The 72,089-nt window shown below is 37.0% G+C and overlaps 3 protein-coding genes across 3 annotated transcripts; 1 reads left to right on the top strand and 2 right to left on the bottom strand.

The window, feature by feature from the left end:
- Nucleotides 1-40,030: 40,030 nt before the first annotated feature.
- On the bottom strand, nucleotides 40,031-42,593 carry LOC130950011 (protein FAR1-RELATED SEQUENCE 5-like). The gene is made up of 5 exons (XM_057878582.1): nucleotides 42,327-42,593; nucleotides 41,093-42,208; nucleotides 40,502-40,948; nucleotides 40,210-40,335; nucleotides 40,031-40,087 (listed from the first exon to the last, which is right to left on the bottom strand). Exons 1-5 carry the CDS (start codon nucleotides 42,591-42,593, stop codon nucleotides 40,031-40,033), a joined length of 2,013 nt encoding a protein of 670 aa, XP_057734565.1.
- Nucleotides 42,594-45,266: 2,673 nt separating this feature from the next.
- LOC130950010 (egg cell-secreted protein 1.1-like) lies at nucleotides 45,267-45,653 on the bottom strand. Its single transcript, XM_057878581.1, has one exon. It carries the CDS (start codon nucleotides 45,651-45,653, stop codon nucleotides 45,267-45,269), a length of 387 nt encoding a protein of 128 aa, XP_057734564.1.
- Nucleotides 45,654-57,009: 11,356 nt separating this feature from the next.
- Nucleotides 57,010-68,026, top strand: LOC130950630 (3-isopropylmalate dehydratase large subunit, chloroplastic-like). The gene is made up of 15 exons (XM_057879182.1): nucleotides 57,010-57,267; nucleotides 57,405-57,542; nucleotides 57,655-57,825; nucleotides 62,124-62,276; nucleotides 62,477-62,545; nucleotides 62,863-62,979; nucleotides 63,066-63,140; nucleotides 63,232-63,309; nucleotides 63,411-63,506; nucleotides 63,600-63,649; nucleotides 63,766-63,820; nucleotides 63,970-64,101; nucleotides 64,287-64,334; nucleotides 64,672-64,830; nucleotides 67,727-68,026. Exons 1-15 carry the CDS (start codon nucleotides 57,232-57,234, stop codon nucleotides 67,865-67,867), a joined length of 1,518 nt encoding a protein of 505 aa, XP_057735165.1. The 5' UTR covers nucleotides 57,010-57,231; the 3' UTR covers nucleotides 67,868-68,026.
- The last annotated feature ends 4,063 nt before the right edge of the window (nucleotides 68,027-72,089 follow it).

Raw genomic sequence — 72,089 nt, 5'->3', positions numbered from 1 at the left:
GTTCTTCTATTCAATTCAGCTTGTTCTTATTCCAAGATATTCATTCGCACTCAAGAACTTGATGAATGTGATGATTATGTGACGCTCATCATCATTCTCACATATGAACGCGTGCCTGACAACCACTCCCGTTCTACAAGCAAACAAGGCTTGAATGTCTATCTCTTGGATTCTTTAATCAGAATCTTCGTGGTATAAGCTAGAATTGATGGCGGCATTCAAGAGAATCCGAAAGGTCTAAACCTTGTCTGTGGTATTCTGAGTAGGATTCAATGATTGAATGACTGTGACGAGCTTCAAACTCCTGAAGGCTGGGCGTTAGTGACAGACGCAAAAGAATCAATGGATTCTATTCCAGCCTGATTGAGAACCGACAGATGAATAGCCGTGCCGTGACAGGGTGCGTTGAACATTTTCACTGAGAGGACGGGACTGTAGCCACTGACAACAGTGATGCCCAACATACAGCTTGCCATGGAAAGGAGTAAGAAGGATTGGATGAAGACAGTAGGAAAGCAGAGAGACGGAAGGGACAAAGCATCTCCATTCGCTTATCTGAAGTTCTCACCAATGAATTACATAAATATCTCTATCTTTATTCTATTTGTTACTCATATATCATCCATAACCATTTGAATCTGCCTGACTGAGATTTACAAGATGACCATAGCTTGCTTCATACCAATAATCTCTGTGGGATCGACCCTTACTCGCGTAAGGTTTATTACTTGGATGACCCAGTACACTTGCTGGTTAGTTGTGCGAAGTTGTGTTTATACCATGGTATTGAGCACCAAGTTTTTGGATTCATTACCGGGGATTATTTGAGTTGTGAAAAGTAGTGATAACAATTTCGTGCACCAAGTTTTTGGCGCCGTTGCCGGGGATTGTTGAGTTTGGACAACTGACGGTTCATCTTTGTTGCTTAGATTAGGTATTTTTTCTTCAGAGTTCTTAAGAATGAATTCTAGTGTTTTAAGGTGATGTTCTTATCATCACCAAAGCTGATTGATTCTCATCAATTTAGCTCTTGAATGCAATGTCCTGCTGAAGCTTGGCTAGCCATGTCTAATTTCTTTAGACTGAAGCTTTAGACTAACATTGCATGATTCCTGGAATTCTCATTAAGAATTTTGATACCTTTATTTTCTTCTTCCACTTAATTTTCAAAAAATCCAAAAAAATTACAAAATCATAAAAACCAAAAATATTTCTTGTTTGAGTCTAGTGTCTCATTTTAAGTTTGGTGTCAATTGCATGTTTCTGTTCTTCTTGCATTTTTCGAATTTATGCATGTGTCTTCATTAATCTTCAAGTTGTTCTTGATCCTTGCTCTGATCTTTGAATTCTCTTGACTTGAGTGTTTTGTTATTTCTCATGTGCATTCTCATTTTGTTAGTGTCAGTAGTATACAAACTACTAAGTTTGGTGTCTTGCATGCATTGTTATTTGATTTTAGTTGCATTTTGATTATTCCTCATTATTAAAAATCCAAAAATATTTTTAATTTGTGTCTTTTTAAGTCAATAATACAGAGAATTGAAGATTCAGAACATACAGCAGAGGAATTACACAGAAAAAGCTGGGCGTTCAAAACGGCCAGTGAAGAAGGCAAACTGGCGTTTAAACGCCAGCCAGGGTGCCTGGCTGGGCGTTTAACGCCCAAAAGGGTAGAGCTTTGGGTGTTAAACGCCAGAATGTGCACCATTCTAGGCGTTGAACGCCAGGATGGCACAAGAGGGAAGATTTTGTTTTCAATTCAAATTTTTTTTCAAGTTTTCAAAATCTTTTCAAAATCAAATCTTTTTCAAATCATATCTTTTCAATCAAATCTTTTTCAAAATCAATTTTTTTCTATTTTCAAAGATACTTGCTAACAATTAATGATTTGATTGAACATTTCAAGTATGTTGCCTTTTCTGTTGAGAAAGGTTTAATGTTTGAATCATATCTTTTCTTGTTAGGCAAGTCATTAATTTTTTAAAATCAAATCTTTTTAAATTGTTTTTCAAATCATATCTTTTTAATCACATCTTTTTCAAAAATAGTTTTCAATCATATCTTTTTGATTTCTAATTTCAAAATCTTTTTCAAAAATCACTTGATTTTTTTTCAATCTTAGTTTTCGAAAATCAATTAAAGTTTTTCAAAATGTTTTTAAAATCTTTTTAATTTATTTTCGAAAATTTCTTCCCCTCTTCTCACATCCTTCTATTTATGGACTAACACTATTCCTTAATGCACAATTCGAACTCCATCTCTCTTGATAAGTTCGAATTCTTCTACTTCTTCCTTCTAATTTTCTTTTCCTCTGACACTTCAAGGAATCTCTATACTGTGACATAGAGGATTCCATATTTTCTTGTTCTCTTTCATATGAGCAGGAGCAAAGACAAAAGCATTCTTGTTGAGGCTGACCCTGAACCTGAAAGGACTTTGAAGCGAAAGCTAAGAGAAGCTAAGGCACAACTTTCTGTAGAGGACCTAACAGAAATCTTCAAAGAAGAAGAACCCATGGCAGCCGAAAATAACAACAATGCCAACAATGCAAGGAAGGTGCTGGGTGACTTTACTGCACCTACTCCCGACTTCTATGGGAGAAGCATCTCTATCCCTGCCATTGGAGCAAACAACTTTGAGCTTAAGCCTCAATTAGTTTCTCTAATGCAACAGAATTGCAAGTTCTATGGACTTCCATTGGAAGATTCTCATCAGTTTTTAGCTTAATTCTTGCAAATCTGTGACACTGTCAAGACTAATGGGGTTGACCCTGAAGTCTACAGACTTATGCTATTCCCTTTTGCTGTAAGAGACAGAGCTAGAATATGGTTGGACTCACAACCTAAAGAAAGCCTGAACTCTTGGAAAAAGCTAGTCAATGCCTTCTTGGCAAAGTTCTTTCCACCTCAAAAATTGAGTAAGCTTAGAGTGGAAGTCCAAACCTTCAGACAGAAGGAAGGAGAATCCCTCTATGAAGCTTGGGAAAGATACAAACAATTGATCAGAAAGTGTCCCTCTGACATGCTTTCTGAATGGAGCATCATAGGTATTTTCTATGATGGTCTGTTTGAACTGTCCAAGATGTCTTTGGATAGCTCTGCTGGAGGATCTCTTCATCTGAAGAAGACGCCTACAGAAGCTCAAGAACTAATTGAAATGGTTGCAAATAACCAATTCATGTACACTTCTGAAAGGAATTCTGTGAACAATGGGACAAATCAGAAGAAAGGAGTTCTTGAGATTGATACTCTGAATGCCATATTGGCTCAGAATAAAATATTGACTCAGCAAGTCAATTTGATTTCTCAAAGTCTGTATGGAATGCAAAATGCACCAGGCAGTACTAAGGATGCTTCATCTGAAGAAGAAGCTTATGATCCTGAGAACCCTTCAATAGAAGAGGTGAATTACATGGGAGAACCCTATGGAAACACCTATAATTCTTCATGGAGAAATCATCCAAATCTCTCATGGAAGGATCAACAGAGACCTCAACAAGGTTTCAATAATAATAATGGTGGAAGAAACAGGTTTAGCAATGGCAAGCCTTTTCCATCATCTTCTCAGCAACTGACAGAGAATTCTAAGCAGAGCCACTCTGACTTAGCAACCATGGTCTCTGATCTAATCAAAACCACTCAAAGTTTCATGACTGAAACAAGGTCATCCATTAGGAATTTGGAGGCACAAGTGGGACAGCTGAGCAAGAAAATTTCTGAACTCCCTCCTAGTACTCTTCCAAGCAATACAGAAGAGAATCCAAAAGGAGAATGCAAGGCCATTAACATAACCTACATGGCCGAACTGGGAGAGGATGAAGAGGCAGTGAGCGCCACTGAGGAAGACCTCAATGGACGTCCACTGGCCTCCAATGAGTTCCCTAATGAGGAACCATGGGAATCTGAGGCTCACATTGAGACCATAGAGATTCCATTGAATTTACTTCTACCATTCATGAGCTCTGATGAGTATTCTTCCTCTGAAAAGGATGAATATGTCACTAAAGAGCAAGTTGCTAAATACCTTGGAGCAATCATGAAGCTAAATGACAAGTTATTTGGTAATGAGACTTGGGAGAATGAACCTCCTTTGCTCACCAAAGAACTGGATAACTTGTCTCGGCAGAGATTACCTCAAAAGAGACAAGATCCTGGGAAGTTTTCAATACCTTGCACCATAGGCACCATGACCTTTAAGAAGGCTCTGTGTGACTTAGGGTCAAGTGTAAACCTCATGCCTCTCTCTGTAATGGAGAAGCTAGGGATCTTTAAGATGCAAGCTGCAAGAATCTCACTAGAGATGGTAGACAATTCAAAGAAACAAGCTTATGGGCTAGTAGAGGATGTTCTGGTGAAGGTTGAAGACCATTACATCCCTGCTGATTTCATAATCCTAGAGACTGGGAAGTGCATGGATGAATCCATCATCCTTGGCAGACCCTTCTGGTGCACGAAATTACAATCACACTTTTGCAATCCCGCACAACTAACCAGCAAGTGCACTGGGTCGTCCAAGTAATACCTTACGTGAGTAAGGGTCGATCCTACGGAGATTGTTGGCTTGAAGCAAGCTATGGTTATCTTGTAACTCTTAGTCAGGATATCAAAAATTATCAGGATTGATTGTGAAAAGCAAAAGAACATGAAATAAGTACTTGTTTTGCAGTAATGGAGAATAGGTTGAGGTTTTGGAGATGCTCTGTCTTCTGAACTTCTGCTTTCCTACTGTCTTCTTCTTCAAACACGCAAGGCTCCTTCCATGGCAAGCTGTATGTAGGGTTTCACCGTTGTCAATGGCTACCTCCCATCCTCTCAGTGGAAATGTTCAACGCACCCTGTCACGGCACGGCTATCCAGCTATCGGTTCTCGATCATGTCGGAATAGAATCCAGTTATTCTTTTGTGTCTGTCACTAACGCCCCACAATCGCGAGTTTGAAGCTCGTCACAGTCATTCAATCATTGAATCCTACTCAGAATACCACAGACAAGGTTTAGACCTTCCGGATTCTCTTAAATGCCGCCATCAATTCTAGCTTATACCACGAAGATTCTGATTAATGAATCCAAGAGATATCTACTCAATCTAAGGTAGAACGGAGGTGGTTGTCAGGCACGCATTCATAGTTGAGAATATGATGAGTGTCACGGATCATCACATTCATCCGGGTTAAGAACAAGTGATATCTTAGAACGGAAGCAAGCATGATTGAATAAGAAACAGTAGTAATTGCATTAATCCATCAAAACACAGCAGAGCTCCTCACCCCCAACCATGGGGTTTAGAGATTCATGCTGTAGAAGATACAATGAGAAACATGTAAAGTGTCATGAGGTCCAGATACAATGTCAAAAGATCCTATTAATAGTGAACTAGTAACCTAGGGTTTACAGAATTGAGTAAATGACAGAAAAATCCACTTCCGGGCCCACTTGGTGTGTGCTTGGGCTGAGCATTGAAGCATTTTCGTGTAGAGACTCTTTCTGGAGTTAAACGCCAGCTTTTATGCCAGTTTGGGCGTTTAACTCCAATTTGCATGCCAGTTCCAGCGTTAAACGCTGGGAATTCTGAAGCTGATTTGCAACGCCAGTTTGGGCCATCAAATCGCGGGCAAAGTATGGACTATTATATATTGCTGGAAAGCCCAGGATGTCTACTTTCCAAAGCCGTTGAGAGCGCGCCAATTGGGCTTCTGTAACTCCAGAAAATCCACTTCGAGTGCAGGGAGGTCAGAATCCAACAGCATCTGCAGTCCTTTTCAGCCTCTAAATCAGATTTTTGCTCAGGACCCTCAATTTCAGCCAGAAAATACCTGAAATCACAGAAAAATACACAAACTCATAGTAAAGTCCAGAAAAGTGAATTTTAATTAAAAACTACTAAAAATATACTAAAAACTAACTAAATCATACTAAAAACATACTAAAAACAATGCCAAAAAGCGTATAAATTATCCGCTCATCACAACACCAAACTTAAATTGTTGCTTGTCCCCAAGCAACTGAAAATCAAAATAGAATAAAAAGAAGAGAATATACTATAGACTCCAAAATATCAAAGAAACTTAGTTCCAATTAGATGAGCGGGACTAGTAGCTTTTTGCTTCCGAACAGTTTTGGCATCTCGCTTTATCCTTTGAGGTTCAGAATGATTGGCATCTATAGGAACTCAGAATTCAGATAGTGTTATTGATTCTCCTAGTTAGGTATGATGATTCTTGAACACAGCTACTTTATGAGTCTTGGTCGTGGCCCAAAGCACTCTGTCTTCCAGTATTACCACCGGATACATACATGCCACAGACACATGATTGGGTGAACCTTTTCAGATTGTGACTCAGCTTTGCTAGAGTCCCCAATTAGAGGTGTCCAGGGTTCTTAAGCACACTCTTTTGCCTTGGATCACAACTTTATTTCTACCCTTGCCTTTTGGTTTAAAGGGCTATTGGCTTTTTCTGCTTGCTTTTTCTTTTTCTCTTCTATTTTTTCGTTTTTTTTTTATTTTTTTGAGAAACACTGCTTTTTCTTGCTTCAAGAATCAATTGATGATTTTTCAGATCCTCAATAACAGTTCTCCTTTTCCATCATTCTTTCAAGAGCCAACAATTTTAACATTCTTAAAACAACAAATTCAAAAGACATATGCACTGTTCAAGCATTCATTCAGAAAACAAAAAGTATTGTCACCACATCAAACTAATTCAACTAGTTTCAGAGATAAATTCGAAATCCTGTACTTCTTGTTCTTTTGTGATTAAAGCATTTTTCATTTAAGAGAGGTGATGGATTCATAGGACATTTATAGCTTTAAGACATGAATTTTAAATTTTATTAATCATGAATTAAGAACAAAACTCAGAAATAGATATAAGATAAGACTAATAGTAATATAAAACAAAAAATTTAAATAGGCTCCTAATGATAGAGGTTATCACAGAGTTAGGACTCAACAACCTTGACTTTGAGAAGTGGATGCTCCCTCAACTTGAGGGGAGAGCTTTTGGCGTTTCATCTCTTGAAGTTCACGCCCCTGCTTCTCTTGTTCCTTCAGCAATTTGCAGAGCATGCAGTTCTGATTCTGCTGTTCTTCCTTAAGTTGCTCCATAGTTTCTTGCAACTTGGTGATAGATGCTTCTAGGCTGGTCCAGTAGTCAATTTCAGGAAATTCAGGGAGGAACTCCTGCGCCCTCTTTTTGATAGAGTTGTCTTGCATTTGTCCTTCCATTGACTTCTTGGTGATTGGATGTTCAATGGGTATGAATTCATCTACTCCCATCTTGACCCCAGCCTCTTTACAGAGCAAAGAGATCAAGCTTGGGTACGCCAGTTTGGCTTCAGTGGAATTCTTGTTTGCAATTGTGTAGATCTCACAAGCAATCAGATGATGAACCTCCACTTCTTTTCCAAGCATAATGCAATAAATCATCACTGCTCTCTTGATGGTAACCTCAGAACGGTTGCTAGTGGGTAATATGGAACGCCCAATAAAGTCTAGCCAACCTCTTGCAATTGGTTTGAGGTCTCCCCTCTTGAGTTGGTTTGGGACACCTTTTGAATTGGTTATCCATTTAGTTCCAGGGAGGCATATGTCCTCTAAAACTTGGTCCAACCCTTTATCTGCTCTCACCATTCTCCTATTAAAGGATTCAGGATCATCATGCAGTTGAGGTAATTTGAAGACCTCTCTTATTTTGTCCAGATGGAAGTAAATAATTCTTCCTCTGACCATGGTTCTGTAGGTATGAAAAGCAGTTCCAGTCATTCTCTGCTTATCTGTCAGCCACAGATTTGAGTAGAATTCCTGAACCATGTTCCTTCCAACCTTTGTCTCAGGGTTGGTTAGAACTTCCCATCCTCTATTTCGAATTTGCTCTTGGATCTCCGGCTATTCATCTTCTTTCAGATTGAATTTGACTTCCGGGATCACTGACCTCAGACCCATTATTTTGTGGTAATGGTCTACATGTTCTTTGGTTAAGAACTTCTCTTGACTCCAGACATCCTTTGGATTATTCTCTTTCTTGCCTCTTGAATTGGTTTGTTTTCCTCTAGGAGCCATGATCTTGATAAATCTTGGCCTAGTGATCACGGAAAGCACACCAAACTTAGAGGTTTGCTTGTCCTCAAGCAAAAGAAGGCAAAGAGGGGAGAGAGAAGGAGAGCAAATTCGAATGGTGTGGGGAAGGAGGGTAGCCGAATGTGTTTAAATAGGAGAGGAGGAGAAATATTCGGAAATTTGAAGGAGATTTGAGAAGATATGGAAAAAATTTGAGGAGATAATTGAGTTTTTTTGAAAGAGTCTAGGAAAGAATTTGAAATAGATTTGAAGAAGATTCTAATTTTTGAGATTGGGGGGTGAATAATGAAAATTTGTAATGTGTTTATGGAGAAAGATATGGATCAAAACAAGAAATTTTGAAAAAAATTAAAGTGGGAAACAAAATCTCCTCCCCCTGCCTTTCTGGCGTTAAACGCCCAGAATGGTATCCATTCTGGCGTTTAACGCCCACTTGGTGGCCTATTTGGGCGTTTAACGCCCAGCCAGGTATCCTGGCTGGCGTTAAACGCCAGAAATCCCTTTATCACTGGGCGTTTTGCTAAACGCCCAGGATGCTGCACACCTGGCATTAAATGCCCAGAATGGTGCCCATTCTGGCGTTTAACGCCCAAAATGGCACAATTACTGGCGTTAAACGCCCAGAATGGTGCCCATTCTGGCGTTTAACCCCCAGAATGTCCCTTATTGGCGTTTTTTCGCCAGTAAGCTATTTTTCTCTGCTTTTTGCACTGAATCCTTCTGTAACTCTGTGAATTCCTTCAATTTTAATAATTGCCTTTTAGGAATATGTATCCAACCTTGATTAGACAGAATTGATGCCCTTCTAATCACTGGGTTGCCTCCCAGTAAGCGCTTCTTTACCGTCTTTAGCTGGACCTTCACTGAAAATCACTCAAGTCTCAGTTTTGAGCATTCTTGCTCAAAATTGCTTTCAAGATAATGCTTGATCCTCTGTCCATTGACAATGAACTTCTTGTCAGAATCATTATCCTGAAGCTCAACATATCCATATGGTGATACTCCTGTAATCACATATGGACCCCTCCAGCGGGACTTAAGCTTTCCTGGAAACAATCTGAGCCTAGAGTTGAAGAGCAGGACCTTTTGTCCTGGCTCAAAGACTCTGGATGACAATTTCTTGTCATGCCATTTCTTTGCCTTTTCCTTATAGATTTTTGCATTTTCAAAGGCATTGAGTCTGAATTCCTCTAGCTCATTTAGCTGGAGCAATCTTTTTTCGCCAGCTAACTTAGCATCCATGTTTAGGAATCTGGTTGCCCAGTAGGCTTTATGTTCCAGTTCCACGGGCAGATGACAAGCCTTCCCATACACCAGTTGGTATGGAGAGGTTCCTATAGGAGTCTTGTATGCTGTTCTGTATGCCCACAGAGCATCGTCCAAGCTCTTTGTCCAATCCTTTCTATGGGCAATAACAGTCCATTCCAGGATTCTTTTGAGCTCTCTATTGGAGACCTCAGCTTGCCCATTTGTCTGTGGGTGATATGGAGTTGCTACTTTGTGGCTAATTCCATATCTAACCATAGCAGAGTACAGTTGTTTATTGCAGAAATGAGTGCCCCCATCACTGATCAGTACTCTGGGAACACCAAACCTGCTGAAGATGTGTTTCTGGAGGAATTTCAGCACGGTCTTAGTATCATTATTGGGTGTGGTAATTGCTTCCACCCATTTAGATACATAGTCTACTGCCACTAGAATATAAGTGTTTGAGTATGATGGTGGAAAGGGGCCCATGAAGTCAATTCCCCATACATCAAACAATTCAATCTCTAAGATCCCTTGCTGAGGCATGGCGTAACCATGAGGCAAGTTACCAGCTCTTTGGCAACTGTCACAGTTACGCACAAACTCTCGGGTATCTCTATAGAGAGTAGGCCAGTAGAATCCGCATTGGAGGACCTTGGTTGCTGTTCGCTCACCTCCAAAGTGTCCTCCATATTGTGATCCATGGCAATGCCACATGATTCTTTGTGCTTCCTCTCTGGGTACACATCTGCGGATTATTCCGTCTGCACATCTCTTAAAGAGATAAGGCTCATCCCATAGGTAGTACTTGGCATCAGAAATCAATTTCTTTCTTTGTACTCTGTTGTACTCCTGGGGTATGAACCTCACAGCTTTATAATTTGCAATATCTGTAAACCATGGAGCTTCCTGGATGGCAAAGAGTTGCTCATCTGGGAAGGTCTCAGGGATCTCAGTAGAAGGGAGGGACGCCCCAGCTACTGGTTCTAGTCGGGACAGATGATCAGCTACTTGGTTCTCTGTCCCTTTTCTGTCTCTTATCTCTATATCAAACTCTTGCAGAAGCAATACCCACCTTATGAGCCTGGGTTTTGAATCCTGTTTTGTGAGTAAGTACTTAAGAGCAGCATGGTCAGTGTACACAATCACCTTTGATCCTACTAAATAGGATCTAAATTTGTCAATGGGATAGACCACTGCAAGTAACTCTTTTTCTGTGGTTGTGTAGTTCTTCTGTGCGTCATTTAGAACACGGCTAGCATAATAAATGACGTGTAGAAGCTTGTTATGCCTCTGTCCCAACACTGCACCAATGGCATGGTCGCTGGCATCACACATTAATTCGAATGGTAATGCCCAGTCTGGTGCAGAGATGACTGGTGCTGTGACCAGCTTAGCTTTCAGGGTCTCAAATGCCTGCAGACACTGTGTGTCAAACACAAATGGTGTGTCAGCAGCTAGCAGATTGCTCAGAGGTTTTGCAATTTTCGAAAAATCCTTTATAAACCTTCTGTAGAATCCTGCATGCCCCAGAAAGCTTCTGATTGCCTTAACATTGGCAGGTGGTGGTAATTTTTCAATTACTTCTACCTTTGCCTTATCCACCTCTATTCCCCTGCTTGAAATTTTGTGCCCAAGGACAATTCCTTTAGTCACCATAAAGTGACATTTCTCCCAGTTTAAAACCAGGTTAGTCTCTTGGCACCTTTTCAGGACAAGTGCTAGGTGGTTAAGACAGGAGCTGAATGAATCTCCATATACTGAGAAGTCATCCATGAAGACTTCCAGGAATTTCTCTACCATATCAGAGAAGATGGATAGCATGCATCTCTGAAAGGTGGCAGGAGCATTACACAGACCAAAAGGCATCCTTCTGTAGGCAAACACGCCAGAAGGGCAAGTGAATGCTGTTTTCTCTTGGTCCTGAGGATCTACTGCAATTTGGTTGTAGCCTGAATAGCCATCCAAAAAGCAATAATAATCATGCCCAGCTAGTCTTTCTAGCATTTGGTCTATGAATGGCAAAGGAAAATGATCCTTTCTGGTGGCTGTATTGAGCCTTCTGTAGTCAATACACATGCGCCACCCTGTGACTGTTCTTGTGGGAACCAGTTCATTTTTTTCATTATGAACTACTGTCATGCCTCCCTTCTTGGGGACAACTTGGACAGGGCTCACCCAGGGGCTATCAGAAATAGGATAAATAATCCCAGCCTCTAGTAATTTAGTGACCTCCTTCTGCACCACCTCCTTCATGGCTGGATTTAGCCGCCTTTGTGGTTGGACCACTGGTTTGGCATTATCCTCCAATAGGATCTTGTGCATGCATCTTGCTGGGCTAATGCCCTTAAGGTCACTTATGGACCACCCAAGAGCTGTTTTGTGTGTCCTTAGCACTTGAATCATTGCTTCCTCTTCCTGTGGATTTAAAGCAGAGCTTATAATCACTGGAAAAGTGCCACCCTCTCCCAGAAATGCATACTTCAGGGATGGTGGTAGTGGTTTGAGTTCAGGTTTGGAAGGCTTATCCTCCTCCTGAGGAATTTTCAAAAATTCTTTTGTTTCCTCTTGTTCTTCCAGATCAGGCGGAGCATCCTTGAAGATGTCCTCAAGCTCTGATTCTAGACTTTCAGTCATATTGATCTCTTCCACCAAAGAGTCAATAATGTCAGCGCCCATGCAGTCATTTGGTGTGTCTGGATGCTGCATAGCTTTTACAGCATTCAACTTGAACTCATCCTCATTGACTCTTAGGGTTACTTCCCCTTTTTGTACATCAATGAGAGTTCGTCCAGTTGCTAGGAAAGGTCTTCCTAGAATGAGAGTTGCACTCTTGTGCTCCTCCATTTCCAGCACTACAAAGTCAGTTGGAAAGGCAAATGGCCCAACCTTGACAATCATGTCCTCAATTATGCCTGATGGATATTTAATGGAGCCATCAGCAAGTTGGAGGCATATCCGGGTTGGTTTGACTTCTTCAGTCAACCCAAGCTTTCTGATAGTGGATGCAGGTATTAGATTGATACTTGCTCCAAGGTCACACAGGGCTATCTTGGTGCAAGCACCTTCTAATGTGCATGGTATCATAAAGCTTCCTGGATCTTGAAGCTTTTCTGGTAAGCTTTTCAGAATGACTGTGGTGCACGAAATTGCAATAACACTTTTTGCAATCCCGCACAACTAACCAGCAAGTGCACTGGGTCGTCCAAGTAATACCTTGCGTGAGCAAGGGTCGATCCCACGGAGATTGTCGGCTTGAAGCAAGCTATGGTTACCTTGTAAATCTTAGTTAGGATATCAGAAATTATCAGGGTTGTTTGTGAAAAGCAAAAGAACATGTAATGATTACTTGTATTGCAGTAATGGAGAATAGGTTGAGGTTTGGAGATGCTCCATCTTCTGAATCTCTGCTTTCCCACTGTCTCCTTCATCAGTCACGCATGTCTCCTTCCATGGCAAGCTCGTGTAGGGTCTCACTGTTGTCAGCAGCTACCTCCCATCCGCGCAGTGAAAGCTAATGCAGAGCACTCTGTCACAGTGCCGCCAATCACCGGTTTGGTTCCCTCCTCTACCGGAATAGAATCACTCTTTTGCGTCTGTCACTAACGCCCAGTAGATTACAGGTTTGAAGCACGTCACAGTCATTCAATCATTGAATCCTACTCAGAATACCACAGACAAGGTTTAGACCTTCCGGATTCTCTTGAATGCTGCCATCAGGTCCTGCCTATACCACGAAGACTCCGAAGAATCCAAGAGATAACTACTCAATCTAAGATAGAACAGAGGTGCTTGTCAGGCACGTGTTCATGGTTGAGAATGATGATGATTGTCACGGATCATCACATTCATCCGGATTAAGAACAAGTGTTATCTTAGAATGGAAGCAAGCGTGATTGAATAAGAAACAGTAGTAATTGCATTAATCCATCAAGACACAGCAGAGCTCCTCACCCCAACCATGGGGTTTAGAGGCTCATACTGTGGAAAGAACGTGTACAAAAATGTTATGAGGTCATTCGGTCCTGATTACAAAGTCAAAAGGTCCTATAAGTAGTAAACTAGTATCCTAAGGTTTACAGAAATGAGTAAATGACAGAAAAATCCTCTTCCTGGCCCACTTGGTGTGTGCTTGGGCTGAGCAATCAAGGAAATTCGTGTAGAGACCTTTTCTGGAGTTAAACGCCAGCTTTGGTGCCAGTTTGGGCGTTTAACTCCAACTTTTAATCCTGTTCCGGCGTTTAACGCTGGAATTTCTGAGGCCGGATTGCAACGCGGGTTTGGGCCATCAAATCTTGGACAAAGTATGGACTATTATATATTGCTGGAAAGCCCTGGATGTCTACTTTCCAATGCCGTTGAGAGCGCGCCAATTGGGCTTCTGTAGCTCCAGAAAATCCACTTCGAGTGCAGGGAGGTCAGAATCCAACAGCATCTACAGTCCTTTTCAGTCTCTGGATCAGATTTTTGCTCAGAACCTTCAATTTCAGTCAGAAAATACCTGAAATCACAGAAAAACACACAAACTCATAGTAAAGTCCAGAAAAGTGAATTTTAAATAAAAACTAATAAAAATATACTAAAAACTAACTAAAAGATACTAAAAACATACTAAAAACAATGCCAAAAAGTATACAAATTATCCGCTCATCACAACACCAAACTTAAATTGTTGCTTGTCCCCAAGCAACTGAAAATCAAAATAGGATAAAAAAGAAGAGAATATACTATAGACTCCAAAATATCAAGGAAACATAGCTCCAATTAGATGAGCGGGACTAGTAGCTTTTTGCCTCCGAACAGTTTTGGCATCTCACTCTCTCCTTTGAAGTTCAGAATGATTGGCATCTATGAGAACTCAGAACTCAGATAATGTTATTGATTCTCCTAGTTAAGTATATTGATTCTTGAACATAGCCAGTGTATGAGTCTTGGCTGTGGCCCAAAGCACTCTGTCTTCCAGTATTACCACCGGATACATACATGCCACAGACACATAATTGGGTGAACCCTTTTGGATTGTGACTCAGCTTTGCTAAAGTCCCCAATTAGAGGTGTCCAGGGTTCTTAAGCACACTCTTATTGCTTTGGATCACCACTTTGTTCCTTTTCTTTTTCTTTCTTTTTTTTTCGAAAATTTCTCTTTTTTTTTTTTTTTTTTTCACTGCTTTATTCTTGCTTCAAGAATCAAATTGATGATTTTTCAGATCCTCAATAACAGTTCTCTTTCTCCTCATTCTTTCAAGAGCCAATAATTTTAACATTCTTAAAACAACAAATTCAAAAGACATATGCACTGTTCAAGCATTCATTCAGAAAACAAAAAGTATTGTCACCACATCAAACTAATTCAACTAGTTTCAGAGATAAATTTTGAAACCCTGTACTTCTTGTTCTTTTGTGATTAAAGCATTTTTCTTTTAAGAGAGGTGATGGATTCATAGGACATTCATAACTTTAAGGCATAAACTCAAATTTTATTAATTATTAACTAAGAACAAGACTCAAAAATAGATATGAAAATAAAATAATAATAATAAAAACGAAAAAACAGAGGCTCCTAATGATAGAGGTTTTCACAGAGTTAGGACTCAACAACCTTGATTTTGAGAAGTGGATGCTCCCTCAGCTTGAGATGAGAGCTTTTGGCGTTTCAATTCTTGGATTTCACGCCCCTGCTCCTCTTGCTCTTTCCATTGACTTCTTGGTGATTGGATGCTCAATGGGTATGAACTCATCTTCTTCTACCTTCACCCCAGCCTCTTTACAGAGCAAGGAGATCAAGCTTGGGTAAGCCAATTTGGTCACAGTGGAATTTTTATTTGCAATTGTGTAGATCTCACAAGCAATTATATGATGAACCTCCACTTCTTTTCCAAGCATAATGCAATGAATCATCACTGCTCTCTTGATGGTGACCTCAGAACGGTTGCTAGTGGGCAATATGGAACGCCCAATGAAGTCTAGCCAACCTCTTGCAATTGGTTTGAGGTCTCCCCTCTTGAGTTGGTTTGGGACACCCTTTGAATTGGTCATCCACTTAGTCCCAGGGAGGCATATGTCCTCTAGGATTTGATCCAACCCTTTATCTACTCTCACCATCCTCCTTTTGAAGGAGTCAGGATCATCTTGTAGTTGAGGTAGTTTGAAGATTTCTCTTATTTGGTCCAGATGGAAGTACATAACTTTCCCTCTGACCATGGTTTTGTGGGTATGGTAAGCGGTTCCAGTCATTCTTTGCTTATCTGTCAGCCACAGATTTGAGTAGAATTCCTGAACCATGTTCCTTCCAACCTTTGTCTCAGGATTGGTCAGAACTTCCCAACCCCTGTTTCGAATTTGCTCTTGGATCTCCGGATATTCATCTTCTTTCAGATCAAATTTAACTTCCGGGATCACTGATCTCAGACCCATTATTTTGTGATAATGGTCTTCATGTTCTTTGGTTAAGAACTTCTCTTCATTCCAAATATTCTTTGGATTAGTCTCTTTCTTTCCTCTTGAGTTGGTTTGTTTTCCTTTAGGAGCCATGATCTTGGCTTAGTGATCACGGAAAAGCACACCAAACTTAGAGGTTTTGCTTGTCCTCAAGCAAAAAAGAAAAGAAAGAAGTGAAGAGAGAGAGAGAGGAAATTCGAATGGTGTGAGGAAGGAAGGGTGAGGGACGTTCCTTTATAGAGTGGGGGGAGAGATTTTCGAAAAAAAAGAAGAGATTTGAAAGGAAATTTGAAAAGATTTTAAAAAAAAATTGAGAAAAAGGGTGAGTTTTTGAAGAAGATTTGAGATTATTTTGAAATAGATTTGAAGAATGGTTTTGATTTGTGAAGATTTGAAAGTGAATGATGAAAGGTTGAAGTGCATTTATGTAGAAAAGATTGGGTAAGAAAAGGAAAGTTTGAAAAAAATTGAGTTGAAAACGAAAAAGTGGTCCCCCCACCAAGCTGGCGTTAAACGCCCAGAATGGCACCCATTCTGGCGTTTAACGCCCAATTGTTACCCTTTTTGGGCGTTTAACGCCCAGCCAGGTACCCTGGCTGGCGTTAAACGCCAGAAAACCTTCCTCACTGGGCGTTTTCTGAACGCCCAGTGATGCTGCACACCTGGCGTTAAACGCCCAGAATGGTGCCCATTCTGGCGTTTAACGCCCAGAAAGGTACCATTCCTGGCGTTAAACGCCCAGAATGGTGCCCATTCTGGCGTTTAACGCCCAAAATGCCCCTTACTGGCGTTTTTTTCGCCAGTAAGCTCATTTTCTCTGCTTTTGAGCTGAATCCTTCTGTAACTCTGTGAATTCCTTCATTTTTGATACTTGCCTCTGTAAGAACAATTCATACACCTTCCTAATGACTGGGTTGCCTCCCAGCAAGCGCTTCTTTACTGTCTTTAGCTGGACTTTCACTGAGAATCACTCAAGTCTCAGTGTTGAGCATTCCTGCTCAAATTTCCTTCAAGATAGTGCTTGATCCTCTGTCCATTAACAATGAACTTACTGTCAGAATCAATATCCTGAAGCTCAACATATCCATATGGTGACACTTTTGTAATCACATATGGACCCCTCCAACGGGATTTGAGTTTTCCTGGAAACAGTCTGAGCCTAGAGTTGAAGAGCAGAACTTTTTGTCCTGGCTCAAAGACTCTGTTTGACAATCTCTTGTCATGCCATTTCTTTGCCTTTTCCTTATAGATTTTAGCATTTTCAAAGGCATTGAGTCTGAACTCCTCTAGCTCATTTAGCTGGAGCAGTCTTTTCTCACCAGCTAACTGTGCATCCATGTTTAGGAATCTGGTTGCCCAGTAGGCTTTATGTTCCAGTTCCACAGGCAAATGGCAGGCCTTCCCATACACCAATTGGTATGGAGAGGTGCCTATAGGAGTCTTGAATGCTGTTCTGTATGCCCACAGAGCATCATCCAAGCTCTTTGCCCAATCCTTTCTTCGGGACATTACAGTCTGTTCCAGGATTCGTTTCAGCTCTCTGTTAGAGACTTCAGCTTGCCCATTTGTCTGTGGATGATACGGAGTTGCCACTTTATGGCTGATTCCATATCTAACCATAGCAGAGTATAGCTGTTTATTGATGAAATGAGTGCCTCCATCACTGATTAGCACTCTGGGGACGCCAAACCTGCTGAAAATGTTTTTCTGGAGGAATTTCAGCACAGTTTTGGTATCATTAGTGGGTGTAGCAATTGCTTCTACCCACTTAGATACATAGTCCACTGCCACCAGAATGTAAGTGTTTGAGTATGATGGTGGGAATGGCCCCATGAAGTCAATTCCCCATACATCAAACAGCTCTATCTCTAATATCCCTTGTTGAGGCATGGCATATCCATGAGGCAGGTTACCAGCTCTTTGGCAACTGTCACAGTTACGCACAAACTCTCGGGAATCTTTATAGAGAGTAGGCCAGTAGAAGCCGCACTGGAGAACTTTAGTGGCTGTTCGCTCACTTCCAAAGTGTCCTCCATACTGTGATCCATGGCAGTGCCATAGGATCTTTCGTGCTTCCTCTCTGGGTACACACCTGCGGATCACTCCGTCAGCACATCTCTTAAAGAGATATGGCTCATCCCAAAGGTAGTACTTGGCATCTGAAATTAGTTTCTTTCTCTGCACATGACTGTACTCTTTGGGTATGAACCTCACAGCTTTATAGTTTGCAATATCTGCAAACCATGGAGCTTCCTGAATGGCAAAGAGTTGCTCATCTGGGAAAGTCTCAGAGATCTCAGTAGAAGGGAGGGACGCCCCAACTACTGGCTCTATTCTGGACAGATGATCAGCTACCTGATTCTCTGTCCCTTTTCTGTCTCTTATTTCTATATCAAACTCTTGCAGAAGCAACACCCATCTGATAAGCCTGGGTTTTGAATCCTGCTTTGTGAGTAAGTATTTAAGAGCAGCATGGTCAGTGTACACAATCACCTTTGACCCCACTAAGTAGGATCTAAACTTGTCAATGGCATAGACCACTGCAAGTAATTCTTTTTCTGTGGTTGTGTAGTTCTTCTGTGCATCATTTAGAACACGACTAGCATAATAAATGACATGCAGAAGTTTATTATGCCTCTGCCCCAACACTGCACCAATGGCATGATCACTGGCATCACACATTAGTTCAAATGGTAATGCCCAATCTGGTGCAGAGATTACTGGTGCTGTGACCAACTTAGCTTTCAGGGTCTCAAATGCCTGCAGACACTGTGTATCAAACACAAATGGTGTGTCAGCAGCTAACAGGTTACTCAGAGGTTTAGCAATTTTCGAAAAATCCTTAATAAACCTTCTGTAGAATCCTGCATGCCCCAGAAAGCTTCTGATTGCCTTAACATTGGCAGGTGGTGGTAATTTTTCAATTACCTCTACCTTTGCCTTATCCACCTCTATTCCCCTGCTTGAAATTTTGTGCCCAAGGACAATTCCTTCAGTCACCATAAAGTGACATTTCTCCCAGTTTAAAACCAGGTTAGTCTCTTGGCATCTTTTCAGGACAAGTGATAAGTGGTTAAGACAGGAGCTAAATGAGTCTCCATATACTGAAAAGTCATCCATGAAGACTTCCAGAAATTTCTCTACCATATCTGAGAAGATAGAGAGCATGCACCTCTGAAAGGTTGCAGGTGCATTGCACAGACCAAAAGGCATTCTCCTATAGGCAAACACGCCTGAAGGACAAGTGAATGCTGTTTCTCTTGGTCCTGTGGGTCTACTGCAATTTGGTTGTAGCCTGAATAGCCATCCAAAAAGCAGTAGTAATCATGACCAGCTAGTCTTTCTAGCATTTGGTCTATGAATGGTAAAGGAAAATGATCCTTTCTGGTGGCTGTATTGAGTCTTCTGTAATCAATACACATGCGCCACCCTGTGACTGTCCTTGTAGGGACCAGTTCATTTTTTTCATTATGAACCACTGTCATGCCTCCCTTTTTGGGAACAACTTGGACAGGGCTCACCCAGGGGCTATCAGAAATAGGATAAATAATCCCAGCCTCTAGTAATTTAGTGACCTCTTTCTGCACCACCTCCTTCATGGCAGGATTTAGCCTCCTCTGTGGTTGGACCACTGGTTTGGCATTATCCTCCACAGGATCTTGTGCATGCATCTAGCTGGGCTAATGCCCTTAAGATCACTTATGGACCACCCAAGAGCTGTCTTGTGTGTCCTTAGCACTTTAATCAGTGCTTCCTCTTCCTGTGAATTTAAGGCAGAGCTTATAATCACTGGAAAAGTGTCACCCTCTCCTAGAAATGCATATTTCAAGGATGATGGTAATGGTTTGAGTTCAGGCTTAGGAGGCTTATCCTCCTCTTGAGGAATTTTCGAAAATTCCTTTGCCTCCTCTGGCGCTTCCTGATCAGTTTGAGCATCCGTGAGGATGTTCTCAAGTTCTGATTCTAGGCTTTCAGCCATATTGATCTCTTCTACCAGAGAGTCAATAATGTCAGCGCCCATGCAGTCCTCTGGTGTGTCTGGATGCTGCATTGCTTTTACAGCATTCAACTTGAACTCATCCTCATTGACTCTCAAGGTTACTTCTCCCTTTTGTACATCAATGAGAGTTCGTCCAGTTGCTAGGAAAGGTCTTCCTAGAATGAGAGTTGCATTTTTATGCTCCTCCATTTCCAGCACCACAAAGTCAGTTGGAAAGGCAAATGGTCCAACCTTGACAATCATGTCCTCTATTATGCCTGATGGGTGTTTAATGGAACCATCAGCAAGTTGGAGGCATATCCTGGTTGGTTTGACTTCTCCAATCAACCCAAGCTTTCTGATAGTGGATGCAGGTATTAAATTAATACTTGCTCCAAGATCACATAAGGCCACCCTGGTGTAAGTGCCTTCCAATGTGCATGGTATCAGAAAGCTTCCAGGATCTTGAAGCTTTTCTGGTAAGCTTTTTAGAATGACTGCACTGCATTCTTCAGTGAGAAACACTTTTTCAGTTTCTCTCCAATCCTTCTTATGACTTAAGATCTCTTTCATGAACTTAGCATAAGAAGGTATTTGCTCAAGTGCCTCTGCAAAAGGAATCTTTATTTCAAGAGTCCTTAAATAGTCTGCAAAGCGGGCAAATTGCTTATCCTGTTCCGCTTTGCGGAGTTTCTGAGGATAAGGCATCTTGGCTTGATATTCTTCAACCTTAGATGCTGCAGGTTTATTCCTTACAGAAATGGTTGAAGAAGCCTTGTTAGGGGGGTAATCATCAGGACCCTCAGGTGCCTGATTCTCCTTGGGCGTTTGAACGCCAGGATTGGGAGGAATTTGGGCGTTAAACGCCAGCTTTTCCCCCTTTTCTGGCGTTTGAACGCCAGAACTGGGCAAGGAATGGGCGTTTAACGCCAAGTTCCCTTCCCCTTCTGGCGTTTGAACGCCAGTAAAGTTCCTCTCTGGGCTCTTACTGTCCTCAGAGGGATTTTTAACAGTGGCTTGGTCATCCTCTGTCAACTGTTCCTTAATTGATTTCTTGCTCTTTTGAGCAGTGGCTTTCAGTGTTTTCCCACTCCTTAGTTGAACTGCTTGACATTCTTCTGTAATTTGTTTAGATATTTGCTGTTTTGCTGATTCAACTGCAGTTCTATGCTCTTGTTAGCAACCTTAGTATCATGGAGCATTTCTTTAAATTCTGCTAACTGTTCTGTCATCAGGAGCAACTGTTGATTGAGCTCATTCATCTGTTCCTGAGGATTAGGATCAGTGACTAATGCCATGATCTCCTCCTTTGGAACGTACTCATTGCTAGAATACAAGTATTGATTTCTAGCAACAGTGTCTATAAGCTCTTGAGCTTCTTCAATTGTCTTTCTCATGTGTATAGAACCACCAGCTGAGTGGTCTAAAGACATCTGAGCTTTTTCTGTAAGCCCATAGTAGAAAATGTCTAATTGTACCCACTCTGAAAACATTTCAGAGGGACATTTTCTTAGCATACCTCTATACCTCTCCCAGGCATCATAAAGAGATTCATTATCCTCTTGTTTAAAGCCTTGGATGTCCAGCCTTAGCTGTGTCATCCTTTTTGGAGGGTAAAAATGATTCAGGAATTTTTCTGATAACTGTTTCCATGTCTTTATGCTTGCTGTAGGTTGGTTATTTAACCACCTTTTTGCTTGATCTTTTACAGCAAATGGAAACAGTAACAGTCTGTAGACATCCTGATCTACCTCTTTATCATGTATTGTGTCAGCAATTTGTAAGAACTGTGCCAGAAACTCAGTAGGTTCTTCCTCTGGAAGACCGGAATACTGGCAATTTTGCTGCACTATGATAATGAGTTGAGGGTTTAGCTCAAAGCTGCTTGCTTTGATGGGAGGTATACAGATGCTACTCCCATATGCAGCTGTACTGGGGTTGGCATAGGACCCCAGAGTCCTTTTGGACTGGTTAATTCCACTTAGGTCCATCATGGACAAAAGGGAAATGATAATAATTGCAAAGAGATAAATTTTTGTTTATTTTTAAAATTTTTGAAATAACCGAAAAAAAAGAAAATTTAAAATAAAATAAAACAAGAAAGGAAAAATATAATAAAATTCGAAAATTTAAAAATAAAATGAGATCAAAGCAAATTGAGAACTAAATCAATTAGTAAAGAAAAAGATTTTGAAAACAGCAATTAAGAAGATATGATTGAAAAATTTTTATGAAAAAGATTTGATTTTTAAAAAGAGGAAAGAGAAAAACACAAAAGAACACCAAACTTAAAATTTTAGAAGATCAAACACAATTTTTTTTCGAAAATTTTAAAGAGAAAAACACAAAGAGGACACCAAACTTAGAACTTTTAAGAATCAAAAAGGGACTAAGAACAAGAAAATTTCGAAAATTTAAAAGAAAAACAAAAAGCATGCAATTGACACCAAACTTAGAATATGAACTAGACTCAACTAAAAGACTCTAAACCACCAAAAAGAAAACAGTCCTAATCTAAGCAACAAAATAAACCGTTAGTTGTCCAAACTCGAACAATCCCCGGCAACGGCGCCAAAAACTTGGTGCACGAAATTGCAATAACACTTTTTGCAATCCCGCACAACTAACCAGCAAGTGCACTGGGTCGTCCAAGTAATACCTTGCGTGAGCAAGGGTCGATCCCACGGAGATTGTCGGCTTGAAGCAAGCTATGGTTACCTTGTAAATCTTAGTTAGGATATCAGAAATTATCAGGGTTGTTTGTGAAAAGCAAAAGAACATGTAATGATTACTTGTATTGCAGTAATGGAGAATAGGTTGAGGTTTGGAGATGCTCCATCTTCTGAATCTCTGCTTTCCCACTGTCTCCTTCATCAGTCACGCATGTCTCCTTCCATGGCAAGCTCGTGTAGGGTCTCACTGTTGTCAGCAGCTACCTCCCATCCGCGCAGTGAAAGCTAATGCAGAGCACTCTGTCACAGTGCCGCCAATCACCGGTTTGGTTCCCTCCTCTACCGGAATAGAATCACTCTTTTGCGTCTGTCACTAACGCCCAGTAGATTACAGGTTTGAAGCACGTCACAGTCATTCAATCATTGAATCCTACTCAGAATACCACAGACAAGGTTTAGACCTTCCGGATTCTCTTGAATGCTGCCATCAGGTCCTGCCTATACCACGAAGACTCCGAAGAATCCAAGAGATAACTACTCAATCTAAGATAGAACAGAGGTGCTTGTCAGGCACGTGTTCATGGTTGAGAATGATGATGATTGTCACGGATCATCACATTCATCCGGATTAAGAACAAGTGTTATCTTAGAATGGAAGCAAGCGTGATTGAATAAGAAACAGTAGTAATTGCATTAATCCATCAAGACACAGCAGAGCTCCTCACCCCCAACCATGGGGTTTAGAGGCTCATACTGTGGAAAGAACGTGTACAAAAATGTTATGAGGTCATTCGGTCCTGATTACAAAGTCAAAAGGTCCTATAAGTAGTAAACTAGTATCCTAAGGTTTACAGAAATGAGTAAATGACAGAAAAATCCTCTTCCTGGCCCACTTGGTGTGTGCTTGGGCTGAGCAATCAAGGAAATTCGTGTAGAGACCTTTTCTGGAGTTAAACGCCAGCTTTGGTGCCAGTTTGGGCGTTTAACTCCAACTTTTAATCCTGTTCCGGCGTTTAACGCTGGAATTTCTGAGGCCGGATTGCAACGCGGGTTTGGGCCATCAAATCTTGGACAAAGTATGGACTATTATATATTGCTGGAAAGCCCTGGATGTCTACTTTCCAATGCCGTTGAGAGCGCGCCAATTGGGCTTCTGTAGCTCCAGAAAATCCACTTCGAGTGCAGGGAGGTCAGAATCCAACAGCATCTACAGTCCTTTTCAGTCTCTGGATCAGATTTTTGCTCAGAACCTTCAATTTCAGTCAGAAAATACCTGAAATCACAGAAAAACACACAAACTCATAGTAAAGTCCAGAAAAGTGAATTTTAAATAAAAACTAATAAAAATATACTAAAAACTAACTAAAAGATACTAAAAACATACTAAAAACAATGCCAAAAAGTATACAAATTATCCGCTCATCAGACTGCACTGCATTCTTCAGTGAGAAACACTTTTTCAGTTTCTCTCCAATCCTTCTTATGGCTTAAGATCTCTTTCATGAACTTAGCATAAGATGGTATTTGCTCAAGTGCCTCTGCAAACGGAATCTTTATTTCAAGAGTCCTCAGATAGTCTGCAAAGCGGGCAAATTGCTTATCCTGTTCCGCTTGGCAGAGTTTCTGTGGATAAGGCATCTTGGCTTTATACTCTTCAACCTTAGTTGCTGCAGGTTTATTCCTTACAGAGGTAGTTGGAGAGGTCTTTTTAGAGGGGTTACTATCAGCACTCTCAGGTGTCTAGTTCCCCTTTTGCGTTTGAACGCCAGGGTTGGGTGGAAAATGGGCGTTTAACGCCAACTTTTCCCCCTTTTCTGGCGTTTGAACGCCAGAACTGGGCAGGGAATGGGCGTTTAACGCCAGCTTTCCCTCCTTTTCTGGCGTTTGAACGCCAATAGTATTTCTCTCTGGGCTCTTACTGTCCTCAGAAGGATTTTGGATAGTGGTTTGGCTATCCTCTGTCAATTGTTCCTTTACTGACTTTTTGCTACTTTGAGCAGTGTTATTCAGTGTCTTCCCACTCCTCAGTTGAACTGCTTGGCATTCTTCTGTTATCTGTTTAGATAGCTGCTGTTTTGCCTGATTCAACTGTGATTCCATGTTCTTGTTAGCAATTTTAGTCTCTTGGAGCATTTCTTTAAATTCTGCTAACTGTTTTGTCATCAGGTGTAATTGTTGAGTAAGCTCAACCATTTGTTCTTGAGGATTAGGATCAGTGGCTAATGCCATAACTTCTTCTTTTGTAGAGGACTCATGGCTAGAGTACAAATGTTGATTTCTAGCAACAGTATCTATAAGCTCTTGAGCCTCTTCAATAGTCTTCCTCATATGTATAGATCCACCAGCTGAGTGGTCTAGAGACATCTGAGCTTTTTCTGTAAGCCCATAGTAAAAGATGTCCAACTGCACCCACTCTGAAAACATTTCAGAGGGGCATTTTCTCAGCATACCTCTAAACCTCTCCCAGGCATTGTAAAGGGATTCATTATCCTCTTGTTTAAAGCCTTGGATGTCCAGCTTTAGCTGTGTCATCCTTTTTGGAGGGTAAAAGTGATTCAGGAATTTGTTTGATAATTGTTTCCATGTCTTTATGCTTGCTGTAGGTTGATTATTCAACCACTTCTTAGCTTGATCTCTTACAGCAAATGGAAACAGTAATAATCTGTAGACATCCTGATCCACCTCTTTATCACGTACTGTGTCAGCAATTTGTAAGAACTGTGCCAGAAACTCAGTAGGTTCTTCCTGTGGAAGACCGGAATACTGGCAATTTTGCTGCACCATGATAATGAGTTGAGGGTTTAGCTCAAAGCTGCTTGCTTTGATGGGAGGTATACAGATGCTACTCCCATATGCAGCTGTAATGGGGTTGGCATATGACCCCAGAGTCCTTTTGGACTGTTCATTCCCATTTATGTCCATATTGGAGAAAAGAGAATTGATGTGAATAGTAATCAAGATATATATGTATATATATATTTTTTTGAAAAGAGAAAAGATAAAAACAACAAAGAGACACCAAACTTAAAATTTTTCAGAAAATCAAACATGAATTTTCGAAATTTTAAAGAAAAACACAAAGAAGACACCAAACTTAGAATTTTTAAAGATCAAAAAGGGACTAAGGACTTGCAAATTCGAAAATTAAAAGAAAAACAAAAGCATGCAATTGACACCAAACTTAAAATATGAAATTATACTCAAATAAAGACTCTAAACCAACAAAAATAAAACGGTCCTGATCTAAGCAACAAGATAAGCCGTCAGTTGTCCAAACTCGAACAATCCCCGGCAACAGCGCCAAAAACTTGGTGCACGAAATTACAATCACACTTTTGCAATCCCGCACAACTAACCAGCAAGTGCACTGGGTCGTCCAAGTAATACCTTACGTGAGTAAGGGTCGATCCCACGGAGATTGTCGGCTTGAAGCAAGCTATGGTTATCTTGTAACTCTTAGTCAGGATATCAAAAATTATCAGGATTGATTGTGAAAAGCAAAAGAACATGAAATAAGTATTTGTTTTGCAGTAATGGAGAATAGGTTGAGGTTTTGGAGATGCTCTGTCTTCTGAACTTCTGCTTTCCTACTGTCTTCTTCTTCAAACACGCAAGGCTCCTTCCATGACAAGCTGTATGTAGGGTTTCACCGTTGTCAATGGCTACCTCCCATCCTCTCAGTGGAAATGTTCAACGCACCCTGTCACGGCACACAGCTGTCGGTTCTCGATCATGTCGGAATAGAATCCAGTGATTCTTTTGCGTCTGTCACTAACGCCCCACAATCGCGAGTTTGAAGCTCGTCACAGTCACTCAATCATTGAATCCTACTCAGAATACCACAGACAAGGTTTAGACCTTCTGGATTCTCTTAAATGCCGACATCAATTCTAGCTTATACCACGAAGATTCTGATTAAGGAATCCAAGAGATATCTACTCAATCTAAGGTAGAACGGAGGTGGTTGTCAGGCACGCGTTCATAGTTGAGAATATGATGAGTGTCACAGATCATCACATTCATCCGGGTTAAGAACAAGTGATATCTTAGAACGGAAGCAAGCATGATTGAATAAGAAACAGTAGTAATTGCATTAATCCATCAAAATACAGCAGAGCTCCTCACCCCCAACCATGGGGTTTAGAGACTCATGCTGTAGAAGATACAATGAGAAACATGTAAAGTGTCATGAGGTCCAGATACAATGTCAAAAGATCCTATTAATAGTGAACTAGTAACCTAGGGTTTACAGAATTGAGTAAATGACAGAAAAATCTACTTCCGGGCCCACTTGGTGTGTGCTTGGGCTGAGCATTGAAGCATTTTCGTGTAGAGACTCTTTCTGGAGTTAAACGCCAGTTTTATGCCAGTTTGGGCGTTTAACTCCAATTTGCATGCCAGTTCCAGCGTTAAACGCTGGAAATTCTGAAGCTGATTTGCAACGCCAGTTTGGGCCATCAAATCTCAAGAAAAGTATGGACTATTATACATTGCTGGAAAGCCCAGGATGTCTACTTTCCAACGCCGTTGAGAGCGTGCCAATTGGGCTTCTGTAACTCTAGAAAATCCACTTCGAGTGCAGGGAGGTCAGAATCCAACAGCATCTGCAGTCCTTTTCAGCCTCTAAATCAGATTTTTGCTCAGGACCCTCAATTTCAGCCAGAAAATACCTGAAATCACAGAAAAACACACAAACTCATAGTAAAGTCCAGAAAAGTGAATTTTAATTAAAAACTACTAAAAATATACTAAAAACTAACTAAATCATACTAAAAACATACTAAAAACAATGCCAAAAAGCGTATAAATTATCCGCTCATCACCTTCCTAGCCACAACAAAGGCTGTGATTGATGCTGATAGAGGAGAATTGATCATTCAAGTGAATGAAGAATCCTTTGTGTTTAAGGCTCAAGGATATCCCTCTGTCACCATGGAGAGGAAGCATGAAGAGCTTCTCTCAAAACAGAGCCAAACAGAGCCCCCACAGTCAAACTCTAAGTTTGGTGTTGGGAGGCCACAACCAAATTCTAAGTGTGGTGTTGAACCCCCACATTCAAACTCTAAGTTTGGTGTTGGGAGGTTCCAACATTGCTCTGAGTATCTTTGAGGCTCCATGAGAGCCCTCTGTCAAGCTACTGACATTAAAGAAGCGCTTGTTGGGAGGCAACCCAATGTTATATTTTATCTATTTTCCTTTGTCATTTTATATTTTCTGTAGGTTGATGATCATGAGAAGATCAAAGAATCATGAGAGAGAAACAACAAAAGCAAGAAAGAGACATTGAGGAGCTCAAGCACTCCATAAGACCTTCAAGAGGAAGAACAAGCCGCCATCACTAAGGTGGACCCGTTCTTTAATTTCCTTGTTCTTTATTTTTCTGTTTTTCAAAAAATCATGCTTATGTTTATCTATGTTTGTGTCTTGTGATCATTAGTGTCTTAGTGTCTATGCCTTAAAGTTATGAATGTCCTATGAATCCATCACCTTTCTTAAATGAAAAATGTTCTTAATTGAAAAAGAGAAGAATTGCATGAATTTTAAATTTTATAACAGATTAATTATTTTGATGTGGTGGCAATACTTTTGTTTTCTGAATGTATGCTTAAGCAGTGCATATGTCTTTTGAATTTGTTGTTCATGAATGGTTGGCTCTTGAAAGAATGATGAAAAAGGAGACATGTTACTGAGGATCTGAAAAATCATAAAAATGATTCTTGAAGCAAGAAAAAGCAGTGAATACAAAAAAAAAAGAGAAAAGAAGCGAAAAAAAAAGAAAAAAACAGGGAGAAAGAGAAAAAGAAAGAAAAAGAAAGAAATAAAGTTGTGATCCAAGGCAAAAAGATTGTGCTTAAGAACCCTGGACACCTCTAATTGGGGACTCTAGCAAAGCTGAGTCACAATCTGAAAAGGTTCACCCAATTATGTGTCTGTGGCATGTATGTATCCGGTGATAATACTGGAAGACAGAGTGCTTTGGGCCACAGCCAAGACTCATAAAATAGCTGTGTTCAAGAATCATCATACTTAACTAGGAGAATCAATAACACTATCTGGATTCTGAGTTCCTATAGAAGCCAATCATTCTGAATTTCAAAGGATAGAGTGAGATGCCAAAACTGTTCAGAGGCAAAAAGCTAAAAGCCCCGCTCATCTAATTAATACTGATCTTCATAGATGATTCTGGAATTCATTGCATATTCTCTTCTCTTTATCTTATTTGATTTTCAGTTGCTTGAGGACAAGCAACAATTTAAGTTTGGTGTTGTGATGAGCGGATAATTTGTACGCTTTTTGGCATTGTTTTTAGTATGTTTTTAGTATGTTTTAGTTAGTTTTTATTATATTTTTATTAGTTTTTAGTTAAAATTCACTTTTCTGGACTTTACTATGAGTTTGTGTGTTTTTCTGTGATTTCAGGTATTTTCTGGCTGAAATTGAGGAACTTGAGCAAAAATCTGATTCAGAGACTGAAAAGGACTGCAGATGCTGTTGGATTCTGACCTCCCTGCATTTGAAGTAGATTTTCTGGAGCTACAGAAACCCAATTGGCGCGCTCTCAACGGCGTTGGAAAGTAGACATCCTGGGCTTTCCAGAAATATATAATAGTTCATACTTTGCCCGAGATTTGATGGCCCAAACCGGCGTTCCAAATCAGCTCAAAACTGCCCGGCGTTAAACGCCGGAACTGTCACAAGAATGGGAGTTAAACGCCCAAACTGGCACAAAAGCTGGCGTTTAAATCCAAGAAGAGTCTCTACACGAAAATGCTTCAATGCTTAGCCCAAGCACACACCAAGTGGGCCCGGAAGTGGATTTTTCTGTCATTTACTCATTTCTGTAAACCTTAGGCTACTAGTTCTTTATAAATAAGACCTTTTGCTATTGTATTTTCATCTTGGTAGCTATCTTTGAGTACTTTTATGCTATCTTAGATCATTGGGAGGCTGGCCATTTGGCCATGCCTAGACCTTGTTCTTATGTATTTTCAACGGTGGAGTTTCTACACACCATAGATTAAGGTGTGGAGCTCTGCTGTACCTCGAGTATTAATGCAATTACTATTGTTCTTCTATTCAATTCAGCTTGTTCTTATTCCAAGATATTCATTCGCACTCAAGAACTTGATGAATGTGATGATTATGTGACGCTCATCATCATTCTCACTTATGAACCATGCCTGACAACCACTCCCGTTCTACAAGCAAACAAAGCTTGAATGTCTATCTCTTGGATTCTTTAATCGGAATCTTCGTGGTATAAGCTAGAATTGATGGCGGCATTCAAGAGAATCCGGAAGGTCTAAACCTTGTCTGTGGTATTCTGAGTAGGATTCAATGATTGAATGACTGTGACGAGCTTCAAACTCCTGAAGGCTGGGCGTTAGTGACAGACGCAAAAGAATCAATGGATTCTATTCCAACCTGATTGAGAACCGACAGATGAATAGCCGTGCCGTGACAGGGTGCGTTGAATATTTTCACTGAGATGACGGGACTGTAGCCACTGACAACGGTGATGCCCAACATACAGCTTGGCATGGAAAGGAGTAAGAAGGATTGGATGAAGACAGTAGGAAAGCAGAGAGACGGAAGAGACAAAGCATCTCCATTCGCTTATCTGAAGTTCTCACCAATGAATTACATAAATATCTCTATCTTTATTCTATGCGTTACCCATATATCATCCATAACCATTTGAATCTGCCTGACTGAGATTTACAAGATGACCATAGCTTGCTTCATACCAACAATCTCTATGGGATCGACCCTTACTCGCGTAAGGTTTATTACTTGGACGACCCAGTACACTTGCTGGTTAGTTGTGCGAAGTTGTGTTTATACCATGGTATTGAGCACCAAGTTTTTGGATTCATTACCGGGGATTATTTGAGTTGTGAAAAGTAGTGATCACAATTTCGTGCACCAACAACCCTATCTCCGAAAAAGTTCAACAAAAGACCATAAAATTCTGGGATAGGAATATGATTTGTTCTTACAAGAAAGGAGCCGGACCAAGAAAGAGGACCCGTAGCCCTTTGGGGCCACTAAGTCCCTAAGTTTCATGTGACTCGAACAAGAGTATTTTTTGGGTTGTTGAACGTTCAATTAAATGCTTTAATGGATCTCTGTAAGGATGAATTGCCCTGCGTTGATGACTTCATCCGTGGTCCCTTTTTTTGCTCAATATGAATGAAGCACAATCTGGGTATGCCCAACATTCGGATTCCTTTACTTGTTAGGTGAACATTTTTTGGGGTTAAATGCATCAACCGAGATATGGTTTGGTATAAATTTTTTGTGTCCATAGTTGACAGGGATGGATTTTTTGATTCGGAATTAGTGGTCTCTATTGTATTCAGAAAACAATATTATTGTATAGCAAGTTGTGAATGTTCCTCAATATATATAAATTGTAAATGAAATTTTATCCCATATATCATTCAATACACTTGTCCATGCCAAATACACGACTCGACGTGATTGTCTCTTATTTATTGTAGGTGCGAATTCGTCTGACGCATCTGCTTTAGGCGCAGAAGATAATGAGCTACCTAGTGTTGGACAATCAAGTGTGCATACTGAAACTAGGAGTAATAGGAAGCTGGTAATAGCTGTAGAGAAAGGCGATAAACCGTAAGTAGTTATAAAATTATTTTGACCTATAGCATACTTTCTACTTAAAATAAAAAAGAAGGGTATCATTAAGTGCAGTACCTTTAATTTCTTAGTTTATTACTAGATTTTATCCCTGATTATGTTCTGACTTGTATATATATTTATTTTATATTTTATCATGTTGAAATTATCACAAAGGTAGAATTCATGACTTTGATTTTACTATTCATTCATTAATTTTGTTAGAAATGCATGTGCTGTATTTTTTTAAAAGAAGTATAATAACATACAAAAATTAAATTATAATAATGTATTATTCTATTAATTGTATGTATTTGTGACACTTGGCTGGCTTTTCCATTGAGATTACTCAACTTTTCTAAATGTTAAAATTATTACTCAACTTTTCTATTAATTGTATTATTCTATTAATAGATAGATAGATATGATCCAACAAGTCTTGATGCCAAGCCTTGAACATCCAGCTTAATTAAATGTTAAAATTATTAAAACTGATTCAATATAGTCTTACTTTTTTTTCCGTGCAATCACAAATTAAATTATAGTGATGCTGAAGTTGTTATTTTTGCTTCTTACTCCTTTATTATCGGTACTTTTTTAAGACATGTTTGGGATGAATTGAGATCACTTCTTTTTCCCTCTTCATTTCCTGTGGGTTTTACAATTTAAGATAAAATATATTTGTCTTTAGTGCAAAAGACACTAACCTCCCGAGGTTTGGTGAATTTGTAATAACTCCTCTCTATTTGTCCAAGTAACATTCATCTCTCTTTAAATGGTGCATTAGGAGTGTTTATAGTTTACCATTATATTTTATAAAATACAAGAGTACAACATTATTATTACCTGAATTTCATTTAGTCAATGCATGATTTTAGAGAAATGGGATCAGGTTCATATTTCATCAAACCTCAAAAGGGGTGAGTCATGTGTGTAATTTACCTTTGGTTTTATGATGATACTTTTATAGTGCATTTGATAAACTTTATTTTTATTTGAAAAACTGTTTGTTAGGATTGCTTGCATGAAGATAACAATAGTTGCTGCTTTAATCTTGCACTTTTGGGAGCTTTATATTCTTTTGATCTATTTTATTTTAATGAATTATTTTAAAGTTATGAATAGTATAGCTAAGCTTTTAAATTTGTTGTTACTTTGATGATATATGTTATTGTGTGTTAAACTATTTTTGATAGTTGTGTATTTTTTAATGTAGGAAGAGATTTACAGATCATATGGTAACTCGTGACATCACGAAAGATTTATTAAGTAGGATGCCTTCTCCAGCGCCAAGATGGCAGGATTATTGTCCAAACATGAAGGACGAATTATTTAAAGGTTTTCTGGTTAGTAATTATAATTTCAGATCACTGCGATTTTTTAGAAATAATTGGATTGAGTATTTGCTAATTCTTTCACTCTTTAAATTTAGGAAAAACATGAATTTGCATCAAATTATGATAAGGCTATGGCAAGAACTGTTTGGAATAAGACAATGCATGACCGCTATCCTGATATTTTGAAAAGAGCAAGGGATAGAGCTTTTAAGGAGGCAAACTCTACTAGTATTGCTGATATTAAGGGTCATGGACCTAAAGCAATGAAAGTTGATGTTTGGAATGGCTTAGTTGATCATTGGTTAGATTCAAAGTGGCAAAACAAGTCTGTGGCCGGTCAAAAAAATAGGGCTGTTATGCCTGCTCATAAACTACACACTGCAGGGTCTATCAGTTTTGGCGAACACAAGAGAAGAAAGGTATAAAGAAAAATATTGTCTATAACAAATGATTTATAATAGTCTATTCTAATAAATGTTGTTACAGGAAGCTAAGTTGAAGCGTCGTGTATCTTTCCTTGAAGTATATGATGATGTTCATAAGAAAAAAAGTGGAGAATATGTTTCTGAAGTATCCAAGAAAATTATTGTAAGTGTCTTTAATTTTGTAGTATAATTTAGTTTTAGTTTCTTAATAATATGTCCTTATTTTTCTGATGTAGGACTTATATGGAGAGGCAATATCACAAAAATATGGAGAAGATTTCATAGATCAACCTGAAGTTGATCCTGACGTGTGGACAGAAGTTGCAGGAACCAACAAGAAAGGACGAGTTCATGGGTTAGGCCGAAGTCTGGATATTGGTATTCATGATCATAGAGATGTGCCATTACCTAAAGATACATGTGTTTCTACAGTTAAGTCAGTTTCACAATCAGACATCACTGAGGCCATTAAAGAAGCATTGCCTAGTGCTATAAATGCAGTGTTGCCTAGTGTTGTAAATGAAGCTATACAGAGTAATTTACTGTCTCTCATTTCTAAGATTCCAGGATTCCCCCAAGAGAAGAACCATTAGAGTAATTTTGTTGGGCATAATATTTGGTTAGGTGGCTTATGTTAATGCAATTTGTTAGGCGTAGCTTATTATCGTAGTTTATTTGTTTGATAGATAATTGATTAGGAAATTTGTTTCATTTTCAGTTTTTATAGAAGTTGGCTTACTTTTATTGGTAGTTTACTTAGTTGATAGATAATTATTTGGATTGATTTTTATAGTTATTGATATTGTTAGATTTAGCTTGTTTTGGTATTTTATTTGTGAAGTATCTGCATTAGTCTTTTATTTTAATAAATATGTTGGGTTTGAATTTTTTTTAAACATGTATAATTTTTAGGAACTAATTTTATTTTTATGCATTATAATCTTTCATTTCAATCAATAAAATAAAAAAATAATATGATTTTTATTTTAGTATAACAAAAAAATTGGAATTCTAACAGATATTCTGGTAAAATTAGCGACATACTCACTGTTGATGATGGTGACAAATTAAAGACTCTATTGCGACTGAAACAATTGAGATATCTATCGACTTGTTACTATTTTAAAAGGAATTTGCGATGACATTTTGCGATAATATTGCAACTAATTGACTACATATTATTTCTTAGCAAATTAGCGACTATTTCATAACTCTATTTTATCATTTCGAATAGCTTTGGTTTAGCGACAAAATTCCTATAAATTTGATTAAGGATTTTTAAAGATTAGCTATAGATTTGCTACACAATGTGACAGATTTACAACCATATTAGCGGACAACTTGCGACGAGTTAGGTTCGAAAAAATTCCTCGCTAATTAGCGTCAACCAACCATTCCATTTTGTCTACGCAGTTAGCTTGCATTTAGCGATGAATCTGCTGCAGTAGAGTTTATCGCTAATTAGCGACTACCGTTTAGTCCATTTCTTCTACGAAATTAGCTTTTACTTTAGTGATTGATTTGCGACTATTTATTCGGTAGCTAAAAAAATTTTCGATGAATTAGCAACTGTTGTGTTTGCGTCACTGATCTGCGACTTGTAATTAGCGAGAAAACCATTAGTTGCTAGGCGGTAGCTAATCCGTCACAAATTATATTTTGCGTCAGATTAGCGATGATTTTACGACTCTTTTTGTAGTAGCTAATCGGCCATATTCTTGTAGTGACCGTTCTCTTTATCCACACACTTCAACAGCATGCAAGTTAGCCCAACATTGGGAGAGTCATCACAGAAATCATTCGTTCCTTGTTCTTAGACACCACTAGGTAGGGGTCAAGTTCTGGTAGGTTTACACCTAGGATTTTTTTTCTTTTATTTTGATTCACATTAATAAACATGATGAATGAGTTTGGGTGTTTTTCATGGTCATCATTGTCCAGGAGCGAATACTGTTCCGGAAACTAGTTCAACTCAGTTTGTACTGATTGAAGATATGGAGGTGTATCTCATTCGCGTGTGCTGCCAACTGAAGCTTGATTATCCAGTCTTCAACAGGCGTGAGTTTTTTTCCGACAGTGGGGAGTTGCTTCATGGCTATTGGGTGACACTGCGATCCCAACAGCACGATGTTAACCGGATCGTTGAGGGTGGGTTCTCCTCTGATGAGTAGAACGCAAGGCAGGATGCGTCATTCAAAATATTGGGGAAGGTGTTATCTTTGCTCGGGAAGGAAATCCACGATTACAACTACAGGATCGTGGCATGCTTGAGAGCTCGGGTTGAGGAACTGGAACGGCAACTATCAACACCCGTATACCAGCAAATCCGGGATCTTGAATAGGAGAACCAAAACCTTAAGTCTGATCTTGAGAAGTATAACGAGTTATTTGAGTGTTGAATCGAGGGTTGTCAATGTTAGCAACTTTCTATGTTCACAGTTTAGCAGTGTGTTGTTAATTCTTGGTCGTTTTTGTTTGTTCCTGTTTACTAGTTAATCCTGTTTACGTTTGCATGTTGTTAACGTTGACGGTGTTATTGTAACGTGGTGGACGGTTCAGGGTCTAATTATGAAAATGTAAAGGTTAATTACATATTTTACGGTCGTCTGCTCCGTGTTATACATTTACTCAAATTTAATTTGTGTAACTTCACTATGGTAAACTTAGGCATTCTAAAGCAAAAATAGGAACTTTGGCCTACGTCCCGCAATAATTATTGTATTTAACTTACCAACGACATACACAATCGTATCAACTGCTGTGTAAGCACAAAATTTTGTAGAACTAGCGACGTTGGGGTTAGCGGCCATGGAACTCCTTCTTTTAAGCGCAGCTGTTGACTTAATTTTTTTTAATTATTTGAATTAGTTTTCCAGTGATAAACTAGGGTGTAGTCTATTGCCACTGCTATAGGGTATCATTTACCTATTTCATGAGAAGGAAGGTGTAGCTTCTCCTCTCTTGTCAAAGAGAAATGAATACCTGTGCAGATGTGGTGGGAAAATTTTGATGTGTGGTTGGATAAAGATAGAGGAAACCCTAAATTGCATTTGACGTCAGGGTGAGTCTTGACTAAGTTTTTCCTGTGCTGCATTTTCCCACAGGATAAATATGCGTACACAAAGGATGACATTGGGCCGATTAGGCCAGAACACCAAAAAAGCCCAACAATAGAAAATCATAACCTGGGGTTCGCTCCGCATTATAATACACATTATTGGCCGAGATTGACCAAATTAGGTGACTACAGTTAACAGTGACCTTCTGTTTGAGTAGCCACACGTGTGTCATATTTAGGGACTGCAATGTAAAAGTGAATCGTGTTAAGCGCACTAGTAACCTTACCCATTGTAACCCCATTCTATTGTAGTACTCCTCGTACTGTTCACAATGGAGTTAGACAAAGAGGAAAGCGTCGAGGATGTTGTAAAGCGGCAAAGGAGAACATCCAAGGATGAATCATTGGAGCGGGTAACCACCGTTGATGATGCAGTCAGCGGTGTCGACGATCAAAAACAGGTATCATTTAGTTGTTCTTTTTCAGCAAAAGCTTGGTTTATTTTTCCTGCGTTTCTCCTCCGATTTAGTCTAACTTGCAAATGGAAATGCTGACACGCTTCCCTTCAACCGTCATTGTTCAGAAACAGTTAACCGGAGATGACATGATTTTGGAGATCCTGAAGACACAAGCAAACCAAATACAAGCCCTAACCGCAGTCGTGGCACAACACGGTAGGGTGCTGGAACTTCTCACATCTCTGAATGTACCTCCTGCTGGTGACAACAAACCGATCATGGACCTGAACGTAAACTTGCATCCTTCTGGAGGAGTGCACATTTACCCAAGCAATGGACCACTTCAGAAAACAGTGAAAGCGGTAGCTAACACTGGTCCTGGCTCTCCGTGGACATTTTACACGCACAGGAGTGCAGACATTAGGTCGGAAGAGACTCCGAAGGTACATAAATAACTGGATGGAAACCCTGAATAGCCATTCTGTTGTATTTTTGGGGTCAACTTGATGACTTTTCTCAAAGTTTTGTTTTCGGCCAAGACAAACACTTTTTTTTCTTATTGGTCCGGATGACAAATGTTTGGGTTCATTACCTCTTCATGGGCCGGCATACAGGGCAACTCGAAATTCATTTTTTTTTTATGCAGCCTAATATTTGCATGCTGAATTTGGTAAACATAATGTGTAACGACCTAGTACTGTTCACAATTGGGACGTTTTATGTTTTACCGCGAACTATTTTTCTTTTGTTATGCAAATATGATCAACTTCGAACCGTTAGGTCTACTCTTAAGGTTTTAATCGTGTTGGGCCTGGGCCCTAAGAATTTTAAGAAATTTAATTTCTTCGATTCTAACAACTTCATGGATAAGTAGTGCTTGGACCTCTCATTCTGGCCCCCGCCAGGGATGCAGTTCGTTGGCCACGAACTGGCTGTTGCAGCCTACATCTTTGCCAATGGCCTACAGCCGAGGTGAGCAGTTACCTTTTCAGGTTCTCTTGTTTATTAATGTAGAATTATTTTTTTGCTTGGAAACTATCCTCACCACTGACGGCTGTTCCTTTATTAATTTACGGCAACCTGGCAGCGAAATCTTGGTGGAGGATGAACATTGCACAGGGAATCGAGAGGCCCTTTGGACATTACGCCCTGGAGAGGAGGTTGTCGACGACGTAAGTGCTTTGATTTTTTGTTTTCGTCGCAGCGTTGCTACATTTCTTCTCAATATATCCTTCAATTGTTTGCGCTTAAATTTTCCAACAACTAAGTTATCAACCTTGTCGTGGCAATGGTTTCGTCGAATAAGGCTGACAAACAAAGGTGGTGTCTTCCTACCGCGTTTGCGGTGAGTTTGTTACCCGGTTAAGTTTTTTTCTGTGAAAGGTTGACTCATCTCCATTGGATATTAAACTACTTCATGATGTTATTGTTGCAAATGATGTTTTTCGCAGTAAATAGCCATGAGCCCAACTCACCACTGCAAGTCAACCCTGGATTACATCGTTGCTAAGTACATGGGTTTTGCCGACAATCTACTGAAGGTAAGCCTTCTCACACCATAAACATTTACTTACCGTTTAAACAGTCATCATATTTACAATCTCAATTGTTAGTGTCCGTGTTGGTGCAGATTTATGTTCATCTCTACATGGGACGCCACTGGTATTTGATGATTATTGACATGTGGGATCAGAATTTGATTTATCTGGACTCATTAAAGTCCAGCGACGAGTGACAGGCTCAAATAGACCAAATGCTTGAAGTTGTGCGTTCCTCTCACCAATGATTATCGTCTAATCATGTAGTGGTTTTGTTGAAATTTTTAATATTTTTAATCTCCTTTGCTTCTATGTCTTGTACATATCTTACAATGACCTGATTGGCAGAACAACAACAAACTAAACTTGTTTCCCAGGGCTGCATAATTTTTAAGATTCATCCCATACATGGTGCTAACAATATGTATCTCAATTATCATGGTAGGCTCGTTTACTTGATGTATTGTTATCTGACATGTCGGCATCGAGTGTAAGATGACTATCCCAAAGTGTATATCAAAATTTAGGATCCATGAGCCACATATTTCTCAACAGGCTACGGACTCATATGTTATGAACTCTATGAACCATTCTTTTCTGCCATGATAACTATTTTGATTATAAAGTGCCTTTTTGTGTATGCAGCATGGACTGCAGAGTTTGGGTTGCATAGTGGATGATCCAATACGATTTGTGGGCATCGTATGACCTTCAGGTAAGATAATTAAATGGTTCATGACATGGTGTAAATCATGAACATGATTTAGGTTGCAGTTCATGTGCATGTGATGAATATATATCTGTTACCATTGTGCCTTGTCGTTTCAGGAGGTCAACGAATCCACTAGAATGACCATCGCTGTTGATCTAGTTATGGGTGACCACAACCCTATCTCCGAAGAAGTTCAACAAAAGGCCGTAAAATTCTGGGACAGGAATATGATTTGTTCTTACAAGAGAGGAGCCAGACCAAGAAAGAGGACCCATAGCCCTTTGGGGCCACTAAGTCCCTAAGTTTCATGTGACTCGAACAAGAGTATTTTTTGGGTTGTTGAACACTCAATTAAATGCTTTAATGGATCTCTGTAAGGATGAATTGCCCTGCGTTCAGGACTTCATCCGTGGTCCCTTTTTTTGCTCAATATGAATGAAGCACAATTTGGGTACGCCCAACATTCGGGTTCCTTTACTTGTTGGGTGAACATTTTTTGGGGTTAAATGCATCAACCGAGATATGGTTTGGTATAGATTTTTTGTGTCCATGGTTGACAGGGATGAATTTTTTTTATTCGGAATTAGTGGTCTCTATTGTATTCAGAAAATAATATTATTGTATGGCAAGTTGTGAATGTTCCTCAGTATATATAAATTGTAAATGAAATTTTATCCCATATCTCATTCAATACACTTGTCCATGCCAAATACACGACTCGACGTGATTGTACCAAGGACCGCATGAATGAGTAGTTTTAATTTTGTTTATACTAAAAACCCTGAGACACGGAAAACATGACCCCATGCTATATATAATATGTGGTTTCATGGACTCATTTGCAAACCACTAATAAATTCCGTTATGATAAGTGGCTAAGCAACAATATCTACCAGTAGTGCTTCATAAACCTTGAACCAGTTTAATTCATCACCGCTTGCACCAAAAGTCGAATACAACACGCATGGTTAAAAACACGTGTCTAATTTATGAAGATGCTCTATTGAAAGATGATAAGGATAGCATACTGAATGGAAGTGGTGCTGTGACTATATGAAAGACTTTTAATTATTTTAATCCTAAATATTACTAGTCCTAGTATTGGTTTTATTAATGTCATGTTAGTCTTCAATGGTTGCGCAGATGATAATTGTAGCTTACGACCACGAATACAAGTCTAATAAGCACACGTCATCTAATAAATGTACTCCAATAGCAAATACCTGGCTACAATAATGTTCCTTATAAAAGATAAAAATTTTCATCCAATTTTCCTTAATCGGTGGCACAATTAACACTTCATTGGTACCGATTTAGGCAGTCTTTTTACCCATCCAATAGTATACTGAAGCAAATGCAGAAACTAACACTTTAGAAAACAAAGAGCATAAAGCACAGCTATTATATCAGGAAACTGAATTCTCTAATAAACACTATCATGGACTACTAATTATGTAGGGAACCTCGAACCCAGTCTTGAACTGATATCAGTTATTTGAGTCAGTAGCTGCACAGTGTAAAGTAAATATAATCACCACATTTAGTCTGAGAAATTCTTAGTACATGTCACCCGAAAATGAGTGCAAAAGTTAGATATTTAACTACGACAAGCTTACCAATACCATGTACCTGTTTTAGTAAATCATCGGTGTTATTTATCACGTTCCTTTCGCATTCCATAGTCTCACTACGTCCACTTGCAGCAGGAATTTCATCTTGTAATCTAATCTTCGAACCTGATGACTCTGAGCAAACCTGCGTAGCCAAATTGTTAGGTCTAAGATCTCCCGTTTTGCCCTATTCAAATCGGACCTGCACGCCAAACAGAGGAATGAAGCCATCAAAAGGAAATAAAAACACAGAATCTTTGAAACACATAAAAGTAGTTGCTACAATGAGAAAAGATATGCGGTGTGCTTACCCCTTCCGTTGGCGATGACCCCTCCGACCCTAAATTTATTGCCTCAAAATCTTTGTTGTCTTTAGCTTTTGATACAAAGGCACCATCGGAATTGCAGTGTCGTTTTAGGTGACTCGTTTTGCGGCAACGGGTGCAGCGCCTTTTCCGTCCGCCTTGCCTCCTCACACGAGGGGCACCCTTGGTCTTCACCACAGCAGGGTCATGCATTTCAACCGTGTCATGTGCTTTGTTCTGACGGACATTTTCATGGCCTCTATCCAGTTCCTGACACAACGTGTGGAGACCGTTAAGTGCTTGTGTGAAAGAGGATGGGCTCCTAGCTCCGACATATAGCATCCACTGTGCGGCTGCATGAAGTGCACCATGGCACAACAAGAAACCCCTTTCACTACCAACTTCTGCTATCTCGGCATATTTATCCAACGACTTTGCTTCCTTGCGCCACCTCTACAGAACCAGCCTTTCAGGAATTCGAGTCAAATGCTCATGCTTCATTACAAAAAACATGTGACGACAAGGAATTCCCTTTTGGCTCCAAAAATTGCATCGGCACTCCATTTTCCTTGAAACCCTATCGTACAACACAATCACCTCTATACCTGGGTTGCCGTATTCCTCCAATGTGTACACCATTGTAGTTGAATGTCTATTCTTGGCTACAAAATTAACTGCACTGACACCCACTATTTCCTTTTTCGCATCAACGAATATCTCCCGCGTGTATGCATCTGCAGCATACTTTTCAAGAGGATCCAAACAAGTTGTCATAACCGGCATCCCATGGAGTGATCTAAATTGTGCAAGCAATTCGTTATTGCGGTACTCTCGCACAACCAACTCTAAATTTTGAACCATATCAACGAGACTATGCCTAGACTTAAGAAAATTCTTCACATACGCGTTAATGTCTTCGCACCAGGATGTTGTCCGAAAGCCTGCACAGAACTTGTCTTGTAGATACGCATTAGCCCACATCATCCTTTTCTGAAAAGTTTCTTTGGCCCAAAAACTGTTTTGTAACCCATACTCTTCAACTGCATCGTCCCACTCAGCCTCAAATTCATCTATTTCCATCTCCGAGTACAGCCACCGGGTGAAACATTGCCGCAGTCTCTTTTCCTTCACATTAGCAGTTACGTTCTTCTCCATATGCCAAGCACACAATCGATGCGTTGCCTCCGGAAAAAAAGAATTGATTGCAGCTTTCATTGAATCACAGTCATCCGTGACGACAACTGACGGCTTCTTGTTACACATGACTTCCAACAAATTTTCTAGCAACCACTTATAAGACCCAACGCTTTCATCTAACACCAACCCAAACCCAAATATTGTCGTCTGCTTATGGTTATTCACACCAGAAAATATCACCAGCGGCCTCTGATATTTATTTTTCTTGTAGGTCGAATCAAAGGCTAGAACATCCCTAAAGTTTTGGTAATCAACTCTACTGCCACCATCCGCCCAAAACATATTGGCCAGCATATTATCCTTAGTAAGATTATACCTAGCCATCGACATCGGATCTCCCCCCGCTTTTCCCTCCAAGTATACAACAGTCGCGTTGGCGTCCCCATCAATAATCTTTGCACGCTTAGCCTTGTTAATATAATTGTAAGCATCCTTCTTAGTGAAGCCCATTAGAGAATAGCCACCAGCCTGTCCAGCCATATACCCCAGAATCTTGGACGTCGGAACACCATGAGCCTGCATACCAGATATTTGTGCCTTGGCAGAACAACTTATATCTCTAAAATTTGTCATCATATGAAACCATATATGCCGGAGTTAAATCATGGTTATGGTCCAATACTATTTTTCTCACCCTCCATTTACCACTGACCACATCAAGGTAGACTGACAGCTTTGCCTCACAATTTGTGCACGTTTTCAGTCTATGACCTCTATTCCTATCTAGCCTATCATAGTGACGTTGTCGCAGGCCAGCTCTATTACAAAAAAATCTACGACGAATAACCCTTCCACTTTCATCTTTTCCCGAGTCACCCTTTCGAATACCAAAACCAAAACATTTGCCGAACCTCCTATAAAATTCATATGCTGCTTCATCGCTTCGGAAAATCTTATTCATTATCTCTTCCTTACTCAACTGCAACACATCTCCTTAGTCACCGGCTTCTTCATCCAACATTTCATATCCAGTCTCAGCCATTAAAATTTTAACTGAATTTGGGAGTTCAATAAATTCAACAACCAATACCCTGGAAGAAAATTTGCATCAAAATAAATAATAAAATTAACTGCTCAGTAACACACCAACAAAATATCTCCTCACCACTGTGACTGATTCATTGCGAAAATAAAAAACCTGAATAGCAGAACAGAATATTTCCACAACAATGTCACACTATACTCACTAATCCCGAACTTTGCGGTACTTACCAACCACAATACAAGATATCCCTACATCTCTACAGATTTACCCCACTTATCCTAAATATCACTTCATTTTTAGACATGAAGAAAGCACGCTACACTTACTCATCAACTTAGGCTAAAGAATTTTACAATCAATCATGCAGCAACAACAACAAGCTCTATTATCATTCTCAACCATCACTATGTTAGAAAAATATCTTACATCACAAATTATACCTAGTCTTACCAACAAATCCCCAATAACACTTTCAACATAAAAAAAAATTGACATCAATTTCATTTGCTTATTTTTCATCACATCCTCTATTGTGAGCAAAAAATCTACGACGCTAATTTTAACTTGTCTACCGCCAGACAACTCAAACACACCCTTGCAACAACATACAACCAAGAATAATCTTCAATGTTCAAAATTAAAGTGTTCTGTTGGAAAAGCTTACCGGCTTAAATGGTATGGACACAAATCAGTCCCGCTCCCGTTCCTTTCCCTTCGTACCCTTCAATTTTTTCGGCCTTTCATCGTGTACTGTCGTCAACCTTCCCCCTTCTAACACCGATACAGCGTCTGGGTTACCCTACTTTTTTTCAACACTTGCTTCACATAGTTGTTGTTGTATTTATTATTATTATTATTATTATTATTATTATTATTATTATTATTATTAGATTGGGACTAAGCCTAGACAGGGATAACGCAGCACCCGAATCCATTCTTGTTGAATGAATAACCCAGCTTCAGAAAAATTTTATTGGGCTTCAATTAAAAAAAGTCCAAACATTTAACACAGTAATTAACATAAAATATTACTTATCTTATTAATCAGTTTCACATGTGAAAGCTTGCTGTCTCTGCTTTTGCTCAGAATTGCTGTTTCTTAGGGAACAACTCTCCACACGTCAACCAATCTTCTACTCTACGTTGCTTCATCATGAAAAGAAATTTTTTCCTTTCATCACGGTAGCACCCCTTATATTTGTGGATCCGAACCAATAGATCCTATGAAAATAAAAAAAAAATATATATATATATATATTATTTATTAGGTTGTTTATTTTATTTTTTGTTATTAAATATCTTATTTTTGTTATTTAAGAAAATAATAGTGAATAATATTTTTGAAACGTAAAAGATAGAGAAAAACATAGTATTTTCATAAAAAAAAGTTAGAAGTATAGTTTTTTTTTCTCTAAAAAATCGAAATATTATTTTTGAGAGGTAAAATCTCACATGCATTAGTTAAAAATAAATTAAGTGAAACGTATCTAATAAAAATAAACGACTTATAAATATGGTATTTTAAAATTTTAGGTCAAAATATAATACCCCGTTTGATATTATGATTGTTAATTTAATATATTGGGAAAGCTTCTTAATCTCCTTATTTTTAGCCTCAACAAGGCAACACTGCATCTAGATTACATTGATTTAATAAATATATATAATAATGTCTAAAATTTTAGTAAACGTTTTTTTTTTCGGAAATATAAACTAGAGTAATTCTTTTGAAAGCTTTGTACATTGAAAATGGTGGTGACTTAAGAGTTTCAATTTCTCACTAGTACGCAACTATTTTATTTATAATTGTCAAAATCGAACCAATAATTAAATCAGTTAAATTATTAAGTTATTAAGTTATTAGTTTATTTGATGAGTCATTGGTTGAATCAGTTAATTCGTTCTTACGTAACAAAAAATTATAAAATAATCAAAAATTTAAAATTAAAATTTAAAATATATATTTTTACTAACATTTTAAGAATAATCAAATTATTCAAAAATAATATAGAGTAGAAAAAATAAATATTGCATTATTTTTATTTTATCATAAATATTTTTATTTTATTTATATATTAAAATAACTATTATTTTTAAATTTCAATAATTAATTAATTAATTTATATCTTTTATACTATTATATACTACAAATATTTATTGAAAATAATAAGTGTTATATAATTATTAAAAAAAATAAATGAGTATATAACTATTGTTAAATAAAAATATAATTAATTTATGAATAAGTAAATTTATAACTAAAATTAAAATAAATTAAATAAAAATAAATTATTTGATAAAAGATAACTACATGTATTATAATTTGCATTTATATTAATAAGGTGCATTATATCCTAGTGGCGGTCAATGCTGCTTTTAACTTGGAGGAGAAGGGTTCGATCCCAATGGATCGTACCGTACATCTCAATTAGATCGAATAAATTTGACCAATTTTTCAGTCAAATTAGTTACTAATTAATAAAAAGCACCTGTATAATGTGCATAAAAAAGTGAAGATATTAAACAAACTTATTCTTCAGTATTAGCATATGAATTATTCACCACATTGATTATTATTATTAAACTTCATTATGAAACTATTGCTGGTGGAGGAGCATGAGAAACCTCCCCATCACAAAAACCTTGCAAAATATTAGTCTCTTCATCGGTAAAACCTAGTGATCCAACAACATTAGGCCAACAATCATGTCCAACAACCCTAATCGCTTCGCAACAACCTTGGCCCAAGTATGTCTCCCCGTTGAGGAAAAACATGATGATTTCGCCGGTGCATGCTTGAAGTTGGAACAATGATTCCCAGCAGCTTGAACCCTCTAGCTTCAGCCGCAACGCGAGAGGCGACGACACGGCGGATGGGTTGGTAATGAGAGGTCTTGGCTCCGCCACGGGTGCTGATGAGGCCAATGCAGCCACAAGAGAAACAAGGATGATCAAGTTGGTTTCTGTGGAACCCATGATATTAGTGAGAGAGTAAGGTTTATTACCTTATATATATAGTTGGAAGAGTGTGTAACTGTAACGTATATAAATGTGAGGAGATACTCAAGAGTGTGAAAATTATTATATGGAGCAGTTAAATCGATAATGAAGGGTTATATTCATCATGCGTCCTTTCCAGTTCCAGGGGAAATTATTAGAGTTCATTTGATAAATACTTTTAGGGGTCTATATTCACTGAATTGTTGAAAAAATAAGGGAAAAAATTGATACATAAATTTATCTCATTAGTTATTCAACCACGTTCAAGTATATAAATTTTAACAATTTCGCTAAGTAGACAACAAAAGTTGTGAACAACGAACTACATTTGCAGATTCAATAATATCTTTATTTATTTTTATCTTTACCTATTTTAAACCCTAATTTCACCACAATCATTTTATCACCGTAGCTTCCGTGATGACGCTCATCTGTCGTTGCCCCGATGCACCTTTGCCTCTACTACCACGCCTCGTTGTCGCATCTTCTCCTCTTCCAACAGGATGCGAGTACCTGCACCATCTCTATTCTTCACGAGTTTTATTCCATGCGTCCTCCCTGATGTCGCGTCCCTGCCCATACAACGTGGTTGCTGCCGCAGCCTCAAGCCAGCGCCAATCATCCTTTCTATAACGCATTTTTAACGGCCAAGCCCGACCCAGTCCATAACTGCAACACTATTCTCCCTACCATGAGTCTCCTGTGTTTTATCGCGTTTGTATCTGTTTCTTTTTTCAAACCATATATTGGAGGAAGAAGAGATTGGAATTTTTTTAGTGGTATTTAATAATGAACATCCACATCTTAGTATTAAAAAGAACCATTCATATACATAATAAAATGAATATTCTGCAGAGCATGTGTATGCAGAATCAAACAAATCAAGTAAAATGCCAATAGTATACCTAAATACCCAAATAAACATCCACTTTATTAGAAAAAAAAAAAAAAACATCCGCATACATAGTAAAATGAGCATCCGACTTAGTTAATAAGAAATAAGTAATAAGACAGTAGCTGCGAAGAGCATCAGAATCATGATATAGCAACAGGGCGGTAGCACAAGATTACGAGAAAGCAGTTTCGACAAAAATAAAAAATATTTAAAATTAAGATTAAACTTAATTAATTTAAAGTTTAATTTTTAAAATTAAAATTAACTTTTTTTATTATGATTAAATTTAATTAATATAAAATTTGATTTTTAAAATTAAAATTAATTTTATTTTTTAATTTATTATTTACGTTGTTCAGAAGAAATATTATTCCCTTATACTTTCAAATCAGGATGTGTTCATGTCTAAAATACTTCACATTTTAATTTGGTCCCCCTCCCCGAATAGCCAATATTATTCGGCCATCCATGTTTGGAATTTATATTGTGGAAGCAGATTTTCTTCCTGTAATAAAATTTGGCTACATTATGATTTTTATTCTTTATGTACTACCTTTGTGGTTTTACCAGAAAATGCTGTGAATGAAGATGCAAATCCATCTAATCCCGACAAATTTGTTGTCTGAGATCCTCAAAATGTTTAGTAGCTGAGAAAGTTTTGGCATTATAAATTCCATAAGTGTTAGAACAATTTTAATAGAATATTTTTTAGTATCATTTTTTACATTTATAATAATTAAACTGATTTAAAATTAAAATTTTATTTGATATAATATTTGAGATAGACTGTATCATTTAAAAAAAATCCTGCTACTTATATAATTTATTAAATGAATATTTAAATATTGTTATTGTAAGAAATGACAAAAATTTAATCAAACTAAATAAGATGTATTTAGTTATATTTCTGTATTAATGTATGTTTGATCTATTTAACAAGGAAAAATATAGATAAATAATTAAGTAATTATCCAAATCAATTCCTAAGAGAATTTTAAAAGTTGACATTTTAATTCTTAAGAAAAATTAATACATAAATCAATTCTCAAGGTTTTATTCCGGCAGACAAATCAGTTTTTAATTCATTTTTTGACAGAGTAATTACCAAATCAGTCCCAAAGATTTTAAAAACGGACATTTTAGTCCCTAAAAAAAATTAATATACAGATCAGTTCCAACGTTTTTTTCCATCAGACATAACAGTCCTCCATAAAAAAAATAAATAATAATAATAATAATAATAATAATAATAATAATAATAATAATAATTATTATTATTATTATTATTATTATTAATTGTACAATAATATTATATTATAATTTTTTTGTATTTTTTGAACAAAAATAATGATAAATTTATTCATTAAATTCTTATGTATGTACCCGAGTCGGGGCGCGCTCGACTTATCTTCCATACACCGGTCAGGTCGGCACCCTCGGGGCAGCACCCACAGCCCCGACCCGAAACCAGGAACGACCTGCTCTTCCCACGTGGACTAGGACAGCTCATGGCAGCCTCTCGGCCAATGGGCAAGGTCATTCATGGGCTCGCCCAATAGTATATAAGGGGAGATGTCAGCTCTTCAACTGAGGTACGTGACATTTTTACCTAATTCGGCCGCCACCTCGTACGGACACTGACTTGATCGTTGGAGTGTCCTTGCAGGTGGCCACCCCCCTCGTCCTCTCCTCCTCCGGCATCATCAACCTTCCGTTCGTACCTCTACGCCTGCTCCAAGTCCACCCAGGATCCTGTTTGCACATCTCTCCACCCGAACACCCGAGATCACAAGGTAACGAACATTGGCGCCATCTGTGGGGACCTGGAGTAGACATGGAGCGACTCCCCACGTCGGAGGAGCTTCGTGAAGGGGGAGGGGCCCGCCTGAGTAGGGCGAGTTCGACGGCCCGCGTCGCCGAACACCCGCGGTCCTCCGTTCAGCCTAACCAGATCTACACCAAGACCCCCGAAAGATGCCCTTTCAGGGGGACGAGAGCCGATAGCATCAAGATCATGCAGGAATTCAGGCACAGAGTACACAACCTTGAACGGAAGCTGGCAGCAAGGAGCCGATCCCACGGAGACGTCAGCCACTCCCGCGGCGACGCCAGCCGATCTCGCACCCGCACCCGCTCCCCTTTTCGAAGGCATGAGAGCCGAGAAAGGAGCCCAACAAGACGCGAAGATGAAACACACACCCAAGCGACATCACGACCTACCCAAGGCGGATCCGAGGGCCACGGAGAGTCCCAAAAAGGGAAAGGCAAGAAACGGTTGGAACCCGTCATCATGGGAGCAACCCCTTTCCACCCCTCGAATCCTCGTCGATACTGGAGCCGACTCGAACATCCTATTCAGGAACATGTTTGACGCCATGAGACTTAGAGAGTCTGACCTTAAGAGTCACCAACACGGTATCATTGGGTTAGGCGACAACTATATAAAGCCCGACGGGACGATCTCCCTTCCAATCTGCCTTGGAGCCGGTGACACTAGGAGGTCGGTTATGGTGGACTTCGTAGTTCTCAGAGACTCCACGGCCTACAACATCATTCTAGGGAGAAAAATCATCAACGAATTTTCAGCCGTGATATGCACTAAATTCCTAACAATGAAGTTTGTGCCGGACAAAAGAACTGTTGGCTCCATTAGGGGAGACTAAGAAGCGGCGGTCGCTTGCGACAACGCCAGTCTCTCCCTAAGGAGAGAGTTTAAAAAGGCAGCCGGCGTATTCTTGGCAGACCTAGATGTAAGAATAGAAGACAAGTCAAGACCAGAATCGGAAGGGGATATGGAGAAGTTCCAGATAGGGAAGTCGGCAGAACAGTTCACCTTTATAAACAAAAATCTGCCCCATGAACTCAAGGGCCCCCTCATGGAAGTTGTAAGGGCAAACAGCGACCTCTTCGCATGGACGCCGTCAGACATGCCACGTTTGGACCCCGAGGTCATGTCCCACCGACTAGCCGTCAAACCAGACACGAAGCCAGTAGCACAGCGGCGAAGAAAGATGTCCCAAGAAAAGGGCCAATGAGGTCGCCAAACAAACAGTCGGGCTACTCGAAGCCGAGTTCATCAAAGAGCTCGAGTACTCGACATGGCTATCCAACGTCGTCTTGGTCAAAAAAGAAAGTGGAAAATAGAGAATGTGTATCAAGACTCTTTCCCCCTTCCCAACATTGACACCTTGGTAGACTCTGCGGCAGGATATCGTTTCCTCAGCTTCATGGACACGTACTCCGGTTATAATCAGATCCCGATGCATCGGCCTGATGAGGAGAAGACGGCGTTCATAGTGCCAGGAGGCACTTATTGTTACAAGGTAATGCCATTTGGATTGAAGAACACGAGGGCCACCTACCAAAGACTAATGAGCAAGGTCTTCCATGACCTCATCGGTAAAACAGTAGAGGTTTACGTCGACGACATCTTGGTAAAAACAGCAAAGCCAAACAGCCTCATAGACGACCTCCAAGCTTTCTTCAAAGTGCTAAGGAAATTTAAAATGAGGCTCAATCCACTCAAGTGCGCATTTGCCATGGAGGTCGGGAAGTTCCTAGGCTTTATGATAACGCAACGAGGGGTAGAGGCTAACCCAGACAAGTGTGAAGCCGTCCTCAAAATGACAAGCCCAGGATGCGTAAAAGATGTGCAGCGACTCATCGAGAAGCTTACAGTTCTATCCCAGTTTCTCGGAGCCTCGGCGAAAAAAGTCCTCCCATTCTTCAACCTAATGAAGAAAGGAATCGTCTTCGAGTGGACCCTGGCTTCCAAAGAAGCATTCAGCCATTTCAAAAAGATACTCTCAGAACCACCCGTGCTCAGTAAATCTAGAGAAGGAGAACCTCTGTACCTATACCTAGCAGTAACCACACAGGCCATGGCGGCAGTCCTTGTTCGAGAAGAAGGTAAGACTCAGTGCCCAATATACTTCATCAGCAAAGTACTCCAAGGGGCGGAGTTGAAATACACCAAGCTGGAAAAGCTAGCTTACGCCCTACTAACCTCGTCAAGAAGGCTCAAGCAATACTTCTAAGGACATGTGATCATCCTAAGAACTGACCAGGCCATTCGGCAAGTCCTCTAGAAACCCGACCTCGCAGGAAGAATAGTGGCATGGGCAGTAGAGTTGTCCCAATACGATTTGCAATACAAGCCCAGGCAAGCAATCAAAGCCCAAGCAAAGGCAGATTTCCTGGTAGAGGTCACAAGAGAGGCACCCGACATACCGAACACACGGTGGAAGCTCCACGTTGACGGAGCATCCAACCAAACATTCGAAGGGGCCGGGATCATTCTCGAGAACCCGGTAGGGGTAGCTTATGAGCAGTCGATCAGGTTCGATTTTCTCGTCTCCAAAAACCAGGCAAAATACGAAGCACTAATAGGAGGGCTAATCCTAGCTAAAGAAGTCAGAGCGTCCAGGGTAGAAGTTAGTAGTGACTCCCAGATCGTTACATCCCAGATAAACGGCAGCTACCAGGCTAAGGACATACTACTACAAAAATACCTAGAAAAGGTAAAAGAGTTATGCAAAAGCTTCGAGGAAGTCATAATCCAACATGTTCCTAGGGAAAGGAACGCCTGAGCAGACCTCCTCTCCAAGCTAGCGAGCACCAAGCCTGGGACAAGGAACAGGTCCCTAATCCAAGGACTAACAACTAAACTAGCAATCATCTTATGCGCAACCCAGACCCCAAACTCCCCTCATGGATAGACCCTATTTTCTGATACCTAGAACACGGCGAAACACCCCAAGATGAAAAGGAAGCACAAGCCACCAGAAGGGAAGCCCCCAAATATGTGATCATACAAGGGCAGTTGTACAAGTGAGGGCTCCACCAACCCTTGCTCAAATGCCTACGCCCCAACCAGACGGACTACGTCCTAAGCGAAGTCCATGAGGGGTGTTGTAGCCACCATATTGGAGGAAGGTCGCTGGCAAGAAAGATCATCCGAGCAGGGTATTACTGGACCACAATGATGGCGAACGCTCAGGAGTTCATTAGAAAATACAAGAAATGCCAAGAAAACGCCAACTTCCACAAAGTCCCACCTGAGGAACTTAGCTCGATGATGGCACCCCGACCTTTCGCCCAATGGGGAGTCAACCTCTTAGGACCATTTTCACCCGGGCCAGGACAAGTAAAATACTTGATAGTGGCCATAGACTACTACACCAAGTGGGTAGAAGCAGAATCACTAGCCAGCATATCCTTAGCATACTATCAAAAATTTATGTGGAGGCAAGTGGTCACCAGGTTTAGAATCTCGGAGTCCGTCATATCAGATAATGGGACACAATTCACTGACAAAAAATTCAAAGAATTCCTCTCAGGGCTAGGAATCAAGCATAGGTTCTCCTCAGTCGAGCACCCCCAAAGCAACGGACAGGTAGAGGCAGCCAACAAAGTTGTCTTAAAAGGGCTGAAGAAGCGACTCGAAGGGAAGAAAGGATCATGGGCAGACGAGGTAGCCTCAGTCTTATGGTCTTACAGAACCTCTCCCCAATCATCTACAGACGAAACCCCCTTCCGACTCACATACGGGGTCGACGCGGTCATCCCAGTCGAAATAGGGGAGCCTAGTCCAAGATTACTCCTTGGGGGAGAAAACAAGGCAGTCGAGAAAGACCTGGTTGATGAAACAAGTCAAATTGCACACCTAACCGAAACGGCAATCAAGCAAAGAATAGACCTAAGGTACAATGGCAAAGTGCTAAAAAGAAGCCTAGAGGAAGGCGACATGGTCTTACGACGCAACGACATAGGGCTTCCAACACCAGGAGAAGGCAAGTTAGCCGCGAACTGGGAAGGCCCTTACAGGGTGAGAGAAGTCCTCAGCAAAGGTGCATACAAGCTGGAAAGGCTGGATGGAAGCGAGGTGCCGAGGACATGGAACATGACAAACCTCAAAAGATTTTACTCATAAGGGAAGCGACTTGACGGTCTGACGACCTCACCTCACCCACCTTAACTATTTCCATTTTCTTTCATTTCTATCTCCTTTAATTATATATTACTTCACTCCTTTGTTTCAAGGTCTACATATGCATATATAATAACTTTGTCTTTTGCAAGATTTACGCGAAAATACGACAAAACGGCAAAAATGACAAGCGATCGACCTGACGGAATCCCGGGACTAATCACCCGGGGAACCAGGGACCCAAAGCTAAAAACAACTAATGGCAAAAAATGACAAAAACGGTAAATACCATAAAAACGGTAAATCAAAAGGCCACAACGGCCCGGATAAGCAAAAACAATAAAGTAGGCAAAGCCACGATGGTTCAAACAAGCGAACAATTATCTAAAATGGCCTAATTAAAATGAAATGTCAAAGTGTTCGTTACAACCATAGGCACCCTAAAAGGCCCAAAAGTTAAAGCAAAATTACAAGGACAAAAACAAGGAGTACAAAAGCTAAAAAGAAGAACCCATCTCAAGGCTTGAGGATGTCAACAATCTTCCCGTCCTCAACAGTCTTGAGAGCACCCACCTGTGAGAGATCGAGGTCGGGAGCCAGCACAGCAACCTGAAGCTTAATCCCCTCCTCAGTCAGCTTGACGGCCTCCCGAGCCCCTTAGCAATCTCTTTATTCTTCTTCTTCAGGGCGGCTGCTTCCTAGCGGGCAGCCGTTGCCGAGCTCTCCGCCAATTTTAGCTTTTCCTCCAAGTCTTTGATCTTTTTCTCCGCAGCAGCAGTCTCACCATGGGAAGCGTTCAAATCTTTCATCAAGGCGATGTCCCGCTCCACCAACCTATTGATTTCCTTAGCATCTTCCTTGGCCTTCTCCTCCTGCTCAGATAACTTCTTCTTCAGAGACTCCTCCCGAGACCTTGAGTTAGTCAGATCCTTCTGGGAGTTCCGAAACTTCCCCTCCATAACATGAAAGTTCCCCAGGACAGGCTCCACCTTCTTAGCAATAGCAGCAGCACGGAGGAGACTACAGTAGATCCACCTAGCCTGACCCACAAGGTCGGCATCTCGGAAGTAATCTTCGGTGCCAGGAAGCAGTTGGGACTCAATGAAACCCCAGCATCAAAGTTCTTTTCCATGATGCAGAGGGCCTTCCCCGAATCCCGCTTCCTCTTCTTTGGGTTGCCAACAACCTGCAGCTTGTCGTCAGCAGACCCCAAGTCCTGCTCCAGATGAACCTCCTCCTCTACACTTGGGTTCATCGGAGCGTTCCCAAGAGGAACCTCCGCCGCCTCCGCTTGATCAGCCCCAGCAACCTGGCCACTAGTCTCCCCGGCAGCCTCCTGATCCGAACTCACTGAAGGGGTTGCCGAGGAGTCCTCATCGCCATCATCGCTATCACGGATGAGGTCCATCAGCTGAGCTAGGGTAGTCTTCCCACCAGCCATGGAAACTACAAGCAAAAACGCAAAGGCGTGAGCAGTGGGAAAGTAAAAAAAAAAAAACTAAGCAAAAATATAAGAAAAATGAACTTACCAACATACGACCGATTGGTCTCCCGGTCCCCCATAACCATATGAGGATTAAGGTTTTTCTCGCCAAAAATAGCCAACAAGATGTCGGCAATGTTACGATCCTCCGGGCTCAACCAGTCATAGGATATTTTTATTAAGTAATCAGATCCTGCCCCAAAGCTCCAGTAGGTCGGGATCCGCCTTTCCCCCTTGACAGTTAGCCAGAAGGGCTGATGACCTTCAACTGGCCTAACCTTGAAAAAGGTAGACTTAAAACCATCCAAAGAATCTTCAAAAAGGCCAAAGATCATGCGGCCTTGCTGAGCCCTAAAGGACATATATCCCTTTTTCGTCTTCCCCTTCTGAGAAGGGTTCGTAAGAAGAAAGAGTTAAAGGAAAACGCTCACAGAAATCGGGAGCTCCAGGTACTCGCAAACCATCTCGAAGCACCGGATGGCAGCCCAGCTGTTCGGATGCAGTTGCGATGGAGCGACGTCACAATGGTTCAGCAAACCCATGACGAAAGGAGAAAAAGGCAAGCGAACTCCCAGGGTCGTGAACATGGATTTATAAACCCACAACCAGTCGACAACCCGTGGAGCTGCCAGGTTCTTTTGGCAGACACGCTCTCAATCGGCCGGAACATAAACTTGGTACAACGCCTCCTTAGGCCCCCTTCCACACAAGAGCCCGGCTTGGCGAAGATCCTGAAGGCTCTCCTTTGTGACCTTAGAAGGGGTGTCCCTCACATCGAAAGTAACCCATGCGTAATGATCGACAAAATCGGCCAGCGGTCGCTGAGCCAAGTTCGGAAGCACGGGACATTCAGCCATACCTACAGCGGGGGCACCACTTAGTCAGAACGGGAGGTCAGAAACCCTATCAGTAAGAAAAACAAACTACAACTCCTTAAATCACCCCCTACGCTAACCCAGCACTAACCCAAAACCCAAGCAAAAATCTAAGTAAAACCCAGTGGCGCCCCCTCTAAAGGAAGAAGCAACAAGAACAAGCAAAAAACCCATGCATGCATAGAGGAAAATGCACAAAGAAGAACAACACACAACTCAAAAGGAAAAAGCAAAGCAAAGAGAAAACCATAAAAAATAACGTACCAGGAAAGTGCAGAAAGGTTGAAGGAAGGATCCAAAGAAAAGAAGGAGCACTGGAAGAAAGAAGAAATTAGAAGCAGCAGCAGCGCGAGAGAGCAAGAAGAAGAAAAAGAGAAGAGTAGAGTTATGGGGAGGTTACAAGACAAAAATAGGGAAAAAACGTAACCGCCGAGGAAGAGTACCAAAAGGCAGGGGCATATCCGCCATTTCACATGGATTTCAAATCATGAAATGATGGGCATTTAAGGCCCAGCGCGGAAGCCAAGGAGGCAGCGTTAAAAGTGAGATAACCACGCGTGAGAAACACGAAGCGCCATCAATGAGCTCCCGAGAAGGAGAACACATCCCATCCCGGCGAGTGGGACAAACGCGCCTAGTCACGAGTCCCAAACCTCGAGGCTGGCGCGTTGGGGGCACTGTTACGGACCGCTAAATGTCCAGCCCAGCTAGCCGTCGGGTCGGGGCACCACCCCCGACCCAGACCCAATCCACTTGCAACAAGAAGAATCCGACGGGTTGGGTCCTAACACCCGACCCGGGGAGCGCCTGGCTTATCTTCCATACACCAGTCGGGTCGGCACCCTCAGAGTAGCACCTGAAGTCCCGACCCGAAGCCCGGAACGACCTGCTCTTTCCACGTGGACTAGGACAGCCCATGGCAGCCTCTCGGCCAATGGGCAAGGTCATTCATGGGCCCGTCCAACAGTATATAAGGGAAGATGTCAACTCTCCCCCCAAAGTATGTGACATTTTTACCTAATTCGGCCGCTACCTCGTACAGACACTGACTTGATCGTTGGAGTGTCCTTGGAGGTGGCCACCCCCCTCGTTCTCTCCTCCTCCGGCATCATCAACCTTCCGTTTGTACCTCCACGCCCGCTCCAAGTCCACCCGAGATCCCGTTTGCCCATCTCTCTACCCAAACACCCGAGATCGCAAGGTAACGAACAGAATCAAATCCCATTACCAAATTGTGCAAATTTTTTTAATAATCAATATGTGTTTCTTGTAAATTCTCAAAGAAATTTAAGGATTATTTTTTCTAATTTTTAATTACATAGCATATTTTTGTCCAAATTCTTGTGAAAATATTTTAAGAAGATTTTATATTTATATAGTCAAGTATATTTAGGTTTATAAAGCACTTTTACTTCTAATTAACTGAAGTACCATACATCTAATTTTTAATCAAAATAAGAGCAATCACATCCATCTAATCACTTAAGATGCTTTTTAATTTTGGTATTGTGGTTCGAGTGGTGTTTTTTAATAATTGTAAGACTTGATGTATATTTTTTATGTAAAAATCATAAATTTGACTTTGTAATTTTAAAATTTTTTTAAAACAAGCAAATTTGAGGATTAATTTTTTTATTTTAAATTTTTTTAAAATACAAATCTAATCCACAAATTTGTATTTTAGTATTAAAAAAATTTAAATGTGTAAATATAGTAGAAAAAAATTTATTTCAATATAAATTGAACCTTTTAATTTATGTACTACGAAATCAAATCTTCAGATTTTTTTATAAAATTTATTATTCTTCAAATCTAATGGTCTAATTTATTATTTAAAATTAAAAAATTAAAATCTATACAAAAAAAATACACTAATTAACCATTACAATAAATTACACATAATTTTTTTTTTCATTTTAAAAAAAAATTAGCCCACATAAGAATTTCTGATTCATCAACTGATTTGGCTGAGCAGTGAATAGCTTTATGGATATGACTTTTGCCAATTTTTGAAAAGTATCCATGGAATGGGAAGCCAAATTGATGTTTTCTACCCTCCTTAATGTAGATTGTTACACTTGGCTTCTGTACTCTGTTTCATTCAACGAAGGTGAAAAGAAATATCCCGTCACACTAAAATAATCATTGTGTATTTTGACTCCTACATCTGGACATCATATAGTATGTAAATTATTGCCTTAAACCATTTGATCCCAGCATCAAAATTCTTTTTGTTCTTTACTTCTCACCAAATTTCTCTCAAGAAAAAGAAAATAACACTTCTTATATTTCTCCCTATAACACTATACAATATATGATTATTTGATTATCCAACTTGTTCTGCCTATATTAGCTACAGTGTTATTTCACTCATGGCTCTCATTTCTTCACCATTCATTACTAGCAAGGTCTAATATCCCTAAGTAGTTACCATATATTTCAAATTCCAAGTTCTTGAACTTTTATAGAGCTGAATATATAACTAGCAGAAATTTATAGTTTTGATTAATATTTATTATTTTGTGTGTATAACTTTTGGTGGCAGAATGGTTTGTGTGTGGTTGACTTTCCTTCATCTTCATCGTTTATCACTGATTTGAGATGCAAGAAGACAAGATCAAAGAAGATTGTTTCTGTTGTGTCAACTCAGCAGAACAAACGCAACCCTTCTTCATATGGCTCAGTTAGTTTCATTCAACTCTTTACTTCAAATTATTGAAGCTATTAAGCTAAATATAAGCTAACTATAATTAAGTACTAAGGGTGAGTTCTTTTTGGTTGATGGTGCACCTAAGGCGAAAATTGGCTTGACTACAACAGAGAAGATACTGGCGAGAGCTTCGGAAAAAGGTATGGTGAATCCGGGTGAGAACGTGTGGGTTAATGCAGATGTTTTGATGCTCAATGACCTTACTTGTCCTGCTGTCTCTGATATCTTCAAGAGAGAGTTTGGCAACAATGCTAAGGTATCTTCTTTTGTGACTCCACAATTCATTCATACTGGATATGTCTTTATGTGAATGATAATAGTTAAAATATTGACACACAGAGATGGATCTGGTGAAAAAGAGGGGGTATAAGGGTATTTGTTCTTATTAGAAGTTTAAAAACAAATTAATAAGTACATATAGATTAATATATTTTGTTTCTATTATTATATTATCTTTGTTCTCATTAAAATTTCAGTCTTGGTATGCATTTAAATTTTTTTTGCAACCAAGTTTAATTAAGTTGATCCAAATCTAATAAAAATCTCTTTCATTACATGTAGCGTGTACACACACACATCTCGCTAATGTAAATATATCATTTTTTGTCTTTGCGTTTCTTTTTTTTTTTTTGCATTCTTCCTTCTTCTTTGTGGCGTTTTTTCTTCTTCTTCGCATGTTTTTCTTTAATTGTCATTTTTTTATTGCTATATTTTTTCTTTTTTTCATTTTTTTTTAATAATTTTGTAGTATTGATTTTTCTTTTTTTATTTGAAAAATTCTAATGTACTTACACTGAAAATAAACATGTGATGCTGATAAGAAGTGGTGCATTATTAGGCTGCCACTTGTATGAAGAATGAAACGGGTTCTGGTACGGCCATTATGATGGAGGATAAAGAATCCTATTTCCATTATGTTTATGGTAATTAATTAGATAATTAGTTGTTGTATAATAAAAATAGATTGGGCCCGCAAAAAACCATAGAAATTGGGACTTTTGTTCTTCGGGAAAAGTATATTGGGAAATCTGCTAAAACTATAATTCGGCCTCTGATTTATTACCATGACCATGACCCAAGAAAAAAACGTAGTGCTAATATAATAAATTATTCAAAATATTTTTTTTACTCCTTAATATATATGTTTAATCATTTCTCATTATGTGAGTCTCCAATCAATAACCAGATAGCAATAATATTAATATAGAAATTTTTATTTTTACGGAGAGAGATCAAGTGAAACTTTTTTATATGTCATGAATAAATATTTTTTTTAAAGTTATCAAATTTTTATTTCTATTTTTATCCATTTATTTGATTTTATGTTCCTTTTTATTTCATCAAATTTTCTCTTCAAAATTTACAAGTATAAAATAGCAAATTATTAACTTCTAAGTCCAGAAAATTGAAAAAAAATTTTCAGCGCCATAACCAAATCCTAAATGAACCATAATTATTTGACACATAAAAATTGATGTTCTTAAAACATTAAAATAGAAATAAAGTTTTTTATTTTTACATCATTTTACTTCTGGGTTAATGACGTAGTTGGTGCACAATTAATGGGCTCAGGTGTGTGATGTTGATCCAAGGGAGCAAGATAAATGAAAAATAAAGAGGGTCAAAAAAAATAAAAAATGTCCCAAAAAATTCGAAAGGACTAGATAAGAGGAACAAAAGCCCCAATTTTCATGATTTTTTGCAGACCCAATCCACTTTTATTATGCAACAACTAATTATCTAATTAATTACTATAAACATAACAGAAATAGGATTCTTTATCCTCCATCATAATAGCCGTACCAGAACCTGTTTCATTCTTCATATAGGTGGCAGTTTAATAATGCACCACCTCTTATCAGCATCATATGCTTATTTTTAGTGTAAGCACAGAATTTTCCTTTTTATTTTATTCCTCTTAAGAGAACGAAACAAAAAGAATTATGAAAAAATGAATTAAAAAAAGATGATGAAGAACAAGCAGCAAAATATAAGGAAAGGAGGAAGAGAAAAAGTTTTGAATTATGTAGAACTTATCAGAATAAAAATATACCGAAATTTTTTTAATAAATACACATAAATTTCTTAGATTTTATTCCAAAATTTTGCTACAAAAGCACAAAAATATATTATTTAATGTTGTATTTTTTTCTTCTTTTTTCCCTTATTTCTTTCTTTCTTTTAGTTGAATGAATGTAGGTTTATTTCCTTTTAGTAATTTTGATGTAGTATGTATTTCTTCTTTTTTATGTTTTTATTCTTGTTAAGAGAGTAAAATAAAAAAAAATTAAGAAGGTAAAACAAGAAGAAAAAGATGAATAAAAAAATATTATGATAAAAAAGAAGAAGAAAAATAAGGAGCAGAAGATGAGGAGGAGAAAAATGAAAAGTTTTGAATTATGCAAAACTTATCAGAATAAAAATATATCGAAATTTCTTAACAAATACACATAAATTTCTTAGTTTTTATACTGAAACTTTGCTACAAAAGCACAAAAATATCTTCTTTAATGCTACGTTTTTTTTCTTTTTCTTCTTTTCTTTATTTCTTTCTTTTTTTTTTTTAGTTGTGAATGTAGGTTCATTATTTTTATTCGTGTTAAGAGAGAAACAAAAAAAAATTTGAGAAGGTGAAACAAGAAAGAAAAGATGAATAACAAAAAAAAAAAGAAGATGATGATAATGATGAAAAAGAAGAAGAATAAGAAGCAGTTGCAAGATTTAGAGTAATTTATCATGGTCTAATGCAAGTAGTTATGGACTGATTAACGCACACTTTAGTATTGGGACATCTCATTAGCAAGTTAATGTGCAGGAATAATCAGATAAATTATGTGCTTTTTGGTCAGGTTTTAGATAATATTCTCCCTCACCTTTAAGAAGGAAGAGTTGGACCCTTTTATCATTGTGCTGAGTTTTAAATTATGCAAAATTTATCAAAATAAAAATACATCGAAATTTTTTAATAAATACATATAAATTTCTTAGTTTTTACACTGAAATTACTTAATGATTGTAACACGCAAACTTAGTTCGAAAACAAGTACATAAACAAGACTGAATCATGAACAAAAACACATCCAAATTAATTTTGGATCAGACAAATATGTCATTAATATGACCAAAATTCAACGATAATGATAATAATAACAATAATAACGATAAAGAAGATGATGATGACAATAATGATGATGATAATGACGATATAATGATAACGATAATGATGATGATGGAGAAGGAGGAGGAGAAAAACGAATGAAAAGAAGAAATCAAATGGAAAAAGGGAAGAAGAGGAGGAGAAGATAATGATGATGGTGGTGACTATGATAACGAAAGAAAAAAAAAAGAAAAAGAAGAAGAAAAACAGCAACTGAGATGTTAGTGAGGAGGAGGAGGAGGAAACAGAAGAAGAAAGAGAAGGAGGATGAGAAGGAAACAGAAAAAGAGAATGCGCGTGATTTAAAAAGTGATTATAACAACTTGGTTAGATTTAGTTAAGTATTTGTTTGGATGTAGAGCTTTATTCTTAAAATTTATGTTAAAAGAAATTTTATATTATTAAATTTAACATAAAATAATATTTATTAAATATTGATAATATATTTTTAAAACTAATCAAGTAATTAATTACTGATCTGAAACTTAATTTTTTAAATATAAATGAAATTATTAGGTTTTTTTAAAAAATTGGTTAAGATGAGAAAGAATGTTATTTATCTATTAATTAATATTTTTTAAATTGATAATATATATATATATATATCAAAATTAAATTTAAAAATATATAAAAAATATAATATTTAATTATTTTAAAATAAAGAAAAGAAACTATTTTAATTATTTTTTTATTATTTTAAATTAATATAATTTTCAATTTTTGTATATAGGTCTAGTTTTTTTTTTGAATATTTATATATATGATTTTAATTTCAAAATATAAATATATCAATGTTTAGCAAAATTTATGATATTTTAATATTTTTACCTTCATAACTAAAATTATTTAGGTTCGTTACTGTCGACACACATATTATGTCATATAAATCTAACTGAAACTAACTGCACACTGGAATTGGAAACTCCTGGATGTCTAACTGACTATCATGATTTTGAGTATTTTACTAGTGAATCTAATCAAAGGTTTTTACCTTGATCATTAATTACTATATCACAGTTCACAGTAAGAAGGACGTAACTAAAGAATTGTTATAAGTATTCATACTTTGATTTTCAAGTATCTTAAAAACCTTTTACATTATATATTATTAAACTGAGAATGCATTTGATTTCAGTAGACTAATATATAGACAATTGAAATTAACACTATAATTACTTAAATCTTTAATGAGGAGTGCTAAGGATCATCAGAATTTGTGATGTTTAGCTATCAATTAGTCATTATCAATATTTTTAATGGTGTGAGATGACATCTAATGGTGTAAGATTAATTATTTTTCTTTTAATGATTAAGTGCTAGTCAGATTTCAATTTTCAACAAAAGTACTGCCCCTGACTTTCTCATCTTGAATAATGGCTATTTTGTGATTATTAAAGGTATGGGACCGTGAAAAAGTTGTAGTTATTCCTGATCATTACATATTTACAAATGATAAACGGGCACACCGTAATGTGGATATTGCAAGAGAGTTTTGCATCCAGCAAGATATCAAGTTCTTCTATGACATTCAAGATCGCAGCAATTTCAGGGTACTATTATTTCTCTCTAATAATCTGTGACAAGTGTTTCTTTTTTCTTTGCAACGTTTATACACAGCATATAGGTAGTAGTTCGCAAGAAGTTAAAACATACTAGTTAAATTAGATGTGTGTGTAAAACTCTTATTAAATTGAGGATTATTTATAAATTATTTAATTAGGCCAATGGTTGACCATTTTATATATTGCAGGCTAACCCAGATTATAAAGGTGTGTGTCACATTGCTTTGGCACAAGAGGGTCATTGTAGACCTGGAGAGGTGAATTTTGTCAACAAAGCTATTTGATATGTTACAACAACATTTGTGTTACCTAACTCATTTTTCATTAACAAGTAGATGGAGGCTCAATTGTAATTAGTTAGTCACTTTAGCATATGTCAATTAAAATATAAATAATCTAGCCACACATTAAATAACTAACAAGCTAAACTAATTTATATTCTAATTGGCATATGCTAAAGTGATCACTAACTAATTACAATTGAGCCTGCATCTACTGTTAATGGAAAGTGATCTAGATAACAATTTGATTTTCAAAATTGTTCTAATCACTTTATATATATATACATGTATAGGTCTTGTTTGGTACAGATTCTCACACAACATCTGCAGGAGCATTTGGACAGTTTGCAACTGGAGTTGGTAACACTGATGCAGCTTTTATATTAGGGACAGGGAAGATCTTACTTAAGGCATGTAATTAAGCATAATGATCATATTTGAGTGATTCAACTGTATTTCATTTACCAATTACTGTCATTACTTAATTAAACTGCAGGTGCCTCCAACATTAAGGTTTGTATTGGATGGTGAAATGCCAAACTACCTGCTTGCAAAGGATCTAATTTTGAATGTAAGTGATGGGTATCTCTCATATCACATCATGTTGTTCTTCCATTTGAATGAAATTTAGTGATGAATATGCTACATTAACCTTGGTTCAGATCATTGGTGAAATATCTATGTCTGGTGCTACATACAAAGCCATGGAATTTGTTGGGACCACTATTGAGAGTTTAACTGTATGTACAACAATTTATACAATTCTTTTATAATTATTTATTTTAATGCTAATGTTATTACAAGCCTAACATTTTTGGATTGGTGTTGTGTTATATTTTAGATGGAAGAAAGGATAACACTATGCAACATGGTTGTAGAAGCTGGAGGCAAAAATGGTATCATTGCTGCTGACAATACCACATACAAATACCTTGAGGTTGATCTTAATTAGAGTTAATTAATTCAGTAATTTATTATTATTAATATTATTGCATGAGTCATATATTATATTGCTTATTTATGTGGACAGGATAAAACATGTACACCATATGAACCAGTTTTTAGTGATGAGAAAGCAAGGTAATATGATAAGTTTTCTATAGGTATAAATTCTCTTTTGTTTGTTCTTACATGATATTTGTTCTTTGAAATGTAGACTTATTACTATTATTTCTTTTTCCTTTTGTTGATGCTAGATTCCTGGCCCAATATAGATTTGATGTATCAAAATTGGAGCCATTAGTTGCAAAGGTTATATACTTCAACTTTATTTGATTTTATTTTCTAATTTTCGTGCCATTTAAAAAAATTAAAAAAAAAAGTAAGAAATAAAACTTTAATTTTTATTTGATTATTTTTTATATCATGTTAATGTATATATATATGAACCACATATGCAGCCACATTCCCCGGATAAGCGTGCTTTGGCAAGAGAATGCAACAATGTGAAAATTGACAGAGTATACATTGGATCATGCACTGGGGGCAAAACACAAGATTTTATGGCTGCTGCAAAAGTTTTCTTAGCTGCTGTAAGTTTATTACCATATGCATCACTACAAATTAAATTGTCACTTTAATATGAAAACTGCATACTCTTCAATGGAAAACCATCCATTTTTATTTCACTTTTTTAGTAACTTTTATTTCTTTATGTACACAATAATCATGCTCGTTTCTCCCATTCTTATTTTACCATCTTTTTTTCCCCTTGTAGGGAAAACGTGTCAAAGTTCCTACATTTCTAGCTCCTGCTACACAGAAGGTGTGTTAATTATGCGTATTAATTACTATGATTTAGCTACAAAGACAGGTGTTAACACAAGTGTACTCAAAATAACAAATTTCAAAATATTTATTATATTTAACAAATTAACTACTTTTTACATTGATAGTGTAAATGGGTTATCTAAAAGAACTAATGTGATTGGACGACTGTATAAAATATTTTAAATTATTAGTATATCAAAATTAAACTCATAAAAAATATATAAAAGTTATAGAACACTAAACAAAATAAGTATTTTTAGGACATTTGTTAACAAAATATTTATTTATAATATGAAGTTTATAATCACCAATCATTATAATTAAAAAAAAAGGTTTGGATGGACTTGTATACTCTTGAGGTAGCTGGGTCCGGTGGGAAGACATGTTCAGAAATATTTGAAGAAGCTGGTTGTGACACACCAACAAGTCCAAGCTGTGCTGCATGTATGGGTGGACCTCGAGACACATATGGACGCTTGAATGAACCTCAGGTAACCATGTCTTATAATACAAATTCAGATGCAATTGCTGTGGATTGGACTCAATTGCAGATCAACATAATAATAATAATAATAATAATAATAATAATAATAATAATAATAATAATAATAAACCTCCCCTGTTTTTATTTTTCATTTTTTTTATTGAGTCGTCGTAGGCACCAAAAAAAGACTGTACAAATGTATATATTTTCCCTTGTTATTTCTGAAAAGGATTTGATTGCACATATAAATATAACAAGATGTTTCAATTTTTTTAAGGCCAATACTATGGTGCTGAAAGAAAATTTTTTCAGTTGATACTGAAAGTATGTGTCATAAGAGAAAAGCAACACGTGTTTATCTTGTTGGTAAAGTTCCGGACAATTCTGTGCGTGTTCAGGAAGTGCTGTATGAGGTAATTAATTAGTTGATATCTAACTCATGCGTTAATCAAGATGATTATGATCTTGGGCTTTTTTTAATAGTCCAGTAACAATTGGGTGTAATAATTGGGTAAAATAATTAGACGGACACAATGGTTAAAATTTTTGATTGTATTATTGAACAAAGATGAAATGATTAAAATATATGATGCGATGTATTGGTATGGAGTTAATAAAGGTTTTTTTTAAAATATTTTTTTAGAAGTTTTTATTGAGTTGATAATTTTTTGTCAGTTTGACATAGTATAGAGTTCTTGTTTTTTTTTTTTTTTTTAATTGAAGGAGATGATAATTATTAATTTAATTATTGAAATTGTCATGACAAAAAAAACTAAAATTGTAAGAAAGAATTTATTATACTAAGTATGTGTTTAGATTGAAGTTTGTAGATGAGAGTTTGTATAAAATTGATTTTGATTAAAAATAAATTGAGATTAGCATGATTTATGTTTGTCAAATTTTTATATCAAAATGAATTTTAGTAAATTAAGAAGTCGTTTAGATTATATTACTCAAAATCACTTTTAGATAAAAAAAATTATTAAAAAGAACATAAATTTAAATAGCTATTGATATTATATTATCTTTTTATTTTAGGTATTTAAATAAATTTTATTAATCAAGTTTATAATAAAAAGTAATATTTACTTATTGAATTAAAATTAGCATAAGAAATTGATAAAATATATTTTATATAAAAAACATAAATAATATATAAATAATATATGAAAATATACTTTATGAAATTATATTACTTATAATTTATATAGTATTGTTTTATTTAGTACTATTATCGATTATAAATGTTACTTTGATATAATTCTATTGTTAGTTATAGTTAGTTTTTTATTTATTTTGTTCTTTTTAGTAGGATGAATAATTTATATTTTAAAAAAATTACAATGATAAACATAATATACAACTATCACAGTTACAAATTTTAATAGAGGTAAAGAAATAATAAAAAAAGTTTGTACACAGCAAAAATAAAGTACAAAAAAAAATAGAGGACAAGAATTCATATAAGGAAACAAAATAAAAATTCCATAACAAATTAATTATATACATGAAAGATGTGAATACTAAAGAGATTACAAAAAAGAACATAAAAATTAGAATTGATAGAAATGAAATAAAATGAATCAGTTAATTATTGTATACAATGCTATAAATTAAAAAAATTCTACTGAAACCTAATATTTCAAAACGTGAAATCTAATATTGTAATGAATAAACGTCTAAATGAGTCTCTAACTTTTTTGTGAGGATAATTTTGGTTTAAAGAATTTATTAAATAATATTGAAGTTAGTCTAAAATCTTCTTGTATCGTTTAGTAGTCATAAAAATTATTTATAGATGTACACCTATAATTTTCATAAATTACATTTTTTTTGGTTATGTAAATTAAATTATGTGAATAAACTGACATACATTAACACATAATAGACATATAATCAATTTTTATTCAAAAAATATGCATAATTTTAGTCTTTAATCAATTTATTAATATAAATTATCTTTGTTTTTAAATATTATATATATATATTCTTCTTTTAGTTTTATTTTCTTAAAAATTAACTATTTTTTTAAACTTTAAAGGACTCATTAATTACTTTGTATTTACTATCTTCAATACTTTTATAAAAAAAATATAAAAAAAATAAATTACAAAATATTAGCAAAAATAATTTTTTTTTTAAATTTTTAGATATAATTTAACTTTACTTTCGTAAAATATTTTATTAAAACAAATCATGCATACAAAATTAAACAATAAATTTTAAAGTAAGTAATTTTAGTTAAAGAAACGGATCCCTAAGGTTTAAGGGATATTTGTTTAGTATTATTAGTAAAAATTATAAAAAAAATAGTGATGTATATTGTTTAATGTTATTAGTAAGAGTTTAGGGTTTAGTGACGTGTATTAGGTTTTTTTAAGAAAATAGTTTGCAAATCGTATAAAACAGTTTAAAATAATTAATTAATTTTAAAATCCTAAATGTCCATCATAACTTCTTCTTTATTATTTTAGTGACGTAAGACTAGAAATTTAGAATTTTGAAAAAGCCACCTTTTTCCTTGAGTCTTCGTTTCTTTTGGCCTTTTTTTTCTCTCTTAGTTACTTATAGCTTTGACTCTCTCTCACTCAAGATTGCCCATTTCAAACCATAGTGTCAGTCCAGTTATTTTATCCAATTGTTACTGGACCATAAAAAAAGTCCGAGATCATAATTATCTTCATTAATGTATGAATTAGATATCAACTAATTAATTACCTCATATAACATTCTCTGGACACCCTGCACTCCTGCAGAGTTGTCCGGGACTTTACCTACAAAGTAAATACGTGTTGCTTTCTCCCTATGACACATACTTTCAGCACCAACTGAAAAATATCTCTTTCAGCACCATAGTACAACTCTTTTTTTAAATGTAATTAATGAAAGGAATGTGGATGCAGGTTTGTGTGTCAACAACAAACAGAAATTTTCCTGGTAGGATGGGCCACATTGAAGGACAAGTATATCTTGCTTCTCCTTATACTGCAGCAGCTTCTGCCTTAACTGGTTTCGTTACTGATCCCAGAAATTTCTTGTTCTAATTAAGCCGCTCTTTTTAGTATAGATATTCTTAATATAAAGAGTTTATGTATTATTTATTAGTTATTAGTTTATATTTTTAAATATTAGAATGTTCAATTTAATTTGATATATTTTAATTTTATTTATTTAGTTATTAAATTAGATTTTATATTAGTAAATTTAAATTTTTATTTTATTTTAACATAATAAATAGTTTAAATACCTTTTAAATTCTTGAAATCGTTGTAAAGAGATTAAGTGAGTTTTACTATCTAGATGACCATTGACTTTTATAAATGTAGAATTACAGTGATAATTTGTGGTTATAACAAGTGTCATAGAAGGAAATATTTTTTGAATATTTTAAAATATGACTGCAGGAAAGACAATTTACTTTATACTATTCATCTGCCATAATGAGAGATTATTGTGTTGATACTTAATTTTAATACAACAAATTAGTAAATGCTTAATAGTGGACCTATATCCATTAGACTAACATAATTTTTGTCCCTTCTTAACAATAAAAAAAGCCTTAGTTTACAAAAGATATATGTGAAGTAATTACAAGTCTTTGATGTTTTTTTTTTTCTGTTTTGTTTGAGGCATGCTCTTAGTCTCAGCCTCTTAAACCAGTTGCCGACGAGTCCATTAGTCTTTGTTTTCTTTAAAGTAGTTTTTCAAAATGTAACTGGCCATAAATTCTAATATTATATATATTTTTTGTTATTAAATATACGATGAATATATATATAAATGTCTTTTAATTTAAGATATGCTAAAAAGGATTTTTTATTCTTTTATATCTAATTTTTTTCATCCAAACATACTCTATAACAATATTTTTAGGGTGCAAACATCTATACTACAATCATCAATTTATCATTAGAAATTTTTTTTTTTGTTTATGTTAGTAGCAATAAATATTATTTTCTTATAACAAATTTTTAATAACTTTTTGGTCTTTAAATTTTTTGTTGAGTATAGTATATTGATATTTTTAATAACTTATTTATAAATTATAACTTTATAAAAAAATAATTAATATTTATGATTTAAATCATATAAATAATTTCATCAAAATAATATTTTAAGTATATATATTTTAGTATTTATTCATAATTATATATTTTTTATTTTTGTTTCTTTTGCTTATACTATGTTTATAATGATGTGTTTAAATAATATTTAATAATATAAAAAATTTGCATTTCTATAAGAGGAGAATCAATTTTTTTACTATTCTTGTATATTTGGGTTTTTTTCAAATTCAAATAAATATAAAAGAAATCAAATTTTATTATTTCATTTACTATTTTAGAATTCTTATTTTGATTTAAAATGATTCATTAAATTAATATAACTGAAATTAATTATAAATTATTTTATATAACACATGCAGATTTAACTAAATATTGTTCAAAATTATTTCTAATTATTCGTATTATTATTATTATTAGAATTATATATTATTTATTTTAATATTAATTTTTTTGCATATGGATGACTATGAGAGTAATGTGTGAATAAGAAAATGGCATGCGTAATAGTAGTAGTCAGGGTATTTTTTTTTTTTTTGGGTATTGAATAGCAATAGTCGGGTATTTTTTTTGGGTGATAACAGAATGAAGCAGTGATATTTCTGTTTTTGGGTACTGAATAACAGTGATGTTTTTTGCCTTAAACATGAAAACATCCTTTTGTCTAAAAACGTGAAAAGCTTAAGTAAGATACAGGAAAAACTTAATAATCATAATAAAATATAATTATCAAATTAAAGTATTAACCTCCTCTACTCTTCACGTGAATATCACTAATTTTTATTTGTAAGGTTCCTGCCAAAATTTAGATTCTGACTCTTTTTGAGACAGATGCTTTTATTTATATTTACCATTACAATTCTATATTTATAGAAGTCAATAACTATCTACATACTACATAGTAGAACTTACCAAGAGATTATAGAAGTCCTAAAATATTGTTTGTTTTCGTGATGAAATTATATAGTGTAGACAAGTAAAATTGATAAATTTCTTTTTTATTGTATTGGAGAATTGGATAAAAAGTAGAGTAAGTCTTTTTAATTTAGTTTTTAAATTATTATAATATAGACAAATTAAGTTAAGTGATTTTTTTTTTATTATATCAAAAAATTAAATAAAAAAATTGAGTAATTCTTTTTGTATTTAATTTTAATTTATTATTTTTATTTTTTTGTTTTAATTTTAATATTTTTTTATTTCGTTTAAATCTTTTTTTTTTCCCTCTCATGTTACATTCATATTGACCATCACTAGTTAGTAGTTATAGACTTACAGTTATGCATTCAAAATCAAATAATTATTTTGTTGCTTGGCTTGGAGCAAAGTATAATTAGCTCCTAAGCTTAATAAAGCATTACAAATATATTAGAAACTATATAATATATCTGCAGATATATTAATCAAGTCATGTATTGATGATGTTCAAGCTTTGAGAATGGCACAAATTTTTACTACTGTAGTAATACGTCCTAATTTGTTTATTAATTTATTTTTTTATAAATTAAATATATATCAGTAATAATAAAAATTAAAGATTCTTAATGGCTTAGGATCAAATTTAGGATCGCTTTTTATGTTTTTAAATTTGAACACTAAAACAAATTTTATAATTTTGTTATTGATGTATCTGTGATATTGATTATTCATGAGATACATAACGAATAAGATAAAAACAGAGTAAAAAAGAAAAAATAACATAACTATGTATCATAGTTTAATCACTTTATGTAACGTGGCCTATTTAATCTTCACCACAATTATGATAGAATTTTTATTATCTTTAGCAAAGATTACAAACACCAATTTCTTAAGATTCTTCCTAATCCTCTAGGACGACCTAAACTTCTAAGTTCTAACAAAGCTTGTTTCGATTAGGTTCACTCTCTAGACTCTTAACACTAAGTATACTCACCTAATTTAGTAAGAAAAATCTCTCAAGTTCATGACACAAAATAGAAATATATCAAAAGAATTTGACATAATAGTGATTTTTCTCTCCAAGTTAATTCTCTTTACCTTTTCTCTCAAATAGTTTTTTCAAATACCTCATAAATTACCTTTTACCATAAAAAATTAAAGAAAGATAAACTGAGAAAGCAAGATATATAATATAACCTCATGAAAGAGAAGAAATATGATAACTTGAAAGTTATGAGAAAACTAGAATTAAGTCTCTCTCTCTCTATTTGTCTTCTATCTTGATAGAATGCTCCCTTTAGTGTAGGTGCATTGATTTCAAAACTCCAAGCTTTGAGTGATTGAGATACTATGAAAATTCAGAATTTTTTATTCATTCTCATTGCCCAATTTCTAGTTGGTTACTTCTTTTTGTATATGGATAATGCCTCCAAAACTTGAGATGTGTATAGTCAAACTTGAAGATTGGAACAACTGACTTTTTTCTTCTTCTCCCAAAAAAATTAGAGTATAAAATCATAGTAAAATATGTGCAATGGTGCAAAGAATATGGGCAACAACAACAGGAGCAGGGTCAAGGTCATGATGTTTTCAAAGTGCATGCAAAATCAACACCCTTAATTTTAAGCTTTGGCCTCAAGATTAATCCTTTATCCTTTTATTTTAATCAGAAAAAACATAACTCTTTCTTTTTCTTCTTTTTTGAATTTGTGTATCATCTTCAAAGTAGCTTCAAATGGCTATATTGTGTGCACAAGAATAGTAACACAGCTACTACACTTTGTTTTTGAACCACTTCAGATTTTGGTTTGACTTTGTCTCTATTATTTTACTTTTTTCTCTAAGAACTTGTTTGATGAAACATTTTATAGCCATAAAAAATTGAACCACATTTCTCTTGTTCTGTTTTATCATTTTTGGATAAAGTTTTAGCAGTAGCACCAATATTGTTTCATCAAGAATTAGCTGAGTTGCTGGCCTTTGAATGCATTATTTAGACTTCTCCAACAAAGACTAACTTAGGCCTAATAATAAAATATACATAAAAAATTTTTAGACTTTTAACCCAATTAAAAATATATGTTTGTCATCATCAATAAAATTATTCTTTATCAAACTCAACAAAAATGATACTAGTTAAGAATAGTAAATAATTAACAGAGAAATGTTAAAAAAATTAGAAAATATCAGAGATTGAAAAGGTGTGATAGAGAGTGAAATCACAAGCAGAACAAGAAGAGAGAGAGACCATAGAAAAGATGTAGAGAAATATGAGTATTAT

Source organism: Arachis stenosperma, chromosome 9 (assembly GCF_014773155.1).
Source record: "Arachis stenosperma cultivar V10309 chromosome 9, arast.V10309.gnm1.PFL2, whole genome shotgun sequence".
NCBI classification, from domain to species: Eukaryota; Viridiplantae; Streptophyta; class Magnoliopsida; order Fabales; family Fabaceae; genus Arachis; species Arachis stenosperma.
Note: the sequence above shows the minus strand (reverse complement) of the source record. Positions and strands in the feature narration are given on the sequence as shown.

Excerpts from the sequence above, each read along its gene's own strand:
- LOC130950011 (XM_057878582.1), bottom strand. The coding sequence starts at position 42,593 with ATGAATAAGATTTTCCGAAGCGATGAAGCAGCATATGAATTTTATAGG. Across the intron at positions 40,949-41,092 it reads ACGGCAACCCAGGTATAGAG|AGGTGGCGCAAGGAAGCAAA; the intron begins GTGATTGTGTTG and ends CTGGTTCTGTAG. Across the intron at positions 40,336-40,501 it reads GGTCATCGCCAACGGAAGGG|GTTTGCTCAGAGTCATCAGG; the intron begins GTAAGCACACCG and ends TTGGCTACGCAG.
- LOC130950010 (XM_057878581.1), bottom strand. The coding sequence starts at position 45,653 with ATGGGTTCCACAGAAACCAACTTGATCATCCTTGTTTCTCTTGTGGCT.
- LOC130950630 (XM_057879182.1), top strand. The coding sequence starts at position 57,232 with ATGGCTCTCATTTCTTCACCATTCATTACTAGCAAG. Across the intron at positions 57,543-57,654 it reads ACCCTTCTTCATATGGCTCA|GCGAAAATTGGCTTGACTAC; the intron begins GTTAGTTTCATT and ends GGTGCACCTAAG. Across the intron at positions 63,310-63,410 it reads CCACTATTGAGAGTTTAACT|ATGGAAGAAAGGATAACACT; the intron begins GTATGTACAACA and ends GTTATATTTTAG.